Genomic DNA, 53,376 nt, shown 5'->3' on the forward strand with positions numbered 1-53,376 from the left:
CGCCACTTTACCCATTAGTTTTCTTCTAATCATTGCTTTTCTAATCTCACAATATCTCTATATGTATCAACTTCCATTTTAAGTAGCGGAGCGGAGGGAGGCGGGTAGCGTGGCGGAGCGGAGTCAGATGGGGGGGAGGACAGTGAGGCGAAGGGAGTTGTGGAGAGGGAGTCAGAGAGTGGGGTGGTTCGTGAGGCGGAGGGGAAGGGGCAAGGTGGAGGGTAAATCCAGATTAGTTTAGATTAGAGGGTTAATTTAGATTAATTTTCATTAAGGGGCTTAGCTTAGGCTAATGAGTAGCTACCTAGCACATCAAAAAAGCTCTAAAATTGCCATCCCATCTTCAATTTATGATCTTCCTAGCTGTTAGAGTTGAATGTGATTGAGTATTGCTATTGCTTTGAGATTTTGGGTCACCCTTCATCTCATTATAGAAGACAATTAGCTCAAAAAATTCCTGCAAATAGCTTGATACTTTACTCATGGTTGGGCGCTCCTTCCCTATTGTTTGAGCGTGGTACAAATCCAAAACCCGATAACATCTAGAAATGATTTGTATGTAGAGCTTGGGATTTTGAGCTCCAAATCCATAGGTTTTATTGAATTACATCTCATTTAAGCCTAAGCATTTCTTTTAGTGGTTTTAATCATGTTTAAAAAAGAAAAGCTAAAAAGGAAATATGAACACGTGTTGCATGATAAGGCCACATACACATATACAAATACATCTACATTTACTTGTATTCTTTTATTGCATGTGATAACCAAAGGGGAGAGCAAGACGTGAATGTCTCCTAAGTTTGAGTGTTGTGTGTCTATGTATGCATGCATACATGAGTGAGGGAAATAGTCACAAGACATAATTTGTTCGTGTATGAGAGAGAGAGAGAGAGAGAGAGGAACAACGATGTGTGCATGTATGTGTGCGCAAGTGTACATGAGAAATAGAAGAGGGGGGAGATATCTACCATAATTAAGTGTCCATGCGTATGCATGTCAGGAAGACATTTAAGGAAGAGAGAGCACACTTGGGTGTGTGATGGAGAGAGAGAGAGAGAGAGAGAGAGAGAGAGGCTTTATTGCCTCTTGGTGTCTGTGCATACATGAGGGAGACAATCAAAGGAAAAGAGAGATAAAATGTATGTGTGGGGGCGGGAGGAGGGGGAGGGCGGGTGCTTTGCACCTCAATCAACATCAAGTGGTCGCTTATCTAGCTGAATCATACAAGAATCAAGGCAAGAAGTGCTATGGTCAAGGGGTCTTGAAACTTGATTTTTTAAAATTGAAATTAAAGACGTTTTAAGGTCCCATTATGAGACCTAGCGGAGCGAGTATGTAACGAGTCGTAGACGGGTCATGTTACTCACTTATTTGAAAGGAAACACCGTTGCTCTACTCACACTTTTGGCTTGCTGACCTGCAATGAAGCCACGTGGCTGAAAGCTTGAATTAAGAATGCAGTTGGGCGTGAAGGCTTGAATTAAGAAGAAAGTAGAGAAGAAGAGAAGAAGAAGAAGAAAGAAGGAAGAAGAAGAAGAAGAAGAAGAAGAAGAAGAAGAAGAAAGAAGTGTAGGCGTCACTGGTTTGTTTATCGAAAGGCTTGGGTTGGTTTGAAGATGGCAGCACAGACCCTTTTGAGTGTCACTACTTATCATCAGCTGGCGGGCAAGCCTTGCATCCCTTCGCCTTCATGCAGGAACCGTCGACCAAGGAGTCTCCACATCCGTGCTGTTTCAGAACTGCCCGCTGTCGTGGAGCAACCTGGAATCACATGGCAGGCTGCCGTCGGAGCCATCGGTAGCATTTCAACCCGATTTTTGTGGGTATTTGTGGCGCACAATACAATGTGAGGTGGGCAATTGAGAGGAGGGGCATTGAATTGATAAGCCTACGAGACTTGAGCAATGGTAATCTACACAATCGTAGTGCGCCATATACTATTGCCTGAAGTGAATAGCTAGAATTGCACAGCGTAACGAGTGTTTAAGCACGTTGGAAATTGTCGCGATACACAAACAAGAAGACCATTGGGCACACCCTACACGTAGTCATTCACTAATAATCTCTATCAGAGTATGTGAGGTTCTCTATGGATTGAAGATGGAGCAACAGTGGTTGGAATCAAATGTAGTTTTTTGATCTGCTTCGCCGATAGATACGGAGTTTATCTGAACTTGTCAAGCTTTTTTAGAAATATGAAATGCCTTGTGCATGGTTTTCTTCATATTACGATTGGATGAGATAGATTCTCTCGATAAAGAGATATTACCTCCCAGTGCATTCTCGAAGGCACCTTCCTAATGTTGGTAGGCCTGTCAACTCCGCCTGGGCTGTAACATGTGCGATGGCCAAATCTTTGTGTGATGCAGAATTCTTGTAAAAGGAAAGCTGCAATTTTGCATCTGACCTTTGATGTGAAAGCATGCTACTTCATCACTACGTGCCATGCTTAAAAAATTTTGGGGCATTCAAGAGGAGACTAGGACGGGAGACAGGTAGTCATGGCAGGATTATTGGAATCTTCTGTCATCATTTCAAGGTCTTTAAAAGTTACGGGGCTAATTTAGAGTGAAAGGGCGATGAATGCATGATGAAGAGAAATTGAGAAGTAACAGACACAGCAGCTCAGCGAAGAGTTTGAGACACATTATGTCTTACAATTTTTACTTAGTCATTCGGACTCCTAATTTTTGAGTGGATGCTTCCTGTTGGATGGTTCGATTAAACCCCACCCAATGCAGTCCAGGAGGTGTTGAGCCCCTAGGAGCAACGCCCCCCTTCCCTCTCCCTTCACTTCCTTACCCCTCTTCCTTCGTGCAGCAGAAGGGCCAGCACAGACAATGACGTTTTGCGGCCTTTGTTCTGTTCAAGCCTAAAGGACTTCTGACAGACTCTTTGATGGCTCCAGCTTCCTGTGCTGCTGTTCCTGGCTTGCTAGGTTGATCGGTGATGCCCTTTAAAGTAAGTAGTCTGCATCGTCTGGTTGGTCCTTGAATTTTATGGAACCACATTTTCCTGTGATGCACATTGGAGGCCTCATTGGTCCTCCGCCACCTACGAAGAACATATAGTTTGATGCATGTCACCCTCAACACTTATATTCTCTCTTTAGCGATTTGGTGAGGGTGTCTTTCAAACTTGGTATGAGGCTAAGCATTATTGTTTAGAACAGGGTCAGTCCATTGCTATAACATGGTGGATCTTTTGCTAGGGAGATCGGTGTGTCAGCCACTCTCCATAGCAGCTATCCTTGTATAGCTGAAAAGTACTACATCTCTTATTCTCTCGTAATGGGTCTGGGACTTTGAAGCTGTTGGGAGTTCCAACATACCATGATTTTCACGTAGGTCATTATGCATCAAATTAGATTCAGCCTAAAAGATTTCCTTCCTCTGCCTTTATGTACAAATGGATTACTATTATTGAAGTGTCCGAACATTAACATGCAAATAAAAAATATGTCAAACCGCACAACAAAGGAGGCAAAATTTGAGAGAGAAATGAAGAAAGAAAACTTCAATCTGATCCAAGCTGCTGGATGGTCTATGTCAAAGTAGAAGAGTACAATTTAAGCCCCAAACTGGGCTGGAACTAATGTGCAGCTGAGCTTCAAAGGTTGCATGGAGCATCAAGCTGTCTTCGGTGCCAAAAAATACGAATAAACTTTTGAATCCTGATGCAAAGTTGCCTGGGCGCCTCTCCCTGTGAAGTATCATTCTACTGCTAAATGTTTGTTTGAATTTAATTTCACAAAAATATCGATATCTGACAATAGTACAAGATTTTATTAGAGAAGAATAGCATAGGGAATATTTCTATAACAAATTAGAATCGGCTTGATCCCTTATCTCTGAGTTGATAGAGTTGTTACTTTGAACTTAACTAGAACACAGTTGGGGAATTTCCAATTGTGCCTTTATAGCTTATTCAAAATTGCAGCTTGAATATGACCTCAAAGGTGCCTCATGGCGCATTGGGTTACTGTTCAGAAAGTAGGCTTAGCTGTTTACTAGAACTCTTCAGACAATGTGGACCTGTCAAAGGACAATTTCATGCTTCCAGATATGAATATCCCTTGTGAAATCTGATAGTGCTTCATGCATAGACTGTGAACGACAAGATTTTGCTATGTAATTTTCTGCAGTAACTAAAGCTTTCTTTCCACATCAATTCATAGTGCCCCCCCCCCCCCCCCCCCTCTAATTAAGTCGAAACAACGACTCTTGTTCCTGATTAGTTTCAACGATAACCATGGAGGGTAGAGGATGTGGGGCAAACAGCAGTCATTGACATGACTATCTATCTTAGTTCATCTCCTTCCTGCAGAAGAGTTATACCGTCATTATGAACGTGGAAAGGGAACTCAAGGAGTTTGTAGCATGCTAATCTAGATCAGCTCATTCAGCTTACAAGACAAGTCAGTGAAATCGAGCATGATGCATCATATGCTGCTCCATGGGCATGCTATATGTGTTTTATAGCATTATTGGCAGAATGCAAATCTGTGTTGGACCTTGAACTTTGTCCCCACTTATCTTCGTGGGGATATGCCGTAGTACCCAACCATTGAAAATCTGGCTACAGGCATGCAAGGTTTTTTCCAGATTGCAAATATCCTCATAACAAGAAAGTGGCACATGCTGCCTTAAATCTATCAGAAAAGGCAAAGTGTCGGCGAACACTTTGTGCAAATCAAATGGTTTAATGGGATACATTCAGCTCAACCATCAAGAAAGGTTGTAATGCTAGGATTCTCTTATTCATACCGGCAGGAGTGTTTGCATCAGCAACCCACAACCTTTCTTGAATTGATTGAGGTTGTGAAGCTTTACGACACTTTTGTTCTGGCATTTGTAGTTGCTCATAATGTCTATTAATTGTTGCTAGTAGTGCTCACATATAATAGAAGAGTCCTCAGTCTCGTTCGAAATCTTTGAGAGACAAAAGTGATCTCTTTCTCCAAGACTCAATGATTAAAAGTTGCTAACTGTACACTACCTCTTTATAGATGAAAATTTGCTAGATATATTCTTGCAACACACGTGCAGGAGCCACATTGAGGCAGGTCATTCAAACCTGTTATTTGGAGGCTATTCTATGTAAAGCATTCATAAGAAGTCTGGATTCTTGAGTCTCTATTTTATTTTGGCCACATTTTCATACTATAATTATGAGCAGCTTGTCATGCGAAGCCCAAGTGCCACCTCATGAGGGAAGTTCCATATTAAAACTTTTGTTATTATCCTTCTATCCATCATGACTTCAAAATATGATTGCAAGGTAGATATAGTTGAATCCTGTTAATATACACAATAGATATGACTGGTATTTAAGCTTGTGTTTTCTTCAATCCTGCTCATATTACTTTCATCTGCATTTTATAATTATGAAATTTGATTTGTTGTGCATGATTATATTCTGGAACTTGCTAGCTCAACTCATGCATGCATACTGGGACAGAAGACAGGAAAGTAAGGTAGAATGAATTTGTTATCATCTCATGATCATCGAGTCCTTTTGTTAGGAATTGTTCTTTGCATACAAAAGAAATCCAATATATTTTTGCCATGGAAATTTACTTGAAGCTTGGATGAATTGGGTTGAGTGAGGACCCCGTGTGTTAAGATTTTATGAGAAAGCTTTTCTTGAATAGAAGTTTTCATTTATGAGACCAATTCTTTTATGAAGCAGATAAAGTCTTTAAAAGATTTCCATGGTTAGAGAATGCAGAAAGGAGAGAGAGAGAGAGAGAGAGAGAGAGAGAGAGAGAGATGATATGATATTTAAGTCCTTTTGAGACCCTCAGGATCTATGGGACTGGTGACCACTATTAAATGAAATAGTGGTCCATAACAACCATTGAAATAAAAGTTTCCCAAATCTTTCTACATTGTGAGTATTTGCTGGACTATTTTCTAAGCTAGTCCGAGAATTTTGCTGCGATGTTCCAAGATTTCTTTCTAAGTAGCTTCCAAACTTGTGTGTGCGTATGCTTGACATTTTAGGAGCATGTGCTGCTCGTCTTCTACCTCCCTTGTAGGGCAGATTTTGCATATCCTCTCCTCCCTTGGGATCTTGGGTTGTATCCATCTACCCTTCTCCACTTCTAGATCATGTGAGCTGGTCCTTCTTTTACATATTAAATTCCTTTTGAATATTGAGATGTCCTCCCCAAGATATTTCTGCATTGCAGCAAACATTGTGACCATCAGAGCTGCTCCTGCGAGCCTCCCCTCCCCTCCCGCAACCTCTACCTCCCCCTAGCTCCTCCTCCTCGCCTCGACCACCCCCACCCCCCTGCCTCTCCGCCCTCACCCCCCCTCACCCGCCGCCTCACCTCGCCGCTGCCGCCGCGCCTCCTCGCCTTCTGCTCTCACCCCCTCGTCCCCCTCCGCTCTCACCCTTCGCCTCTCCGCCTCACCCCTCGCCTCTCTGCTCCCTCACCCCCTCGCCCCTCCGCCTCACCCCGTCTCACGCCGCCCCCCCTCGCTACGCCTCACCCCCCCCTCGCCGCTCCGCCTCACCCCCCCGCCCCCTCGCTTCACCCGCCCCGCTGCCCCACTCCGCTCCTCCCCCGCCCCCCCGCTTCACCCCCCCGCCCCCTCGCCACACCGCCCCCGCCCCTCCCGCCCTTCCGCCCTTCTGCTCCACCCCCGCCCCTTCCACCCCGCCCTTTCGCCCCCGCCCCTCCCACCCTTCCGCTCCGCCCCGCCCCTTCCGCCCCGCCCTTCCACCCCGCCCCCTCCCGCCCTCCCGCCCCGCCCCGCCCCGCCCTGCCTCTCCCCCGCTCCCGCCTCCTCACCTCACCCGCTCTCCGTCCTCACCCCCCCACCCCGCGCCACCTCCGCCTCCGGCCTCCCGCTCCGTTTCCTCCGCCCTCCGTCCTCCATCCTTTCCGCCTCCGCACCCGTCTTCTTCACACCCAGGCTCCACCCTCCCGCATCTATCCCCCCTTTCTGGGTGGCAGCCTCTTCTTCATCGGAAGCCTCGCAGTTTGTCTTGGCGGTATGGCGGCTTCCTGCCTGGAACCGGAGGCCCAGTCGGACCCTCCCTCTCCAGATGCCTACCGCGTCATCCTGACAGAGCAACAATCGTCTCGGGTTCAGGAGGTTGCCAATGACTTTGCCCTTACCTCTGTTTATGGCAGAGTCATTGGACATTCCCCCTCCAGATTAGCCATCAGGGACTGGCTCCAGTCCACTCTCATGCTAGAGGACGGCCATTTTGAGGAGGTGGCCCTTATGGGAAGGGGCATCTTCTGGCTCAAACTCTCCAATGTGAAAGTTGCGAGCAACCTGATTGCTGGTTCCCCCACGTCGGTGGATGGAAAGATTATTATGATAGTCCCGTGGTACCGTGGATTCAGCGCAGCGGATTTTGATGCTCAGTTCCGTATACCTCGCCATCCAGTGACGCTAGTTTTTCCAGGTCTTGCTGCTGAGCTGCGGCCGATTGTCAGGGACCTGGGCTCCCACTTTGGCTGGGTTATGCACGACACTTTCGCCGACGCGGTGAGTACGGCAGGAGCCCCCCGAGTCCGTGTGGCTGTGGCGGATCCTGCGACTCTCCCTGCAGTGATCAAGATTGTGACAGATGCCGGTAGCATCACCCAGAGCATGGTAGTCATCGGACAGCCAAGCCAGTGCCTGAGGTGTCACGGCTTTGGTCACTTGGCGGCTGTTTGTCCACGATTCGCCAGCTCTTCTCGCCCCCTCCCCCTCCGCCCCCCTCCCCTCCCTCCAGGCAGCCACGTCAGGAGGAGCAGAGGCAGCCGGAGTCTGGTCCAGAGTTAGTTGGCGGTTGGACTGAGGTTAGAAGGAAAAGAGGAAAGAACAAGAAGATTTCTGTCAAAGGCAAGGAGGCAGAGGTTACCCAACCTGCAGCAGCACCTCAGAGACCTGACAGATAGCCGCTCCAAGGACCTGGGAGAGCTTCTTCTTCGACGGTAGCCCGCCCTTCACAGCCTCAGGTCCCCCTCTCTTCCGCTCCCCAGCCCCTTTCCACTCAGTCCCTGCCCCTTCCCCAGTTGCACTCCCCTTCTCCCGACCCGCAGCCTCAGCCCCCGCCTCTTCCTTCTCAGTCTCCTCCTCCTTCTCAGCCCCAGTTCTAGATGCATCCCCATCGCCCCCCCCCCCTGCCTCTCTCGGCTCTCCTGCAGAGTTAGCTGCACCGACGGCTCCTCAGCCGAGGGCAGCCTCCGCTCCCCCTCCTCCACCTCCTCCGCTAGTCGCCTCCGTGGAGTCTGAGTCGCCTACCCCCCAGCCTCCTCCCCCTCCCCCTCCACTGGCAGGACACCCTGAGTCTACACCACCACTGGAGCAGGCTTCCCTGTCCGCTAGCCCCTCAGTGGCAGACTCTGATGGGCTTCAGCTTCAAGAGAGAGAGCTTCCTCGCGACTTTTACAGATCTAGCCCCTGGGACTACTTGGATGTGGCCGACCTCGGGACCTTTCCTGCTTGTCTCAACATCAGTATCTTCCTGCTCCGCAAAGGGGCGGATGGGAAGATAGCCGCCTTGGCCCCTAGGGATGGCCCTAGCTTTGCTTTCACGTTCCTCAGCGATGGCACCGAGACTTGGACAGACGACTCGGTCTGGGAGGCTCTCAGAGAGCAGACGCACGCTCAGGTTTGCTCCTGGATAGGCCCGTCCCCGGTGGGCAGCTTCTCGAGACTCAGTGGTCCGAGGGTGACGTGCGCCTGCGGTGGCGTTGCGCCGCCAAACGCTTCAGACTGATTGTGATCCTCAGGCCCCCCTGTCATGGCCCCTCCCCCAGGATGTCAGAGCCTGGATCCCTCAGAAACTCCGAGCCTTCTACGGGATGACTACTTCAGAGATCTCGAGCTGGCTCGAGAAAGCATTTGCTCATGGCACCAAAGGCCTCTTGCCTTTGCTGAAGGTGTTGAAGAACGGGCAGGACGACCCCGCCTCCCCCTCCAAACCTTCTCATAAGCGTCAGCGCCTCCACTCCGAAATGTCAGCTTCTTCATCGACTTCGACCGCGAGCAGACAGTTGTTCGCAGCCTCCCAGTCCTCACCATGAGCCTACACCTTGTATCCTGGAATGTGAACGGGTTTCATTCTTCTGGCACCCGTGGTCCTAGGAAGCTCATTTTGAGACAGGAACTTCAGCCAGCAGTGATTGGTCGTTTGGATGTACTTCTGCTCCAGGAGCACAAGCTTTCTGCGGCTCACTCCCGTAGCTGCGGGAAGATTCTCCCTGGACGTTCTCACACTTATTGGGAGCCCTCGATCGGCGCACAGGGGAGGAGTGGAGGTGTCTGTACTTCCGTGTGCGAGCAGCTAGCCCAGGGAGTTTTCGGTCATGGCACGTTGATCCCAGGCCGTGCCCTTTGGGTAGGCCTGGAACTGGAGGGTTCCAGAATAGGAATCCTCAACATTTATGCTCCCACGGACCTCCGTTGCAGAGCCACCTTCTGGAGGACACTTACAGGGATTCTCCCAGACATGGATTCCTGGATTGTTGGAGGTGACTTCAACAATCTGGAGACCTTGGAGGACCAGCAGGGCAGAGGACCGGAGTTTACAGGTATGTCTCAGGCAGAGCAGTCCGCTTGGGACTCATTCATCTTCGCGACAGGAGGTAGGGACAGTTGGAGAGACCCGTCCTTCCGGCGTTGGCACGGGAGCTTGGACTTCTCGTGGGGCTTCCGCAGGGAAGGAGGCAGACTCCTGGAGAGGCTGGATAGATTTTATGTCAGTGATTGGGCCATCAGCAGAGGCGGTAAGGCAGGTATAGTTCCAGGGACGACACTGTCCGACCATGCGCCTGTGCTCTTATCATTAGACTCGGCAGTTCAGGCCCTTCCCCCCCGTTCATGCCGGATTCTCGACTCCATTTTCTCGAGGGTGGACGTGCGCAGCAGTATATGCAGTCTATGGGACAGAGATTGGGACGAGTGCGTGGATTTGGTTGATTCGGTGGCGCAGGCTTTGCAGGAGTCCAGCCAGATTTGCCAGCTGGCAGCCCTACAGGTTCGACAGGAGTGGTGGGGCAGAGAGAGAGCTCTTCGGAGGGACCTCGCCTCCATTCAGCGACTCCAACAGGCAGCCCCGGGCTCGGAGGAGCTTCGGATCCAGGCCCTTCGAGCCAGAGCCCTTCTTGAGGAGACCCTCCAGCGCCGTTCAGAGTTTTCCTATCACGCCTCTCTCTCCTTCTGGGCTCGAAAGGGTGACCGGATGTGCAGGGAGTTCTTCAGGACGCATGGCCAGAGAGCAGCAAGTGATTAGCTTCGGAGTCTCAGGACAACGGAGGGGCACATCGTTACGGATTCGGGTGAGGTCTTGGGGTTGGCTACCGACTTCTACAGGACTCTTTTCCAGCAGGAGCCGCTTGCCCCTCACACTCGACGCTCCCGTGAGGAGGTGTGGAGGCATATTCCATCCCTGGTCCAGCCCAGCATGCAGGCGACGTTGTTGGCACCGTTCACTACGGACGAGATGCTGGAGGCCTTGATGGCCATCGACGGGCAGAAATGTCCGAGCGAGGATGGGCTATCCCGGGCATTCTTCACCTCCTTCTGGGATCAGATCCATCAGCCCCTCCTAGCAGCTCTTCAGAGGATTTTCAGCAGCGGTTATATGCCAGAGAGCCTCTCCTCGGGACTAATTTGCCTCATCCTGAAGGAAGGAGATAGACAGGAGATCCGTCAATGGCGCTCGATCACCCTCCTTACCACTGCCTACAAAATCCTTGCCAAGATGATCAGCGCCAGAGTTCGGCCTCTACTTCCAGACCTCATTCATGACACTCAGACAGGCTTTGTCCAGGACCGCAGTATCCTGGATAATGTCTTCACCTTCTCAGAGGCGGCGGAGTGGGCTCAGCACAGTGGGTCACACCTAGCCATCCTACTTCTCAACTTTGAGAAGGCCTACGATCGAGTGGACTGGTCCTTTCTGGAGGGGACTCTGAAGCGACTAGGTTTCCCAGCAGGATGGATTCAGGGTATTTCAGCGTTGTACAGGACAGCTTCTAGCAGGGTCATCATTGGCGGCAGGATGGGTGAGCGTTTTCGCCTGGAGAGATCAGTGCGTCAGGGCTGCCCCCTTGCTCCTTACCTGTTTCTCTTCTTCGCTGAGGCTATGACATACTACCTTCGGGCGAGGTCTACTGGGATCAGGGGTGTTCGCCTTCCACTCCGGCAGGACACGGAGCTCCTGGACTCGGAGTACGCGGATGACACAGCACTGTATGTCCAGGATGATGAGATGATGCTGGAGAGGGTGAGGATGGCCCTAGAGGTCTTCTGTTCGGCTGCCGGTGCGAAAATCAACTGGAACAAATCAGTTGGTTTTCTCACAGACCCCGGGGCGTGCTCTCAGTGGGGGAGGTTTTTGGGTTTCAGGTGGATTCCGCGGGGACAGACAGCTAGATATCTCGGTTTTCAGGTCGGCCTGGATATCACGCCAGCTCAGCAGTTTCTCCCGATGCTAGATTCCATCCGACGAAAGCTGGCTTTCTGGAGCACTGCTAAGCTCTCCCTTGCAGGTCGTGCCCTGGTAGTCAACCAGGTCCTCCTAGCCACGGCTTGGTATGTGGCTTCCTGTTGGTGTTTCTCGAGATCCAGCGTGGCACAGCTTAGGAGGTTGGTTCGGAACTTCCTTTGGTCCGGGGAGGATGGCCTTAGAGATACCAGAGCTAGGGTTGCTTGGCAGACAGTCATTCTTCCGCAGGCTAAGGGTGGCCTGGGGGTCATCGATCCAGAGCTTCAGAGTCAGGCCCTGTTAGGCAAGCTAGTCATCCGCGGTTTGACCCCGGGGGGGCAAACGTGGAAGATGCTACTTCAGCAGGGGGTCGGTTCTTGTGTCCCGCGCCGAGGTGGAGAGTGGCTTCCGTCCCTCAGGTGGATCTTCACTTCCGCCCCGCTCACTCAGCCCCGTTCCCCACTCGTTCGTAGCCTCCTCATGGTTTGGAGGCGGCTCCGCCTCAGTCTCATTCAGTCCCCTCCTAGCTGTTAGGAGGAGATCGATCGCCAGCCGCTTATCTGGAACGATCAAGTCAGAGATGCCAAGGGCCTTTAGTTAGGGGAGAGATCACACATCAGGTGGGACGGCTGGATGCGGGGGCTAGCCCGGTCCCTTCGAGTTTGGAGGGACACGTACAGACACTTGGAGACAGTTGATCTTGCAAACGCAGCTGGAGGTGCCCGTGGAGCCCAGGCGAGACGTACGGAGATCGACGGCGCGATTCCAACTGATTGGTTGGTTCCACCTGAGCTTCAGATCCTCATGCTTGGTGATGACCGTTGGTTGGGACAGTTCACCCCTCGTGGCATCCCACTGGTGGTCGCAGGGCAGATGGACGACTCCTCTGTTTCCTTCTTCGCGGTTATGGGGGATGGACGACTCAGGAGAGAGGATGTGCTCATCGACCCCCTACTCCCATGGCAGAGGGTTCGGGTCGTAGGCCTCGTGGGGAAGGTTTGGCGGACCGATCCTAGCATAGAGTAGGATCAGCTGCAGCTTTGGCGACTCTGGCTCTGGGAGAGGCGGGCCTTGTCAGAGCTTGATTGGGACCCAGGAGAGTGGAGATGGCCAGAGATTGTGACAGGTCAGGGGCCGACCTCTTTCTTTGCCTACAGCACGACATTGGGCAGGCGAATTCTCGGGAGGATGCAGAGCCGCCCTCCCACCCAGTGGCCCAGTTGGTATGCACAGGGTATTTCCAGGTTCTTTTTGCAGGCCTTCTGGAAGGCCTTGTGGGAGAGCTGGCGGCCGCGGAAGATCTCCTACTTCTTGTGGCTTCTTGCCCACAAAGGTCTTCCAGTGGGGAGCTGGTTGCGGCAGATAGGCCAGGACGGACGTTGTCAGATCTGTCATGAGGACGAGGAGTCACCAAAACACTGCCTATGGAGTTGCACTCGCACGCCCAGGAAGTGTGGAGGTGGACTTTTGGGATCCTTACTCGCGCAGCACCGGAGCTAGGATTGATCACTTGGGGCGCGTTCTGCTGGTGCAGCACCGCACCTGGTTTTCATCACTTATTCGAGGCAGGTCAGTAGGACCCCACATTCCTTATCACACGGGGGACGTGGGGGCTGCTCGAGAGTATCCTGCAGCACCTGGTAGAGGCTGACACAGGAGCTCAGGAGAGGCAGCCATTCTGGGAGATTATTAGCAGCAAATAAGGATGGCACATTTGGACCTCGCGCTGCGCGCAGATCCTCGGTGGCACCTCCTTATCGACTGTCCAGATCATGACTGACATCTGGAGTGAGATTATACATACCCTCAAAGGCCAGTGGGACCAGATACAGGGGGACTCCCGGGCCGGTCGGGAGAAGAGGAGACGTTTTCTCCAGGTTTGGGACACACAGGGCCTCTTCTTCGAGCAGGCTTCGCAGGGCCTTCAGTGGCGCTACTCACCACCTCTCTGGCTGTTCATTCACACTCGCCTTATCCCTCCGTGAGAGAGAGCTTTACTTTTGTTACCTTTTTGGGCTGCGTCCGATTTGTGAACGCAGCCCGTCAGCTGCAATGCTGACCTCTTGTATCTTGTTTTCGAAGTAATATAATTAGCACTGTTTTTTCAGCAAAAGATATTTCTGCATTGCATAGCTGTCCATCAGGTTGATTTCCCGTTTGTAGAACTGCATTTTGTACCTGGATTGTGCCATATTTTCTGTATGATTTTCAGTGTCACTAAGTCCCTGATTTCACATGATTCTTCAGGTATATCAGGCGCCTTTATCCCGCATAGTTCCATCCACTCCTCCCCATCTTTGTACCAGCCCGTGGTCTTAGTGGCTTCCATTGCTTTATGTGGTATCTGGTGTTCCATCTTCTTAACCTTGTTGAGGTATTCCAGATAATGGCATAGTGCTTCACCTTCCAGTGGTATCATACCTGTTTCAGCTAATAGGATGGGATACGGTGTCTGCGTTTTAACTCCCAACTCACCTACAATAAAGCATTTATGCACTGTTTCTATTCTTTTCCAATAAGCCCTGGAGAGCCCGACCGCCCAGGCTGGACATCCATAGAGAACCACTGTTTGCACAAGCATGGTGTATAAAAATTTCCTCATCTCCCGATTCCACAAAGAGAGAGAGAGAGAGAGAAAGAAAGAAAGAAAGTCATATTAACATCCTCGGGAGGCCTCACGGGCCTATGGGACAACATGTAAAATGTCAAAATGACTTACAACATCTGGATAGAACAGAGAGTCGAGGAGGGCTCATGGCAGCTCAGCTTGAAATTATTGTACCATAACTACATTTTAAAAAGTACTACTTTGAAATCGGTCTGAATAACATCAGTTTAAGATTGAGAGTCTTTAGGTTTAGGTTTGAAATCTTGGATGAGTGCTTGCCCATCTCGATAGACTGCCCATTTGCCCTCTTTGCATGCTTCCTTCATTTTGTTGAGTTCATTTTTCCTTTGCTTGAGCTGAGTCGGAGTGAGCTCTTCAGATATCCAGACTCTAGTACCCTTCAGCTTATTGGTTTGTTTGAGAATCTTGATTCTTGAAATCTTTTCTTTGAAATAAACCTGTATTTGATTCCCTTTTCGGGTGATAAAACCAATGTCCTTCTCATCCCATTCGATTTGTGGTATTGCCTTCTTAAGTTGGCTATGCTTCTCTTCTTCAGTGTAACCACCTTCATCATCAAAACAATTAGTGCAATTGTCTTGCAATCCCCCAATGTGTAAGATCCTCTTGTTTCTTGCTATGGCTCCCTGCTCTTGTACGTCTCCATAAACATCACATTTGTCAATCTTGTTATGCATTATTGCTGTAATTTCCTGTCCCATAGATTTAAGTTGAGTAGTGACAATTTCTTGTACCTTGGTCACAAGCTGTGGTGCAGGGGCTGCAAAATTACATTGCTGTAAGACTTCTTGGATTACCTCTTGTTTGCCATTGCTCTTCATTTCTGAGATTTGCCATTGCTCTTCATTTCTGTAGTGCAGGGGCTGCAAAACTACATTGCTGTAAGACTTCTTGGATTACCTCTTGTTTGCCTTCTCCAAAGAAACAATGCGAAGCTTTGCATCTCAGAGTTCTTGTTGTAGGAAGTAAATCTTCTCAAGTGGGTCTCCTTTGCTCTGAAATCTGTGGTATGCTACGGCATAGGGGGATGGTGTAGAGGCCATATTAGCATAGGAAGGCTTCGTGTTGGCTGGAGTCGAGGGGAACAGCTTTGTCTTGGGGAACTCCATAATGACCTGTGCAATTATTTTGCCCTTCGATTAGCACTAACCCCTTAGGACTAGGCCAAGGGCTCACCCTAGCCTGGGGTTTGGTTTGACTCTAGGATTTCCTGCTGGCAGGTGACGGCGAAGCTATAGGGTGTATAGGCTAGCGGCGACGCTTCTGGCTAGTGGCGCCACTGGTGCTGCGAGCTAGCTAGCTAGTTAGCTAGTAGCATAGCTAGCAGCTGCTAGGCGGCGAACAGAGCACGCTGTGGGCGACGAAGAGAGAGAGAGAGAGAGAGAGAGAGAGAGAGAGAGAGAGAGAAGGTTGAGGGCAAGTGAGATTGAGTAGGTAGCTGACAAAGGTAGGAAGCAAGACTGTAGATTAGAGTAGAAGTGTCGACATCAAAGTATGATGTACAATGGGAGTGAGGCTCATATAACCCTTCTAGGCCCAAACAATGCCTAGCCTAATGAGTACTAACTCCAACTAACTTGGCGTAGTTATGGCCTTCATTACATCACCTCGGTGCAATGTGGACCATAAGATAGAGCTTCTTCTTGGAGTTCAGCCGGTTTTCAAGCGAATGTATTAGGCTGAGTCTCACAGAAGAAGATGAAATTGCTAGGCAATCATATGAATATATTCCCATGAGACATATTCATCTCACTAAATCTCATTGGGTGCACTGATCTTTTTTATGGACAAAAAGGATAGTACCATGCACGTATGCATGGACTATAAAGGTCTCAATAAGGTGATCGTGAAAATATGGATGGCCTCATAGATTGCTTGCATGGTGCGGCATATTTCACCAAGCTTGATCTATGTAAAAGATACCATAAAAAACATACTAGGAAGGAGGATGGCCCTTAGGCAAAGTTTGGTAAACAGTACAGACATTATGAGTTTTTGGTTTTACCATTTGGACTCACGAATGCTCTCTCTCTCTCTCTCTCTCTCTCTCCATGTGTGTGTGTATACAGTGGCAGATGTAGATGATCACGGTTTCGCTCTTTCCTCTCCACAAGCCATGAGACAATATTGTTTGGGTTGCATCACAAATCTATTTGGTGCATTGTTACTACCTTGCTGCGACCTTTTCAGCCTCTCCCTTGCCTGTTTCCCACTCTCCCCTTACTAGATTGGAGGTTTGATCCGGAGATCTAGGTTACTCTTCCTTTTCATTTGTGGGTCTTTCTACCAAGAAGGCTTATCACTTATTGCTTCCACGGCCTTGGATTCATGACCGTGGAAATTGCTTTTGGCATTTGAATTAAGCGATCTCTCAAGCAGCAGGTTTTCCTATGGCGCTGTTTGGTTGGGGCCTTACCGGTGGGATCTTTCTTGGCTACCAAGCATATCCCTTCTTCAGCTTGCGCGACTTGTTCTCATCCGTGGGGGATGGTCTTACATCTATTTTGGTCCAGTCTTCTAGCTCATGATTTTCTCTTCAGATTGATGATGGGTCTTTCAACTTACTTTTTCCCAGATTTCATTTGGCAAGCAGTTTTGATGTTTGGCAGATAGGCTGCTATGCTTGACTATGATCACTTCTTCTCCTGTGGTCGTTGTATCGTGCTCGTACCATTCGACTGTATGAGCACTCTTTAAGGGATGTCTTTTCCTATTTTCAATCTTCTTTATATAGGTTTGTTCAGGATGCTCATTCCCTGGAGACCTTCCTCTGGTCCAATTAGAAGTCTTTTAGTATTGTTTCTAGTTTTGAGTGGTAGCTATTCCACTTTGGACAGCTAGAATGTACATTTTTTTGAATGAAATATCTCTTTCACCAAAGTGTGTAACCTGTTACTTTCCAGCAAATGCTAAACGATGTATTTTGTCCGTATCTAGAAAAGTTCGTCGTTGTATTTCTTGATGACATAATTGTGTACTAGAAGCAATTTTTTATTGTTTGTAGAATTAGGGAGGTTTATTAGGACATCCACATGCATAATTTCCGCTTGAGGCCCCATTGCCTAGCAGGACTCGTAGTGCCATAAGGCATGCAGGGGGGGCTCTTTCCGTTGAGACAGCTTATGCAGGGACTCTTCTTGATGAAGAGGAGCCTGACTCTTTTGAAGAAGCAAAGGATAATGTGCATTGGATGCATGCCATGCACAATGAATTGTAGTCCATAGAGAGAAATCAGACTTGGGATGTTGTGGATTTGCCACCCGGTAAGCATGCCATTGGTACCAAGTGGGTTTTCAAGGTAAAAAGGAAGCCAGATGGGTCTATTGACAGAAACAAGGCAAGGTTGGTTGCCAAAGGCTATGCATAGAAGAAGGGCATAGATTATGAGGAGACTTTTGCTCCTACATCCCGAATGACCACCATACGGTCAGTTATTGCAATGGCTGCAAATTTTGTTTGGAATGTCCATCAGTTGGACATAAAAACAGCTTTCCTTAATGGGGACTTGTAGGAAGAGGTTTATGTCAAATAACCTCCTGGATTTGAACTTTCTGGCAATGCACTTCAAGTTTGCAAGCTTAACAAAGCTTTATATGGGCTGAAACAAGCCCCACGTGCATGGTGTGCCAAGATTGATGCATTGTTGGCAAGTAAGGGGTTACATAATAGTCCCATGGAAAGCACCCTCTACATCAAGAAGGATGGGGGGGGGGGGGGGGGATATTTTGGTCATCATTCTTTATGTAGATGACATGCTGCTCACAAAGTCTAATGAGGATATAATTGCAGATTTCAAAGCTGAGTTGAAAGCTGAATTTCACATGACAGTTTTGGGCATGTTAAAGTTTTATTTGGGGATCCAGTTTATACAAGACAAGCGTGTGCAAAAGCTCTTGGATAGGTTCAACATGCATGATTGTAAGCCTATAGCCATTCCCATGGAGCCGGGGCTGAAGCTTACTATGTATGATGCAGGTGAATCAGTGGATGTCACACTTTACAGACTTTACAGCCAGGCTGTTGGATGCCTCATCTACTTGTGCAATACACGGCCCGATATTCAGTATGCAATATCTCAGGTAAGGAGATATATGCATAGCCTGAAGAGAATTGTTATACCTTGGCAATATCATTTGTGTTGACAATATTCGTATTGACCAAGAAAAGGTCCGGATAGTCAATGAGTGGCCAATTTTACGTACTGTCACGAAAGTGAGATCCTTTTTAGGATTCATGTAATTCTTCTAGACTTTCATCCATGATCAATCCCTCTCCGATCTTTTATAGAGAGGAGAGAAAGCACCTTTCCTTACAAATATATCAATTATAGACGTGTTGTTTGGACAGATGCTCTGGATGCATGCTTTAGGGAATTGAAGCATGCGGTGACTACTACGCCGGTGTTGCACATTGTCAATCCCAGAAGACCATTTGTGGTTGAAACGGATGCTAATGATTATGCCATTGGTGCAACCTTGTTCCAGGATGTTCAATCTATAGCTTTCATTTGTGAAAAGCTGAGACCGACACAGGTCAAATATCCTAGTCATGAAATGGAGCATTGTTGTTCATGCATTGAAGAAGTGGAGGCTTTACTTATATGTCTTTGAGTTTGTGGTTTGTGGATAACACATCACTCAAGTACAACCTTAGTGCTTCAGATTTGCGTTGTTGCAACGCTGGGCGCTTTGAGGTTATGTAGGATATTGACTTTGAGATTTAATATAGAAGGTGTGCCAGTAATGTGGTGGCTGATGCATAAGTTGCATTGGTTTTGTGAACTTCATGAGTTCCAAATTCCTATCCCTTAAAGGCTTTATGAGCATGATGATTTCTTTAGCCATATTGCAGCAAGTCTAGGTTGGGGCATGCCCAGATAGGTCAATGGTTTTAGTTTAAGGGAGAGATTCAAGATCATTATTCCATTTGGAATGGTCTCTTGGTCCGAAAGGCAAAGTCTGTGTACCAAACATCTAGGACACAAGGAAAAAAGTCATCTTCGAGTGTCACGACACCCCTTGTGCTGGACATCCTAGCATCCAACGCATGTTAGCCTAACCAAAGTAGGATTTCTAGTGGTCAGAGATGCACTAATGTCGAACATTATGTTTGAGAGTGTCAACAATGCCCAGTCAATAAAGCAAAACACTTGAGACAAGGTGGCTTTCCTCTTCCATAGAAATTCAAGATAAGAAATGGGAAAGCATTTCCATGGATTGGATTGCGACGATGGACATGATGCCATATGGGTGGTTGTGGATAGACTGACCAAGATGGCCAAGGTTATTCCAACAACCCACAACTAGCATATGTGTTTATGGAGAAATTGTTTAGTCTTTATGGGCTTCAAGTTGATATTGTCAGTGATCGTGATCAATTCATGAGTCATTTCTGGCGAGACGTGTTCAAGAACACGAGTTCGTATGAACATCCTGAGTCAAATGGGTAGACGGAGCGAGCTAATCAGATCCTTGAGGATATGCTTCTCAATATGTCTCTCGGAAGTAATCTGTTTGGGAATAGTATCTTCCCATGGCTGAGTTTGCATATAACAGTGCAGAACATACAGCCATTTTGTTTTTATGTAAGGTTCCACCCTAAGGCTCTGTGACCCTTGGATTGCAAAACATTTAAATGTGAGCAGCTGCTGATTTTCTGCAATTGCAGCAAGACATGTTGCAATTAGTGAAGGAAAGCCTTCGGACAGCTCAGGATAGGGCTCACCTCATGTATTTGCAGCGGACTTGGTTGTCTGTCCGTCTACAAACTAGTGAAGTCTATAAGCTATCAGCTCGTTATTGCGAACCTTTTAAGTTTATCCATAAGTTAATAACACAGCTCATGAGCTGGAATTACCTCTAGATGTGAAGGTACACCTGGTCTAAAGTAAGAATTAGGTGCAGTTGATGACTTAGTTTCAGCACAGGGGCTTGTCCGATTACAAGATCTATCAGTATATATGCCTCATGAACCAGAAAGCAATTTTGGATTATAAAATGCCTCTCAGAAATCGGATGGTCCCTAACCTTCTTGTTAAATGGAAGGACAGATCTAGTCATGACAACTCCTGGGAAAGTGTCCCATCTGTGCAGCAACAGTTTCCCGATTTCTTAGCCCAAGACTTCCTAGTTTAGGTTGTTTTGTGGTGGGAGAAATGTTATGACCCCAAGATCATAGCCTGATCTGACATTAATGTCCAAGAAATGGACCCTTTAAAAGGGGTCACTTAGTATACCGAGTATACAGGTGCTCTTAAGATAAGGACAGCCCTTGGTGAGTCTGTATATATGAGGGCTGGGCTCATTTATAGGGCTCATTTGAGATGTGGACTCCTTGGGAGTCGGGACACCAAGATGTTGAGCAAGGCTATGCCTAGTCCAGCCTAACACCTGGACTGTGGACTCCCATGGCATGGGGCTTATGGCCATGGATGCGGCACGGTGCTAGGCTAACCTCAGGCTTGGGGGGTGATGCTTTATATTGGATCTATGGCTAGCCTGTGAGGTCGTCAACTTCCGAATTCGGTCTCCTTAATCTCTGGTTGTTTTGCAAGTTTTGGCGTCATGGTATAACCCTTGACTACAGTCTACACCTAGGCTTGGGCCTATCTAAACCTTGCCTTGGGTGCCCATTTCAGAAAACCTTGGGCGGCCCCCCATCATGGTGAAATTCTATAGGTTAATAATCCTTGTGGAGTTTCTAGGCTGAGACGTCTCCTTCAATATCATCTGAGATTTGAAGGCAATCTCTGCAAGCTACATATGGGGAATTGTTGAATTGGCCTTTGTCCCAATAACTATGGACAATGCCTTCCTTGTCCTTCCAGTCTTCAATGTCTACCGGATCTGCACGTTCTACAATCTAGGACCACACAAAGGTGCAAATCTACACAATGATCGAAGAGGCTATTGTGACGCTCAAGAGGGTGAGTAGGAGGACTCGCCTTAGAGTCCTTGTCCTCCCAGTCCTCAACGTCTACAAAGGGGCAGATCTACGCAATGGTAGAAGACCTTATTGTGACGCACAGGTGTGAGCAGGAGGAATCGCCTTGGTAGCTACTGAAGTGTATAGGAAGGCGCGTGACAGAAAGAGCCTAGGTCAGTGGTGCAGCATATGAAGCCAATTTTGGGTGGCTTGCCTCAGCCCTAGTATGCTGCAGGTGTTGGTACAACCTTTGGCAGGTTTTATACTTGGATTTTCACATCTATATTCAAAAAATTTTGACTGTACATTTGAGTGTTCTATCTTCTAGATCCGAAGTGTTACCGTTACATGCATGCACGTGGAGTGAATAGCTGTCTCATGTGACATAGTGTGATCTCAAGGAAGTCTTCCACTGCAGGGGAAGTTGGCTGTAGCAAGCAAGCTCTCTTGTTTAGCATGATATCTGGACCTTGTGTGGTAGTGGATGCATTTTCTTATATTCTTTGACACGGTATCAGAGCCTGCTTGTCCATCAGGGATAGCCATGGTTTCCGAGTCAAGTTTGTGAGAGAGAGCCTAGGATATCTACGACAGAGACCTTCTTCAAACTGAAACGGTGGTGTCCTTGCCGAGGAGGGAGGAGCTTCCACATTCAGGCCTGTTTGTTTGGCTTGCAGTGAGTGCAGGAAAGGATGATAGCCTTCTTGTCATCTACACCCTGCCATGCCGCTTAGCTCAAGCATTCCAAATTTTGACACTGTTGGAGAGTTAGACAGGACCAAATATCCGATCTGGTGAGTGAAGGTAGGAGCCATTTGGTGGCCAGGGAAACTTGGGAGGTGACAAAAGGAACAAAACTGAACCCCGCTGATGTGGTGATCATGCTCAAAAATCAGTTTGATGATGCGGGAAGGGGAAAGGTAAAGATTATCAAGGAACAGCTCCATTTGGGTTCCTTGACTCTGCCCTATTATGCTGCAGGTGTTGGTACTATCGTCTAGATCTGAAATGTTTTATGCATGCATATGGAGTGAGTTGTTGCCTTGTGTGACATCGTGTGATCTGGGGGAAGTGGTCTGCTGTGTGTGTGTGTGACAGTGTGTGGTGGGGGGGTTTGGTTGTAGTGAGCAAGCTCTCTTGTTTGACATGGTATCCGGACCTTGTGTGATAGTGGATGCATGATTGAATATTCTGGGAGACTAGGCCACAGGGCCAAACTGATCCAAACTTCAGGCCTGACCCTAAATAGGCTGAGCTGCTTTGTCAGTCCCTTGACTTCCAGGCCCTTCATTCTCTAGGGCGTTCATGCCCTATAAAACCCCTTACAACCAGGCCTTCCAGCCCATGTGGCTGGGCTACAGTGTTGCCCATGTGGCAACCAGATCTGCCTGCCCTCATGGACATCGCAGCCTTGGTGCTGCCTATGTGGCTCGGTGGTGGATCATCTGCTGCCCTTATGACAGCATATCCATGGCTCCATAAAGACCAACATGTGGCATCCATTGTGGGCTTCACACTTACCTTGGGCTGCATGCAAGGCCTTCAGGGCTCATGCTTCAAACCACAAACCATCAATCCTATTTGTTTTTCTCATATGGGGCATTGACCCTGTACTCTGATAGCAAAACTAAAAATGTTTTTGTTCCATATTCATGCCAGCACCTTTCTGAAAATGTGTGATCAATGCACTGTCCTCATTCAGCATCCCATGCATTGAATGCATGTTGATCAACCTCAGACTAGTCTTCTAGAGTGAAGTACGTCCCCCTGCATGCTTCGCAACCTCCTCAGACTAGTCTGAGGAGTTTGATGACATGCGTTGTATAGCATGGTGATCAACCCCCTCAGACTAGTCTTCTTTTGAGTGAATATGCCCCTGCATGCCTCCAATGCATTTTATACTTGGCTAAGTGCAGACATTATCCTTTTGCAACAGTCAACTCAGTGTAAATCTTTGTGAACAAAACGTTATGGTTCTAACTTATGAAATTTGAATTTGTTGTTGATAATGCTGCAGCTGGAGTAACTCCTTTTTTGGTAGCTGGCGTTGAGTTCAGTAAAAGGATTGTAAGTTGTAATATTTATTTATTGTAGACTCCTTGTTGAACTTCATACGTGGTGATGCCTTACATATCACTCTACTTGATGCTGCAGTTGGCTCAGAAAAAATGTAAGGTCTGTGGAGGATCAGGGCTTGTCAAAAGAGAGGAGTATTATTTTCGCTGCTATGGTTGTGGTAAGTTCTGTACTGCTGTTTGCATCATGCATGCCTGAATATAACCTTAATGACAATTTATATGTATTCTTATCATATGCGTATGAAATATTCGATTTCACTGGTTATAGATGATGAAAAGAGTTTAGGAGCATAACTTTCAACATGATACCTCCTTGGGCGAGTGGGGAAGGTAGGGAAGTAGTCATAGAGAAGCATATACCTAGATTCTTGGTGTTTTTGGTGACGTGCACGTTGGACTTAAATGAGGGTTTAAGAATTCACAGGGACTATTGAATGATAGTAAGAGAACCCATAGGTTTGGTCAAATCAGCCCCTCATAGGTTGAAGGGGCTTTTTTTGGGTCATTGCGAAATTTGTGGATACACTCTTGTAACTTGTGAGCTTGAATGCTGGGTGCTCTTCCTTATCTTGGTACTGTGATTGTAAACCTTGCTAGTGCCCAAGCACTTTATTGTAATTACCCTTTGTAACATCACTCACATGGATGCTTTTGATATCTGTTTTTGTGCTTCTCTGAGCCAAGTTACAAAAGCTGAGGCATAGTTTCATATGTTGTTGTAGCCTTCTTCTCTATCTTACAAAGATTGAACACGAACTTTACAATGTCATATGAACAGGTGGCTTTTTACCCTGGCAATCCTGGAAGCGTTTCTTTTCTGGAAGATAAAATGTAACGGTCTGTATTTCTATGTGTATAGTGGTTGGTTCGAGGAATCTACAGTCTAGAGATTTAAAATACTACTAGTGTCACTGTAAATTTCAGTGGGATCACATTTAATGATAAGGTTGACACCATTTGCACATATTAAGCAAATGCAAGCTAATTGGTATATTTGGTTAGGACTGAAAGATGGCAAGACCCTGATTATGCCCTGACTATGTTAGTTTTTGTACCATAAGGATGCATCAAAAGTTGGTTTAAAATCGCCACATATGGCGTAGCTCTATGCAGGGAAAGTGAAAATGGGCACTATTAAGCGTGAAGGTAGGATCTCCAAGGTTTTCGCTTCGTCGGAACGAACGGGAACGGAAAGGAGACATTTCTCCTGTTGTCATAGATAATGTAGTTACTATCAGCTGTCATCTCCTTGTCACTCACTGTTGTCACGCTCACTGCACATTGCACACAGTGGCTCCCTCCACAAAGAGTGGGAAGATTCTACTGGTCCTTGCTCCAAGAGAGTGAATGCCAAGATTCCCAACAAGAAGGGTTCAAATCACAACATCATTTTAGTTCTCCATAGATATCACATGGCTTGGAATCACAACAGCAAGCTTGTTTGTGTTGGAATCACCTAGAAACCAAGAGTGAAGTGCAGGTAGTATCAAAAGCTGCAAAAGGCGAACGAGGAAACAACATATGCGTCCACGAATGCCTAGCAAAAGAATCTCAACGATACAGAAGTACCTATACGGAAAGTTTGAAAATTTGGGAATGAAAAAACACGTCCGAGGAGGTTTTTATGTACTACTAAAGGACCCATGCATTATTTTTGAGCTGCACGGAAACAAGCAGCGATGAAGCAGCCAAGTTTCACAAAAATCCTGGCAAGATCTTGTTTGCTTATTTTCCCATGGTAGTTCTCATCAAAGTTGTTTATAGAGTGTGTCTGTCGGATTGCGAGATGGTGGGCGGGGCATTAGGAGATGGTGCTCCTTCGCCACTTCTTCGTTTTTTCAAATCTCATGTTGGGACTTTCGGAACTACTCCTTAATCCATGTGACTAAAAATAGGGCCCCCCAGCTAGGAAAAACTCGCTATTAATTAATTTGTTTGTTTGGAGGAAGGTAAGCTCTGGGACTTAACCTATGCATAATTCAAAGGGAGGGCTATTGATTGAGGCGGTGGCGCAAGCAAGTTTGATGGCGGTGGTGCAGGTGTTGGAACCTTCCTTCCAAAAGATTCCAGGCTGCATCAAGGAGAGGGAATGTGAGCGAGCGGGAGGGCTGAGGGAGAGGCATCGGGGAGAGGATGCGAGGGGGAGGATTAGGGGCGGAGAGGGAAGCGCAAATGTTGTCGCAGGATAGCATAGGTTAATACGTCGAATTAGGAGCGTAGGAGCTTAGGAGCAAATTAATTAATTGAATTTCGGCGCAGGAGCGATTAGGAGCAAGTATAGCGACTGTATAAGGGCCCCTAACGTTCCCAAAATAAAAATCATTACTGTAGGCAGCTTAGGGGGAAGTTTAAGTTTTTTCAATTCTCCTTTAGCCACTTGTCACAATCGTGGGCATTGATTTCATGCAAATCTAACGGCGTGAATTTATTAAATTTTTAAGCTTTTGATATAAGTGCAAAATCAAGGATAGGGACAAAGATGGCAACAAAGAATTATTGAGGTCTAGTAGATCCTCTTTATGAGAGCACGAGACTCTCCTTAAACTTCGAAGGCCTCGCTCCAATGCAAGCCTCTTCTCAAGTATCATGTCTCTTCTTGCCTCCTCCTTTCTATTCTGTCCCTCCTCTTCTTCACCTTGCAAACCAAGATCAATGCCTTGTATACGAAGACGAACCATTCATTCTTCACGATGGTGTCCAACAGCACGTGGGTGAGAAACCTTCTCATTGCATCAACAACGTTGAAGTAGAATCGGCTGACGGGTTTGCTTGGGATCTCCCTGCATTGAAAAAAGGATTTGGATGGGAACTAGAATCCTGTCTTTGCATGAATGTAAATCGAGGAGAGATTGCCGTAGTTATGGAAAATCCTGTGTCAAAGTGCAAGGGTTGGATGATCTTCGAGCCTTATGGAGAAGTGATGAACATCATAACATTGGATACAATTGTGTTCCCTCACATGACAGGTAATCTGTTCGTCATCCAATACCAAGCCGTTTGGGAAGATGATACATGCTCATCAGACACGTCAATATTGACATCATGGGTGAGAGGATTATACAACTACATGGGGGGCACAACATGGCACGATACCACCCTCAAATCATAATACTTCTTTGATTCTTTCATGTACTCAAGAAAAGTGGTGCTTCCTTCCCTCCTTTGGAATCGGTGGTGTTTTAGACATGAGATGGATCCCTCCTCAGGAAGACAAGATGGTAACAATGTCTAAGTGACAAATGAGAATGTTGCGTGCTCTACTTCAGACTTCCTCTAATGATAGTTGTGTTGTGCTACTCTTGTGCTATCCACAGTGTACTGAACGATCTTTGAATGTTTGAATCATCCCACTCAAGAATACACATAGAACCTCTCAAGCTCATATTGGTAAGTTTTCGGGATATTGTCTCTAATCGCCAAATGACGATGAGAATTTGAATTTCACCTAGCATGCTGCTCGTAGTGATTTAATCGGCATTCGACTATGATTATGACTACTGACATTCAAGTAATATGCCAATATCTTATCCATTTGCAAGATTGATCTCGGCGCTAATATTCTCGGCGGCCAGGGAAGGGCTTGTTCCCTCGGATTATAACTCTTTGGGGAAGGGCCAACAAATACATGAATAAGGCAATACAATAATTGATCCTCGTTGAGGTCTATACACTATTGTCACATGGACTACAAGCATATGAATAAAGGTGTCGTCATCCTTCGAACTTACATCCATCTTGGATTTACTTGCTCCCTTACATCGATAACATGCATTCAAACAGAGGAATGTTGTACGAATTCAGATTGAAAATAAGAAATTTTGAATGGACGAGCAATTGAAAATATTTCTATGATAATATATAATATATAATTATTATACCACACGTAGGGAGCCCATGGGGAGGAATGGGAGCGAGTAGGAGGGTTGAGGGAGAGGCATCGGGGAGAGGATGCTAGGGGGGAGGATTAGGGGTTGAGAGGCGAGGGAGGGAAAGCCGCGGACGGAGAGGGAAGCACAAATGTTATCGGAAGATAGCATAGGTTAATACGTCGAATTAGGAGCATATGAGCAAATTAATTAATTGAATTTTGGCGTAGGAGCGATTAGGAGCAAGTATAGCGACTATATAGGGGTCCCTAATGTTCCCAAAATAAAAATCATTATGGTAGCGGTAAGTTTAAGTCTTTTCAACTCTCCTTTAGTCACTTGTCACAATCGTGGGCATTGATTCCATGCAAATCTAATGGCGTGAATTTCGTAATTTTTTAAGCTTTTGATATAAGTGCAAAAGCAAGGATAGGGAGAAAGATGGCAACAAAGAATTATTGAGGTCTAGTAGATCCTCTTTATGAGAGCACGAGACTCTCCTTAAACTTCGAAGGCCTCACTCCAATGCAACCCGCTTCTCAAGTATCATGTCTCTTCTCGCCTCCTTCTTTCTATTTTGTCCCTCCTCTTCTCCACCTTGCAAACTGAGATCAATGCCTTGTAGATGAAGACGAACCATTCATTCTTCACGATGGTGTCCAACAACACATGTGTGAGAAACCTTCTCATTGCATCGATGACGTTGAAGGAGAATCCATTGACGGGTTTGCTTGGGATCTCCCTGCATTGAAAAAAGAATTTGGATGGGACCTAGAATCGTGTTTTTGCATGAATGTAAATTGAGGAGAGATTGCCGTAGCTATGAAAATACCTGCGCCAAAGTGCAAGGGTTGGATGATCTTTGAGCCTGATGGAGGAGTGATGAACATCATAACATTGGATACAATTGTGTTCCCTCACATGGCAGGTAATCTGTTCATCATCCAATACTAGGCCGTTTGGGAAGACGATACCGGCTCGCTAGACGCCTCAATATTGACATCATGGGTGAGAGAAATGTACAGCTACATGCAGGGCACAACATGGTAGGATACCACCCTCAAATCATCATACTTATTTGATTCTTTCATGTGCTTAGGAAAAGTGGTGCTTCCTTCTCTCCTTTGGAATCGGTGGTGTCTTAGACACCAGATGGATCCCTCCTCAGGTAGACAAGATGGTAACACTGTCTAAGTGACAAATGAGAATGTTGTGTGCTCTACTTCAGACTTCCTCTAATGATAGTTATTGTTTTGTGCTGCTCTTGTGCTATCCATAGTCTATTGAATGATCTACGAATGTTGGAATCATCCTGCTCAAGGATACACACAAAACCTTTCAAGCTCATAATGGTAAGTTTTTGGGATATTGTCTCTAATCGACAAATGACGATGAGAATTTGAATTTCACCTAGCATGCTGCTCGTAGTGATTTAATTGGCATTCGACTATGATTATGACTATTGACATTCAGATAATATGCAAGTATCTTATCCATTTGCAAGGCTGATCTCGGCGCTAATATTCTCGGTACCCAGGGAAGGGCGTGTTTGCTCGGATTATAACTCTTTGGGGAAGGGCCAACAAATGCATGACTAAGGCAATACAATAATTGATCCTTGTTGAAGTCTATGCAATATTGTCACATGGACTACAACCATATGAATAAAGGTGTCGTCATCCTTCGAACTTGCATCCATCTTGGATTTCCTTGCTTCCTCGCATCGATAACATGCATTCGAACAGAGGAATATCCTAAAAATTGAGATCTAAAACAAGCAATTCTGAATGGACAAGCAATTGGAAATGTTTCTATGATAATATATAATATATAGTTATTATGCCACACATAGGGAGCCCATGGAAAGGAATGGGAGTGAGCGGGAGGGTTGAGGGAGAGGTGTCGGGGACACAATGCAAGGGGGAGGATTAGGGACTGAGAGGTGAGGGAGGGAGAGGCACGGACAGAGAGGGAAGCGCAAATGTTATCGCAAGATAGCATAGGTTAATATGTTGAATTAGGAGCATAGGAGCTTAGGAGTAAATTCATTAATTGAATTTCGGTGCAGGAGTGATTAGGAGCAAGTATAGCGACTATATAGGGATCCCTAAGGTTCCCAAAATAAAAATCATTACGATAGGGAGCTTAGCGAGAAGTTTAAGTTTTTTCAACTCTCCTTTAGCCACTTGTCACAATTGTGGGCATTGATTTCATGCAAATCTATTGGCGTGAATTTATTGATTTTTTAAGCTTTTGATATAAGTGCAAAAGCAAGGATAGGGACAAAGATGGCAACAAAGAATTATTGAGGTCTAGTAGATCCTCTTTATGAGAGCACGAGATTCTCCTTAAACTTCGAAGGCCTCGCTCCAATGCAAGCCTCTTCTCAAGTATCATGTCTCTTCTCGCCTCCTCCTTTCTATTATGTCCCTCGTCTTCTACACCTTGCAAACCGAGATCAATGCCTTGTAGACAAAGACAAACCATTCATTCTTTACAATGGTGTCCAACAGCATGTGTGTGAGAAACCTTCTCATTGCATCGACGACCTTGAAGGAGAATCGGTTGACAGGTGTTCAACAGCCCATGTGTGAGAAACCTTCTCTTTGCATCGACGACGTTGAAGGAGAACCGGCTGATGGATTTGCTTGGAATCTCCCTGCATTGAAAAAAGAATTTGGGTGGGAACTAGAATCCTGTCTTTGCATTAATGTAAATCGAGGAGAGATTGTCGTAGCTATGGAAAAACCTGTGCCAAAGTGCAAGGGTTGGATGATCTTCGAGCCTTATGGAGGAGCGATGAACATCATAGCATTGGATACAATTGTGTTCCCTCACATGGTAGGTAATCTGTTGGTCATCTAATACCAGGCCATTTGGAAAGACGATATAGGCTTGCTAGATGCCTTAATATTGACATCATGGGTGAGAGGATTGTACAGCTACATGGAGGGCACAACATGGCACGATACCACTCTCAAATCATATTACTTGTTTGATTCTTTCATGTACTCTCAGGAAAAGTGGTGCTTCCTTCCCTCCTTTGGAATTGGTGGTGTCTTAGACACCAAATGGATCTCTCCTCAGGAAGACAAGATGGTAACACTATCTAAGTGACAAATGAGAATGTTGCGTGCTCTACATACTTCCTCTAATGATAATTGTTGTTTTGTGTTGCTCTTGTGCTATCCACAGTCTACTGAACGATCTACGAAAGTTGGAATCATCCCGCTTAAGGATACACACTGAACCTCTCAAGCTCATATTGGCAAGTTTTCGGGATATTGTCTCTAATCACCAAATGATGATGATAATTTGAATTTCACCTAGCATGCTACTCGTAGTGATTTAATCGGCATTTGACTTGATTATGACTATTGACATTAGGTAATATGCCAATATCTTATCCATTTGCAAGATTGATCTCGGCTTTAATATTCTCGGTATCAGGAAAGGACTTGTTCCCTCAGATTATAACTCTTTGGGGAAGGGCCAACAAATACATGAATAAGGCAATACAATAATTGATCCTCGTTGAAGTCTATACAATATTGTCACATGGACTACAACCATTTGAATAAAGGTGTCGTCATCCTTCGAACTTGCATCCATCTTGGATTTCCTTGCTCCCTCACATCAATAACATGCATTCAAATAGAGGAATGTTATAAGAATTCAGATTGAAAACAAGCAATTTTGAATGGACGAGAAATTAAAAATATTTCTATCATAATATATAATATATAATTATTATACCACACATAGGGAGCCCAGGGAGAGGAATGGGAGTGAGCGGGAGAGCTGAGGGAGAGGCATCAGGGAGAGGATGTGAGGCGGAGGATTAGGGGTTGAGAGGCAAGGGAGGGAGAGGCACAGATGGAGAGGGAAGCGCAAATGTTATCGCAGGATAGCATAGGTTAATATGTCGAATTAGGAGCGTAGGAGCTTAGGAGTAAATTCATTAATTGAATTTCAGTGTAGGAGCGATTAGGAGTAAGTATAGCGACTATATAGGGATTTCTAATGTTCCCAAAAAAAAAATCATTACGGTAATAGCTTAGGAGGAAGTTTAAGTTTTTTCAACTCTCCTTTGGCCACTTGTGACAATTGTGGGCATTGATTTCATGCAAATCTAATGGCGTGAATTTATTGATTTTTTAAGCTTTTGATATAAGTGCAAAAGCAAGGATAGGGACAAAGATGGCAACAAAAAATTATTGAGGGCTAGTAGATCCTCTTTATGAGAGGACTCTCCTTAAACTTTGAAGGCCTCGCTCCAATGCAAGCCACTTCTCAAGTATCATGTCTCTTCTCGCCTCCTTCTTTCTATTTTGTCCCTCCTCTTCTCCACCTTGCAAATTAAGATCAACGCCTTGTAGACGAAGACGAACCATGCATTCTTCACGATGGTGTCCAATAGCACGTGGGTGAGAAACCTTCTCATTGCATCGATGACGTTGAAGGAGAATCGGCTGACGGATTTGCTTGGGATCTCCTTGCATTGAAAAAAGGATTTGGATGGGAACTGGAATCCAGTCTTTGCATGAATGTAAATCGAGGAGAGATTGCCGTAGCTATGGTAAAACTTGCGCCAAAGTGCAAGGGTTGGATGATCTTCGAGCCTTATGGAGGAGTGATGAACATCATAACATTGGATACAATTGAGTTTCCTCACATGGCAACTAATCTGTTCGTCATCCAATACTAGGCCGTTTGGGAAGACAATACAGGCTTGCTAGACACCTCAATATTGACATCATGGGTGAGAGGATTGTACAGCTACATGGAGGGCACAACATGGCAAGATACCACCCTCAAATGATAATACTTCTTTGATTCTTTCATGTACTCAGAAAAAGTGGTGCTTCCTTCCCTCCTTTGGAATCAGTGGTGTCTTAGACACCAAATGGATCCCTCCTCAGGAAGACAAGATGGTAACACTGTCTAAGTGACAAATGAGAAGGTTGTGTTCTCTACTTTAGACTTCCTCTAATGATAGTTGTTATTTTGTGCTGCTCTTGGCAGATATGAGGGGCTAGATGGGAAGACCTCTCTCGTTTTACCCGTCCTGAATTTTCTTTACAAAATTATGTATGCTTTGCAATTGATTCAGGATGAAGTTCATAGATATTTTGAAAGTTCTAAATTTTTGAAGTTTGAGGAGCCATTAGTAAGGGGCGTATGTCAAAGAGAGGAAAATAAGGATGGCTACTTTGGATGTTTTTCCCTTGGAAGAGCATATTTTAAATGTTTTCCCTTAGTGCATGACATAACAATCCAAGGGAAAATGAGAGAGGGGTATAAAGACATGCTTTTTCTATGAGAAATGTCACTTCAATGGTTCTCAAGGATAAGAGAAATTACACCATGAGGTCGGGAGCATGGGGAGCTAGCTTGTTACAGGGATCTAGTTCAACTTCTATATGTGATGGTGTGTCTTGCATGTCCATACAATTTGTCGATCAGAGCCACTAAACTGGCAAGTAATCCATTAGAGACTAATTTTGAAAGGAAAGGGCTCAAGGATCTACCATGGGTCACAAGGTTAATAAGGGTACCATTCCCTCCTACAGATCCAATACCATTTCTATCATTAGAGCTATTTGTGGTTGCTCTTTTGAATCGGATGGACCAAAGTAGAGCTTCACATGAAATGTTGTATAGAGTATGAGTACTGCATTCAAGAGCTATACCTTTTGAGCCTTTGCACCCTTGCATGATTTTTGGAGATAATACTTCCCTTGCCTCTTTATATTCTTCCATAAAATCACTTTCAAATCTCATAATTAGCATGCTTGAAATTCAAGGGTGACTACTTGTACGAGTTCCCATTCACAAAAGCCCATAAAGTATGCACTATGGGCACTCTTGGAGGTCCCATTAGTTACTTTCATGGTCTGCAATACACAATGATGACCTCTCTCTCTCTCTCTCTCTCTCTCTCTCTCTGTGTGTCTCCCCCCCCCCCCAAGTTTGACCATATAGTGGTACATATCTAGCAATTCATACCATGGTCTACATCGACATATCATCGTATATACTTTGGTACATCATATATATTCTAGCACGTTAACTTATTCAAACAATCCCTATGTGTCTCTTGGCTCTTTGATTAATACATATAGCTATGGTGAGCCCAATTACTAGGGGAAACTTGATGAGTTATTCCATTTATATAGCAGGATCAAAAGGATGGTAGATTTGATTCTTTCTTATACCAAACATGAGTGGATCTCACATTGGTTGTAATCCATGGAACCATGGAGACTGTGCCACATGCCCTTCTTGGTAAAAGATGAGTTTTGTACATCTATATATAGCAATAAAGAGTCGCGCGATCGAGAGAACAAGAGGGTCCTTCCCTTCATATGGGGCAAGGTGGTATGCCTCTTGATGTTGATGGGATTTTTCTTGAAATTGAGATACTTGGAGTGAGTACACTTACCTAAGTGTGGGATACTTGGAATGCGTTCACTTAGCTATGTGTGAGTATACATGTATGAGGGAATGAATGATGATAGTGTAAGCTTTACGATGTAAATTTCTTTTTATGATAGTTGGTGAGAGAAGCTTGAGGGGATTAGCCTTGAGCATTTGTCCATGTTCCACCCTAGCAATGGTACAACATTGAAGTTAAAAAATTCTCTCTCTCTCTCTCTCTCTCTCTCGTTTCACCGCATGTGAGATTTTCTTGCTCATTAATTTCTTAAAAGACAATGTTTACTACCCTCTCAAAACCATTTCCCAATCCTTTGTGAATGCTCTAAGTAAACCACTTCACACACACACACACACAAAATAAATTTGATCAATAAATGTATCTCACACACATAGACACTTAATTCTTTACACACACACACACACACACACATGAATACCTCCCTAACTATGAATTATTCTTTTATGTACCCCCGTGAAATCTTTCCTTTATATTTTCTTTTTAACCATCACACATACCAAGCCCACTAATCGTCCCATACCTCCTCTAATCCCTTCTTATCCCATGCACTCATTCGCTCCTTACTCCACTTGTGACTTAAACTTCACTTGTGGCTAAATTGTTTTTTTAATTATCTAAGAGTCCATATGGTTGTCTATATTCCTAGGTAAAGCGATAACAAGCTGGGAAAAATAGACATTACCTGTCTATCCAAAGATAATTATGATGTTCTAACACCTAGTTTGTTTGAATGGTGACAGCAGGTAGGTGGACCCTGATGTGAGGATTGGACATCTTTTTTCTATATTATGTTTGTCAAACTCAATATTATTAAAAATTCTTAATTTTGATTAAAATTTTTACAAACTCTAGTTGCATTTTTCAACTTAGATGTCTCAAATATTTTTTCCTTATATGTTTCTCTTTCTTAACTTTTATCGAATTGATGGAATTAATTGTATGGCTCAATTATTTATGGGACTTTTTAATCTAAACACACACACACACACATACACACATACACACACATACACACACACACACAGATGCACATGTATATATACATATACACACTTGTATATATATACTCCCCAAACACGAACTAAAAATGAAAACAATGGACAACCTCAAAAGGGGATGGATGACTTGACTTGTAGATTGTCTTTAACAATGACTTTGTCTTAGATACATATATATAATAGTAGCATATAAGAAAGTTCAAGGCCTTCAAGTTGAATCAATAACCAACTCTCACTTAAAAGCCTTCATGGCTTCCATAAAAGTCATTATTCCCTCACTTTCATAACTCTCTCTTAGTGCTCACTCTCACAAGATTTAAGTTTTAAAAAAAGAGAGAGTGAATCACTAGATAAAGGAGCCTACCTCTAATATTGCATACAAGAAATGAAAATGGAGGGGACAGCAACACAATATCCATCATGTACATCTATTCAAGGAAAAGAAGCTTATATAGAATTAAGGTTAGGATTAATCCCCCCATACCCATGTATGACCACTTTACCAATGCCCATTATTCTAATAGCAATACCCATCATTCTAATAGAAGATAGAGATAAGAATAATATCACAATTTTGTTAAAGGTTGTGTATGTGCTTGCGTGCACATGCATGTGCATGCGTGCATGTATACAAGTGTGCATACGTGTGGGTGAACACATGCATGAGCATTTGCATGCATGCATGTGTGTGTGCATGCGCTCACATGTGCACATATGTGGCATGTGCATGTGAATACATATGAAAATGTTTATGTGCATGCATGTGAACTTTGCATGTACACATGTGCGGGTGTGTGCATCACTCATGGCCTCACTCTGGCAAACACATCCTAATAGGTCTAAGTGATATTGACAAAATTATACCAAAATCGATCTATCTATCTATCTATCTATCGATCAATCAACCTATCTATCTATCTATGTATCTATCTATCCATCTATCCATCTATCTATCTATCTATCATGTAGGTATCCAAGAATCCTCAACCCCAAGCTATGGAATTTGAAGAGTGTTTTTCCATGGAACTCTATCTATCTATCTATCTATATTCACTAATTGGACTAAGAGCTACAATCCAGAGAAGGCAAGACTATTTCTCTGAGATGTTCCTATCCCATACTTTTTCAAATCTATCTGTCCAAGTCTCTCCTGTGCCATTTCAGGTTGTGGAGACTGATTACCTCTTCCTGTCCTTCTACCTAGATGGGTATAGAAGCTCATTGTGTTTCTCCTGCCCATCTGAATTCCTTTAGGGAAGGTTGGAGGTGACGTCCCATCCATGGAAGATTGTCCCTTGACCACAGATTTTGCCTCTCTTGTATTAGTATCAAATCAAACCTATTGAGCCAAATTCTGGCTATCAGGATTTTGTCGTCCTACCACTTTCTGTCCCGCACCTGTAAGTTTGGCAAGATTAGATTTAATCTTGGCTAGCAAAAGTGCCCATCTTTCTTGAGAAACCCTTCTAGGTGATATAAATTCTCATTGACTCCCAGGCATACCACATTCCCTTCCATAGTTCATAACCTTTGGTGACATAGGGTTCCTTGCCTAAGAGAGCTACCCCAAAAGGGACCTGCTTCTAGTGTTTGCATGTTTTGAACCTGACTTTGTCTATGTTCTAGTAGATCAATGTAGCCCACTAATTCTAGGATTGCTTTGATTATTCACTAGCCCATGAATCTAGCATACATTTTTTCTACATATCTAACAATCCCCAAACCTCCTATCTCTTTGGGTAGCATATAGAATTGCCATCTTGCCTTGGCCATTTTTTAGTGGGCTGCGTCCCCACCCCATAGGAAAGACCAAAAAAGGCTGTTAGTCTTCCCCAGGCTCTTTTTAGTCAGCACCCAACAGAAAATAAAGTATAGGATCAAAGGGTAGATGTAGTGATTTAAGAGAAACTTTCTCCTAGCGAGAGTGGGTTGAAGGCCTTGTCATTTAGTGATTTTGTCCATGATTCTATCAATTACCAAGTCCCATCGATCGTTTATTGAGCATCTAAAACCCATTGGAATTCCTAGCAACCTGAAGACCTCTCCCTCTCTTATGATTTTGTAGCCTTTGTTTATAAGAAACTATGGCCGTGGGGTTCCTGGTTCCATAGATACCTATTTTTTCATGGTTGATTTTGGAGCCAAAGGCTAAGCAAACCACATTTAAGCATTCAAGGATGCTAGTCACTGATTGCTCATCATTATGCGGAGTAAGATTAGTATCATCTGCAAATTGTTGGCATAATGTATGTCTTTCCTCTTGCAAGGCGTATGTTGAAATTAGCCTTTTGTATTGGTGGGAGATCCCATTCTTCGTAGAGCTCCTTTGATAGGACATTTACATCTGCTTCACCATCCACTATGGCTTGGACTTCATTATATGCTTTGTGGATCAAAGGCACTATAATGTTGCGTATGTCATCTCTCTCACCCATCTGCATAGGGATATCTTTGATGTCGTTCATAGGTGGAGGGAGATTTGCAAGTTCAATCCATCCTTTGAAACTCTCCCAGAGATTGGGACAATTTTGTAGGAGGATTCCAATGGGAATTGACACAGGGCAACTCAAGATGCTAGAGAGTGCAGCTCCTTCAAGTTGATGTGGCAGTACATTATGTTGTGGAGTTTGTTGTTCAAACAGAGGCTCGAGTACAGTATCAATACTTTGTGGGGCCAAGTCATGGATTGGGTCTTGAGCTTGTTTCTCAGCCTCAAATTGAGCTTGTTTCTCAGCATCAAATTGAGCTTCTTCCTTTAGTACCCATTGTTGAAGTGCCTGAAAATGAGCCTTCTCCACCTTTGCATTTGGGTATGGAGCTTCTTTTATTTGAGGCTTGGCAGTTGATGTGGATGAACTCGGCTGCTCATTGCTTGGTAGAGGTGGAGGCACTTGTGCTTTCTTTTTAAGAAGTTGCTTTGGTTGGATTGGAATGTTAGGGTCCTTGGTGGCCTCTTTCTGTTGGCATGTAATTACATTTACAGGTTGTGATATTACACTTGTCGGACCTAGACTTTGATGGTCCACCCCAATGATGCCGATTGGGATGTTAAGCTTAACCTCTGTTTGTTGTGGGACTTTATTTTTCATGGGACAATCCATACAGGCATGTCCTATGCCACAATCTTTGTATAGTGGTTGGAAAGTAGCTGGGCTACCACGATGAGGACACTCTGCAATCCGATGATTTTTGCCACAACCGTAGCACTTGATTGGTGTTCGATATGTGTTGGGACGTACTTGATTTGCATAAATTGGTATTAGACCCTCTGCACCTTCTACATAGTACACTCGGTACTCTGTTTCATACTCAAATGACAAGTCTACTTCCTTGGCTTGTAATTGATGGATTGGAACTGCTTGAGGAGTTGGATTTGGTGCTCTTGGATATGGTCTTGGATTCGGATGTCTGAGTAGTTGTGGGACTTGTGTCCGAACGAGAACAGGATTTAGCCTTGGAGCTGGGGGTGCTTGTGCAAGTGTCGGTTGCCTGTACACTAGCATGGGTGCCGCTTGGTATTGTTGAGGTCGAAGCAGGTTGTTGCACATGTTGAAGATGCAACTGTTTTCATCACGGCCACCGACGACGTAGATATGGGACCATAACCTTGGTGGTGGATTTGCTTGTGCGATGATCCTGGCTCTTAGAACAGGGCACTCATTTGCTATATGATTGGCCATGCAATGTGGACACCAGACATTTTCTCGCCATGGATATGTCTGAGTTGGCGGCTAAGAAAAGTGAAGTTTTTGTTCCATGGCCTGCATCTTCTAGGTGATCTTCATTTGATGTTTCAGCAGTGGACTTGGATTTGCCTTTTTTTGAGCGCTTATCTCATGTATTAGATCTGCCATCATCACTGCTAGTGTCTGAGTCGGTCATGCCATCCTCGATGTCAATGGCTGTCGCATGAGTAGCACTGAATGTTTCATAGCTACTTATCTTTTTCATATCCTTTCAAATTTTCTTTCTTAGTCCTGTAATGAACCATGCCATGAGGTACTTTGCATCTGGGCGTGGGTCACATTTGGAAATTAATCTTTTCATCTTACCTAGGTACGTGCGTACATCTTCTCGTCGGCCTTGTTCGATCTTACTTAGTTGGAGAGCAGGTCATCTTGTAGCCTCTCCGTTTGAAAGCATCATTTAAATTCTGTTTGAAGTAGATCCCATGTGGCGCACTCTTCCACTAGAAGGTCTAGGTACCATTCAAACGCTTCATCAGTTAAGGCCATGGGAAACCAAGCCACCTTGGTTTCATGGGATTGATCTCCACCTACTCGGCATGTGGCATCAAAATGCTAGAGGAATCGGGTTAGATCTCCCCTACCATTATATTTGGGAAGTTTCAAATTTCCCAAGGGGCGCCTACCTTGAGTGTTATTATTTCTTCGATTAATGAAATTGTCAGCCTTTGCATCGAGGTCGATATCTCCATCATTGTCGTGATGGCATCTAGCCATATTGTGGTGTGAAGGAGTAAAAGGGAGTGATTGAATCTCAGGGGGGGATTTGGGGTAGAGGATTGTCAGGGGTGGTGGTTGCAGTGGAGTTGTATGCAGATTTGGCGAGCATTGGAGTTGGAGGCGTTGGCCGGAACATAGCTACATTCAGATTGGGCTAGATTTGCAAAGGTTGTCTCTGTTGCAAGTGCGGGTGTTGAAGTAGTTTGTTGGGAGGGTTAGAGTTAGAGTGGTGTTAGTTTGTGTAGGGACCGTCATGTTAATAATGCACCTAAGATTGTCCTACGTGTGTAGAAAAATGTGCTAGTGTAGACGGATCGTCAATCGGAGGTCACGGCGTAAAGATACGAGCGAATTTGTGCAAAACGAGACTCGCACGGGGGCACAAATAAGCGAGTGCTAGGGATGCCAAATTGGTGTGCAATGGGCTAGAAAAATACCCCATAGTGTGATGTTTTTGTGTGTGAAATCTTGGTTTAGGGGTCCAGTTTGGGTCCTAATTGAGCGAGTTACGGACCTTTAGAGTTAGATAGAATTTTAGGGGTCCTTTAAGTTTTAGTGTGAATGGAGTTTGAGGTTGAACTAGGAGTGAACTAGGAGTTGAGGTAAATTCTAGTTAGAGTAATGAATGGTTAATTTGACTCAATCAGTTCAGTTAGTCTAATTGAATAGTCAGTTTGACTGACAGTTAGTCTCTCTAACCAAGCTTAACTAAATTCTAGTTAGAGTAATGAATGGTTAGTTTGACTCAATCAGTTAAGTTAGTCTAATTGAATAGTTAGTTTGATTGATAGTTAGTCTCTCTAACCAAGCTTAACTAAACTTTACCTAATTAACTAAACCATGGTTGAATTCTCCTAAATCTAGGAAACCGAACCTATCGTAATTAGCACAAACATAACTACAGTTACTTTAACCTAACCATAAGTTTAAATGAAACCTAACCTAGCTACACTAGGTTAGAAGTCTGGTTTTTTAAATTAATAAATTAAAAAATAAATTTAATTTAATTTAATAATTAGGGGGGGTGGTGTTCGCCACCGGCGAGGGGGGTTGGAGGGTTGGGTGGAGGGGAGGGGAGGGTGGAGGGGAGGTGATGCGAGGGGGAGGGAATAGTAAGGTGGAGGAGGGTGGCGAAGGGTGGGCAGAGGGGCAGCGAAGGGGCGGGCAGGGAAAGGGCGACGAAGGGGCAAGTGGGCGCTGCTGCCCGTAGCAGCCAGGCCCAACCTAAGGGCCTTAAGCCCTTAGGATTAAAAGGGCCTTAGGCCCTTAGATTAGGGAGAGGTCCATGAGCGGGGGTAGAGAGAGAGAGAAAGAGAGAGAAGGGGGGAAAGAAAGAGAGAGAGAGAGAGAGAGAGAGAGAGAGAGAGAGAGAGAGAGGGGGGGGGGGGGAGGAAAGAGAGAGAGAGAGAGAGAGAGAGAGAGAGAGAGAGAGAGAGAGAGAGAGAGAGAGAGAGACGGGGGGGGGGGGGGGTGAGGGGGGTGAGGGAGTGGTAAAGGGGGGTGGTGGAGAGGGAGGGGGGGAAAGGGTGGGGGTGGAGATGGGAGGGGGGGTGGTGGAAATGGAGGGGGGGGGAAAGGGTGGTGGTGAGGGGGGGAGGTGGAGATGGAGGAGGGGTGGGGAAGGGGGTGGTGGTGGAGGGGGAGATGGAGATGGAGGAGATGGAAGGGGAGGAGGTGGAGAGGGAGGGGGGGGAAAGGGTGGGGGTGGAGGGAAGGGGGGGGGGGGGGAGGGGTGGTGGAGATGGAGGGGGGGTGGGGGGGGAATGGAGGGAGGGAGCGGGGAAAGGGGTGGTGGTGGAGGGGGAGACGGAAGGGGGGGAGGTGGAGAGGAGGGGGGGGGGGGGGGGGAAGGGTGGGGGTGGAGGGAGAGAGGGGAAAGGGGTGGTGGAGATGGAGGGGGAGGGTGGAGGGGGAGATGGAGGAGAGGGATGGGGAAAAAAGGAAAAAGAAAAAACTAAAAACTTGACGGATGGAAAACATTGATGGAAATCCAAACAGAGGAAGAGATGGTCACTTGAATGCTCTCCAAGTCTTTCTCACTGTAATGGGATTGTTGAGGACTAATGGACGGTGGGAGGATGTCTAGATTATCGCTGCGAGATGGACTCCAAGTAACTTACCATGTGAGGATGGGAGTAGGGTGGTGGTTGATGGAGAGGGAGGAGTATCTTGCATAGGGCTTGGAATGGGGAAGAGGATGGAGGCAAGATGTGAAAGAAAAAGTATGAGAGGGATGGGGGAGTTGTGGATTTAGTCACACACATGTGCATCTTTGAATTTGTCCAAGTTTGACTAGGGAGGTGGTTTTAATTTTTCTTTTGGGTTATGGCATTTAGAACCTTTAATCATTGATTGCCCATAACTTTTGGTGGTTGTGTTAGAATATGCTTCCGTAAAAAGGAGAAATGTTCATAATTTCAAGCTCTACACTCTAACAACATCACATGGTCTAATTTATTCCAGAAAACATGCATTTTCCTAAACTGATAATGAAGAGTTTTAGCTAGGAAATTATTATTATTATTTACTTGAGTTGGAAAAATTTTAGCTCTACTAGCTCTTGAGTGATATGTTCATGAAAGTTCGAAATAGTTTGTTTTTTACACATACCTGCGTATGTTTACTCGTTATTGAGACGCTAGTCTCCTCGAAAGCGGGGCCAAATGTTAGCTCTTTCCCACGGCTTCCACGGGAAGAGCAAGGTATTCTTAATATCCAAGGTTTCAAGGCCTTTTGTCACCTATAGATATATCAGGGTTGTCGTTTGTAGTATATGTGTAGCTTAAGACCTCAAGTCATGTTTTGGTGAGAGACATAGGCTTAAGTGTGGTAAGCAAACATAGTGCATGCATGTGTAAAAGAAACATGTATCATCATGGTTGAGGTAATGAAGGCTTTCATCTTCATTGGAGGTTGCAGGGTTTAGGAGGAGTTTAAGGGTTAGGAGGAGGTTCCACGGTTGAGAAGAAGTTCCAGGGTTGGAAGGAGTTCCAAGGTTTAGAAGGAGGTCCAAGGTTTAGAAGGAGGTTCCAAGGTTTAGAGAGAGGTTTCAGAGTTTAGAAGGAGGTTCCAGAGTTTAGAAGAGGCTCCAAGGTTTAGAGTAGAGTACATCATGGAGAACTTGTCTCCCTTGTAGATCATGGAGATTAAGGGTTGAGGAACTAAGGGTTTAGGGGGAGCATAGGAGTGGAGAGGACGAAGGTATAAGAGCACGGGAAAAAGAAGAGAGAGGAGGGAGGGGGAGGAGGAGGAGGAGGAGGGAGGAGGAGAAGGGAGGAGGAGAGAGGAGGAGAAGGAAGAAAGAGGAGGAGAAGGGAGAAGGAAGAGGGAGGAGGAGAGAGAGAGGATGGGTTGTAAGGTTGGAGGAGAGGGGAGGAGGAGTTGGAAGAGGGAGGAGGAGAAGGGAGGAGGAGAGGGAGAGGATGGGTTGCAAGGTTGGAGAAGAGGGGAGGAGGAGTTGCAAGGTTAGGACATGCTTTTGGACGTGGAGTGCAAGGAAGCATGGACACTTGAGACAATTGCTTGTAAAAAACCCAAGAATGGGACCCCCCACCTTCCTCCTCTCTATATCTTTGTTAGAGCCTGTAGATGATCTGGATCAATCAAAAGATATGCTTCACTTAAAACTCAAGTCCTTAATGAAAATGAAGGAGATATGAGGGACCTAAAAAAGTCATACTAAATGAAGAGGATATGACGGACCTAAAAAAGTCATGCTTCATCTAAAATTTGAGAACTAAATTTAAAAGAAGAGCATGTGAGAGGTAGAGAGGGGGAAAGGGAATTTTATAGGGAAAAGGAAGAGGGGGATGAAGAGAGGAAGGTAGACAGGAAGGGAGAGAGAGAGTGTGTTGTCCCTGTGCCAACATGGACTTAGGTAGAACAGAATGTGTGTGTAGAGTAGCGGCAAAGCTCCGCTTGTACTTGCATAAGGCTAGAAATAATCCCTCTTAGAAATCCAACTTGCATGTTTTACATGCAAGTTCTACATACGATTCCTACATGCAACTTCTACATGTAACTCCTACATGCGAGTTCTACATGCAACTCCTACATGCAAGTTCTACATACGATTCCTACATGCAACTTCTACATGCAACTCCTACATGCAAGTTCTACATGTAACTCCTACATGCGAGTTCTACATTGGAGTTCTACATGCAACTCCTACATGCGAGTTCTACATGCAACTCCTACATGCAACTCCTACATGCGAGTTCTACATGCAACTTCTATATGAAAGTTCTACATGTAGAGAGAGAATGTCTTACAATTCCTACATGCAGAGAGAGAATCTCTCCAACTTGTATAAATACCCCATAAGGAATGAAGCCCACACTCTTTGGAGCATTGTGTTGAGTTTTACTTCGGAAATAGTAAACTCATAAAACGATAGGCTTGTATGAATAAGAGGAAACATCATCATTATAGTTTTAAAGAATGATTGCCCTTGATAATTAGACACAATTTACCTCTTCCATCTTTTATCAAAATGTTGATGACGCGACCCAATTTTTTGTTCTTTTGAACAAAAGTCCACCCTTAGAGGAAGAAACAGACACACACACACACGCGCGCGCGCGTGCGCTTCCCAAAGGGACATGACCTCTGTGCCATAGTCCCCCAATGGGCATATGGAAGGCACACATATTAATCACCTACCTATTGACTACTAGAGGTGGGTAGGCATTAAAAAGGAAGGGATGAGCCGATAAATCACCTAGGTAATAAGGCACAAAGGCTTGGAACCAATATGTGATCAAGAAAAGAGGCACCATGGAGGAAAGAAAGGAAACTTGGAGAAGGCACATAGGTATATGAACTTAAGCATATGCGCAAGAGCTTGTATATATAAATGTCTCAAAATGCAAAAAATACAAGGATATCATGAACTACACCAACGGATAAATATGAACTCAAGGATCGTGGAAGGTACAACCTCCACAAGAGCACCCAGTACTCCACTATGGAGAGATGTGCCCATTAATCACTATTTTCCCACCCCTCGCATGCACAGAAGGAAAGGGAATGGAATTGTAGTACACTAGAGTATCCAAGGCTCCTTTTGCAAGAGCACGGGACCCGAGGTTGCTAGAAGCAATCAAGGAGAGACCAACTCCTCGATTGCAACAACACAACACGGACTCCTCGACTATAGAAACCACAAAGCAAAGACTTAGAGAGTTGGAAGCCAGCCTGTAGTGCGAAAAACGGGGTGAAGGAACCCTGACAAGCACTTACCTCCATGCCACAACCTGCCAACAATGAGCCGCTTAGCATATGGTGGGCACATAGGTTAGTGTATTAGTTACCCATTGATTGAAGCACTGGCCTTTATAGATAGTGCTAAGCATTTCTACTCTCCCTCTACAAAGCATCAAGGCAAGGAGGTTTGAGCGCCCATGGGAGCGCGAGGACCTTGCTGACCATGCTTACACTTTGTGCAATGCCTACCCGACTCCTCTTACGCAAAACAGACCATCTGAGTGCTCGAGAGAGCATGGGGAAGATGGGTGACAGCCTCTAGAATGCCCAAACGGCCCATGATAGGCACCGTGTAGCCTCTCCTTCCCTTTGTTCACCCATTGGTGGCTCCGTGGTAGGTTGTATAGAGAGGAGCATGACGACGATCGAGCAGCACTAAGAACAGCTTTGAGAGCATAAGCATGATGGGCGGTACTCAGTGATCGACTATGGATTACACGTGTCCGTACAAGGCTACCATAGCCAAGACGCATTACGTTTCTTTCTTTCTTTTTTTCGATTATCTTATGACTTACCTTATAGTCTACTACCGCTGGAGCCTCAAGATGTTGGGGAGGAAGCACATAGCTGATCTTACCTTTGCTATTTAACCCACAGATACCATTTTGATACGAAACCTTGAGACAAGATCTTATATTTACACGAAATCTTAAAATAGGATGAGGAGGCTGACGAGGGTATGCATATACCTTCACACTTTGAGCAAGACTCTAGTCTCCCGGATGATGACGAGGATATGGTCGACATGATGGATTCTATTTTTAGGGGCACTACATCCCATGTACACGTGATGTCAGAGTCTGAGGTCAAAATGCGAGAGTTGCAATCAACACAATTGTACGAGGGTGCTAGGATGTCTAAACTACGTGCTTGTCTCTCAATCTTGAATCTACAAGTAAAGTATGGGTGGTCGGATACAAGTGTCTCGGCCTTAATGAGGTTAGCTCTTGCATTAATTTGACTCATTATTTGGATATTGTTTGTTTTGAGAATCATCATGTATGGATTAGTGTACCGAATAATCATTATTTGAAGCCTATGTATGTTTGAATTGTGATAGGTTGCTCCAGAAGATGTTGCCTGCACCAAATACCATGCCCGCATCAAGCGATGAAGCGAAGAAGATAATAACAACGGTGGGTATGGATTATGATACCATCCATGCTTGCCGTAATGGTTGTATTCTCTTTCATCGTGAGCATGGAGATTTGGGTAGTTGTCCGAAATGTGGGGAACAACGATATAGAGATGACTTGCAGGGTGAGCAGATACCGGTAAAGGTCTTGAGACACTTTCCCATCATTGCAACACATGTTCCGATGCAAATCCATAGCGGAGTTGATGACATGGCATGCATCTCATCGGTCCACTGATGACACATTGAGGATTCCCGCAGATTGTGCAGCTTGGAAGCACATAGACAATCAGTGGCCGGACCACGGGGACCTCCTAGACACACCTCCTGGTAGATACCACGTAGGAATCCGTATGAGCATGGTTTTTGCACTTCGTGTTATTATGACTTCTTTGAACTCAACTCCCCACGAGCTTCGCTTGCTCTCCCATCTGATTTTCTGTCTTCACCATGTGGAGCATGGTCTCTAAGCAATGGCTCTAACTATGATACCTTTGAAGGTGTGCACGGGATACGTATTCTTAACGTTCTCATAACGAAAAGTGTTATGGGTCGGTTACTACGTTGGCCACTTTAGTCCGAGGGACTGGCTAGTAACAAAGATCGTGATGCCCTGTTGGTAGGAACGTCGAGAATCTATGTCTTCTTGACGGAATGGTCCTATCTAGGTTAACTATGCTCATGTATGCTACATTAATGGGATGGCACACAAGTTGGCATCTTCAAAAAGACCAACCATCATTTGCTTTGTAGCCTCTTGGAGTGCTCCAATTGCGCATGTACTGAATCACACATCCAGCTTTGTAATTCTATGCAATCTATTGCACAACACGTTAAAATGAAGCACAATGAATCAGATAGTAGATATTGTTCTAGAATTTTTTGATTTTTTATAGTGCCTTTGTGCCCAATTTTCTGTCCCTCTTTACCATTGCTCGATCATGGCTCCATAGCCTCTTATCTATCTTGAATTTCCTACTCCTATCACCTCTTGTTTGTAATTCCGCATCCTTCTCGAAGAACATCTACTAATGGTGGCTAATGAGGGTTAAGGGATGGTGGAGGAGGGTCATGGGTTAACAGAAGGAAACTTTCTTGATCATTGGAGTCCCTTTAGAGGATGCCGTGGGGTAGGTGGAGTCCTAATACGATGTCCGGTGTGTCTGGCGGTGTTTTTAAATCTTGCCATAGAAAATGTGAGTTTAAGATTTGAAAGTACTTTTAGGATCTACAAACCTCATATTAAGCCACCTTTAAAATAGGTTTTTTTTAGTGTGCTCCCCTATCCACCACAAGCCTCCTCCCCCCTGCCCCTCGCTCCCCACCACCGCCACCTTCCAAACAGAAACCCATATTTCTATGGCCAATGTACTAAAAAAGCATCTTTATGAAATTCAAAATATTTCGAGGTCCACATATGAACTTAATGCATCATATAGCCATGTGCAATAAAAGCATAGCTTCAAATTCTCTACGGACCCATCTGCTCCCTTGTCTAACTCTACCGTGCAACCAATGTGCAACTCCTTGACTCCTTGTAGATGCCTTCCAAGCACAATGCCCCATGTTATTTGATATTACATGAACTTCTTTTGCAAGTTCTAATGCCTTTGCCTTTTGAAACTTGAAAATCCTACCTAAGATCTAAAAAATCAATCAAACATCTCATGTATCACATAGCTACGAGTGACACCACCGCCATGCCATGCCTTGTGTTCTTGAAGTAGGCCAAGGTCAATAGTGTGGTGTCAGGTGTGGATTTCCTTTTCGACTTTCCTTTACAGTCGATTCACTCTTTGGACTTTTGGAAAGGCTCCTACAATATTACTTGCTACGCATGCTTTGCGAACGGTCAAGAGAGCATGGATTCTATGGGATTGAGCGGTAGATATTATAGATCATATCTATCTTTGTCCCTTGGGTGGCACAATCTGTTCTCTTAAAGTACGGTTTGGTCCATTTCCAAATGTGTTTTTTGTTTGTCATCGAAGTGGGCTTTTTGCCAAGAATTGCCGCTCTAGAGTTGGGAAGCCGGATCCTACGTTGGCTTCGGAAGTGGCTAAATCAGTTTTTGGGCAACAGGTTTAGTTGCGCTTAGATCCAAGGCAATGAGCTCAGTTAGATTTGGTACAATGGTTTAGTTGGTATTATCAAATTCAAGGCGATAGGTCCAATGGGTTTCGAGGTAGCGAGTTTAGTTGGACCTGAAGCAACAGGTTCAGCCAACTCCATGGTAACAAGTTCAACAGGTTCTCTGAAGACAGCAGGTTCAATTGGATTCGAGGCATTGTCCAAAGATATACATGGGCTGTTACACAGGTTTGGAATGCAGAATTGCTGGGCCTGGGCTATTGGCTGCATGATTTACTATGCAACATATGTCTTGACATTCAGTATGGAGTGTCACAAGTGAGCAAATATATGCATAGTCCAAAGGCCATTCGCTGGAATGTATTAAAGCACAGTTTTAGGTACTTGCAAGGCGCCTAACATCTTGGATTGTTCTATGCTGAGGCAAGCAGCTTCCAGTTTCATGCATTCAATGATTCACCTTAGGCTGGTGATCATGATCCTGGACAATCCACCAGTGGAAACTGTTTCTTTCTTGATAGCTCATGCATATCTTGTTTGAGCAAGAAACTACCCACTATAACGACCTCTATATGTGAAGCTGCATACAAGGCAGCCTTCACAACTATAGTCAAGTGTGTTTGACTCAAGAGATTGATGGCAAATCTTTATGGGTTATCTAGCCACCTACTCCTACTCTCATTGAGAGTTGGAGTGCTATTGCAGTAGCAAGGAAACCCATGTTCCATGCTCACACGAAACATAAAAAGAGGTGCGTTCTTATCATGTCAGAGAGAGATTGCATGCAAGAGAGATCAGCTTTATGTTTGTTGGATTATGAGTAGTGTGGTGCAAACCTATGTTTTCCCTTCAGCTAGGAGGTTTTTCCCAAGGGTTAGTGCCTACATAGAGGATATATACCCACGTTTTGACCTTTCTTTGTGTAACACACACCCATGCAATATGACCACTTTTCTCTATCCAACAGGACAAAGATATACTGATCACCTCATTGCTTTCAACATGGTTGAAAGAAAAGGAAGCCTTTATCTTGCAAGGGACCAAACTTTAAAACCTCCCCAATGTTATAATCAAATAATTCTTGTTATGCTAAGCACCCTGAATTAAGGCTCTTGGCAACTAGAGTTAAACATTTGCTGCTGCTGTAAGGATAAACTAATTTTAATGAAATACAAACTTTCATTTGCTAAGGTATATTTTGACTGAATTATTTCTTTGGCTTATACGACAACAATACTCAAGCCAAAGCCCTTAGAGGGAACGTACGTGACACCCAAAAGCAGCAGCATGACTGAACACAGTTAACCTTCAATGAAAATGCTGTAAACTGTCAATCTCATTTCACACATAGCGCTTTATAAACTTGGATAGCACTAAACTATTTGTACAATGAGCATACATATGGAAAAGAGAAGGTACATCAAATATTTGAGCCTGATCATGACTCCTAAATATTAGAAACTGACCTTGATGATCATCATCAGCGTCACTGCCAGCTTCACAATGCACTGGCGGACTGGTGCTTTCAAATAAGAAGTTCAAAAACTTGCATCATCTGATGCCCTCTCTTGACAGGTGTAAGTAATTCCGATGAGCATTCTGCCACTCAATATAAGGGGGGTGTTTACTCTATTCTGTATAGGCTGCAGGAGGGTCCCTTCCAAAATTTGGCATTCTTTACAAGTGTGACTAACTAAGCGCTTTGATTACAGAGTAGCTTTCTCCTGTTGAATCATGACCTAGCTCCGCTGGTGTTTCTTTTGATCACTGTCTCCGAAAGATGTAAAAGAAATTGCCTGTGTAGCTCCTCCGGCGGATTATCTAGATCAGGCACACAGATATATCGTATATTGTACTATGTAGGCCCTGGAACTCATGGCATTCTCCTGGACTCTTCTTGATGTGACAAGATGAATGCGTTGGAACTCCATAGCATTCTATTTTCTCTTCTTTCAATGTATCGCAGGGTAAATCACAGTACCTAGATTTAGCACAGGGCATGCAAGCGTTCCCGCAACGCCACTTATCCCTAGCACATTTGATCAACAATCTGCCCCCCAGCTTTCAAGCTTGTGGTTGCATGGGCTCCATCTGTATGGAAGCTCTCAGATTAACATACTCCCCCGTGTATATGCCCAAGTGTTCAGAAAGAGCCAACCTGTCTATATCCTCGTGATGATAGGCCTTGCATGCAAAGTAGAAGATGGTGAGCACCACCATGCCGAACAGATCCACTAGAGAGAGCACTAGAGCGAAAACGATTCCCAGAAAAATCCGCAGAGCAAGGCTCAAGAAAAGTCGCTCTCCATTCGTTAAGAGATCGAAACCAAGTACGATTGCTGTCGATAAGATCAGATACATCCCACATAGAATGTACGCCGCAGTCCTCCTTCCCTTTAACAACTGGGAGCTTTTTTTCAACGCCCGCAGCCCACAGCTTTCTTCCAAAACAGAGATGACGGTCGCCAGGTTGAAAATGCAAGTAAAGTGGAAGAGCACGGCAAAAAAGTAGAGAGTAAAACTCCACCATAAGATTCTCGCAAGGGGATAGCTGAGGGGCAAGAACACGAGGAGGATAAAGAGAAGAGATGCAAGGAAGGCTCCTATAAGAAAGAACCACAGCAGAAAAGCCCAGAGAAACGTCAGAAGCAGACGTTTCCAAACCTTGGGCACAACGGTGATGACCTTTATATAAGTGAGATCCCGTTTAGTATAAATGCACGCAACGGTGTACACGATTGCAGCAATCGAAAGGAGGGCGAAGACGAGTACGAAGATGAGGTAAGCAGCAAGCAGGAAGCCCAGCCTGATACGTTCGGAATTGATGTGCTTTTGGAGCATTTTGATGGAGCTGCTGTCGTCCAAGGCTTGCGAGAGATCTTGGTTGCGGTTGATTCTGGAGACGAGAGGGTCGATGGCGAGATTGTGCGCTAAGATGATGAAGCAGAGGGGGAGAGTGAGGGTAAGGGCGAGGGCAGCAAACAATTTGGGGCGGGAGCTCAGAACCTTGAAGGAAGCTCTGAGAACGCCCAGGATATGGAGCTCTTGCAGGTCCTCCGACTGTGGAGTTTCCATGCTACTTGGGCAAATCGAAGAAGAAGAAGAAGCTCACGACGCAAATTCCAGCCTAAACCCAAAGCCCAACTGTGGAGGAGATCACTGGCGTGTTGCCCACTGCTTCGTCGTGGACCACCATAGCCTCATGCAGCAAGCAAGACGCAAATTCTCAAAACCCAGCTGGCTGCTCAGTGCTATGCTAAGCTAACTCCCACTCTTTAGTTCGTCGTCTGCTCCATCAGACCACCATAGCCAGATCCATCTGCGAGCTCTCACTCATCATGCAGCAAGCAAAAGGGCAGGATTGGTGCTGCAAAGCTCCTTTAGCTTTTGCTGGTAGAGGAGACACTTTTTGGTGAAATAGAGACACACACACATCTTCTTGCTCACAAGGGGAAAAGATGCTTCCTGATTGGCCAATGATACTAGCATACAAAAATTCCTAGTTAGGTCACTTAAAGGCAACTCCCTGTCATGCATATCCACCAGTTAGCTAATAGGGAATATGCCTACATTATCGTGTCTCAAGGGGCACTAATAGGGAATGTGACTAATCCACAATATACATCGTACATTCAAGAGATCCTCATACCTTAATAATGCACACTTGAGCTCCTTCTAGCACTTTCACTAAGAGCTTTCCGTGTGAGCATTTTAGTCGAGCTTTTCTATACCTAGCATTGTTGCCCTCTCCTCCTTGAAATCAAAATAATTCGACAACATGTCACAAAAGAAATGTTTTTTTCCCCCGAAAAAACCAAAATTGTATTAAAGGGAAAAAAAAGAACTACAAAGAGGAGGTATGTACGGACAATTGACTGTAGACTTCTAGGCTACAAAAAAGTAGCCTTAGTGGCATAGATGCCCTAAGGCTTTGCAAGCTTCATCTCAGTGGCCAAAAGAGATCATGACTTTTCGGATTTCTTCAAGGTAGCTTGATACTACTATCCTTCCAGGTGGAAGCCTTTGAAAGGCTCTCCCATTTCTGTAGTTCCAGATCCAGATCAGAGACAACACTATGGCTCTAACCTCTCAAGGGGTGCATCATCTTGTGGGTAAAATCATTATGCTTGTGTCTGTCACATAGTAGTATTGATCTCCATTTCAATTTGATATCCACTTGCAAACTGCGCAGCTTAAGCTCTACGGCCTTCCCAAGTTCCTTTGAGATAGGACACTCCCAAAGAGGGTGCATGTGCGTCTCCTTAAATCTACTACATAGCAGGCAACAGTCTGGGGCATTCGTGGGTTCCAAAGTGCTAGTAGTTTACACATTATAATCCTCCACAGTAAGAAATTAAGCCTGAAAGAAGGTGTGGCTGTCCATGTCCTTCTCAGTCTTGTATCCCAACTTTTAGTGGAGCATGGAATTTCCATTTCCTTTGCGCTAGGTCCGCCACTCAACCTTCTTTTCATGCTTTAAAGTCGTGCATGTTGAGCTTGGCAAATGGCTTGCCAGTTGGACCTACAAATCCTTTGAAGCCTTAGGTATCTCTGAAAAAGTTAACTAGTCAGCCAGTTCTCACTAATTTTGTGAATTATAGTCCTCATTAATTGTGTCTTTTTGCTATTGAGATTAAACTTTTGTGCAATCTGTTCCGTTGATTTCCAATTGCAACCTCCGGGGTATCATATCTACTTGAAAGTTGGCAGTCCCTTTTTAGACATTCTTGCTGCTAGAGTCTGGGAGAGTCTAGGGTTCTCTTGGATAACTACAGGGCCTTCAGCAAATGCCCACTCTGCAAACCAAAGGGATTTGCCTAGAGATGCATCGCCATATAGATTTTGCAATCCGGCCCAGGCGCAATTTGCTTTCCAAATCTGCAACATTCTGGTTAGTAATTCTGGCTAGGGAATCCTTACTTCACAATCTATGCCTCCAAATTGAGGTTGCTAGTGGTAGACATGATGCAAGACATGTACTCAAACTACTTGTGAAAAAATACTATTTGAATCAGAGCTCCAATCTAAACTATCAGTGAAGATAGAATAGAAATATATTCCAATCTATTACAAGGGTCGTGTGGAAAATGATGTCGATAATAGCCAAGAGGCTTTACAAGGCTCAAAATAGAGTGCATAAATGCCAAAAAATAGCCTATAAGGCATTACAATGGAGGCATGTGAGTGCAAAATGAAATGATGTACAATCTGCCCACAAAATAATCTGTCAATACCTTTAAGCACTTTGAAATTTGCTCATTGATCTGACAACGGTCAGGTTTCAGGACATGAGATGATGTGAAATCACATGTGAGTATAGGGACTGCTGACTCCGAGTAGGAACTAGTCGGGACGTTTTGGGCATGGTTTCAATTGGCTACTTTGGAGTTGCCTCCTGTATAGATAAACTAATCTAGAGCTAGACCAACCATCAAGCGATGAAAAGTGAGAAATAGTTTCTTTTCCTTTTGTTCCTTTTAGGTGCGGGGCCAGATGTGCCGATGAAGAGGCTTGTATGCATGCAAGAAATGGATTTGATGCCGAGGCTAAAAAGTGTGTAATACAGGTGCCAAATCAGCACATGATGTGATGACCATGTAGAGCACAAAAAAACAATGATCAATTTTTCTTTTTGGAGCACCCTCAAATTCTTTTTGGATCAAGAGATACGGCTTAATCAAGGTGGAGGGGGAAATTTTGATGAAATGGCACTATGGTGATGTGGCAGGTGGATTCACATGTAGTGTGCCTAGCAAGAGGTATGTGTGTGGATCACTGTGTGATGTGGCAGCTAGGTGCATGTGGAAGGTGCAAAGTGTGCTTATGGAGAGGTGATTGTGCCAATAGGGGGCTATGCCACATGGCACTGATGAGGTGTCAGTGTGCTAACACGGCACTACTGAGGTGGTAGGTTGACTTTTACTAGTGACATGGCACTTTCTAATTGGATTGCTTATGTGATCAGATGATGTGTTAGTTGAGCTGTCAGGTGATGTGGTAGATATGACACATGGAGGAT

General features: G+C 45.0%; 2 protein-coding genes across 2 annotated transcripts; one reads left to right on the forward strand and one right to left on the reverse strand.

The window, feature by feature from the left end:
* The first annotated feature begins 1,516 nt into the window (after nucleotides 1-1,516).
* Nucleotides 1,517-24,190, forward strand: LOC147901481 (uncharacterized). Its single transcript, XM_087375294.1, has 4 exons — nucleotides 1,517-1,797; nucleotides 23,016-23,065; nucleotides 23,153-23,234; nucleotides 23,855-24,190. Exons 1-4 carry the CDS (start codon nucleotides 1,617-1,619, stop codon nucleotides 23,902-23,904), a joined length of 363 nt encoding a protein of 120 aa, XP_087231420.1. The 5' UTR covers nucleotides 1,517-1,616; the 3' UTR covers nucleotides 23,905-24,190.
* Nucleotides 24,191-48,711: 24,521 nt separating this feature from the next.
* LOC147901482 (uncharacterized) lies at nucleotides 48,712-50,774 on the reverse strand. Its single transcript, XM_087374828.1, has one exon. The coding sequence runs from the start codon at nucleotides 50,430-50,432 to the stop codon at nucleotides 49,422-49,424; it is 1,011 nt and encodes a 336-aa protein (XP_087230954.1). The 5' UTR covers nucleotides 50,433-50,774; the 3' UTR covers nucleotides 48,712-49,421.
* Between the last annotated feature and the right edge of the window lie 2,602 nt (nucleotides 50,775-53,376).

The sequence above is a fragment of the Dipteris shenzhenensis genome, chromosome 5 (genome assembly GCF_047967505.1).
Source record: "Dipteris shenzhenensis isolate YYH24624 ecotype China chromosome 5, Dip_SZ_1.0, whole genome shotgun sequence".
NCBI classification, from domain to species: domain Eukaryota; kingdom Viridiplantae; phylum Streptophyta; class Polypodiopsida; order Gleicheniales; family Dipteridaceae; genus Dipteris; species Dipteris shenzhenensis.

What these genes read in the sequence shown, in the direction of transcription:
- LOC147901481 (XM_087375294.1), top strand. Translation starts at nt 1,617, where the DNA reads ATGGCAGCACAGACCCTTTTGAGTGTCACTACTTATCATCAGCTGGCG. An exon ending in TTGAGTTCAGTAAAAGGATT is followed by an intron (nt 23,066 to 23,152) that starts GTAAGTTGTAAT and finishes TTGATGCTGCAG; the next exon opens with TTGGCTCAGAAAAAATGTAA. An exon ending in TTTTCGCTGCTATGGTTGTG is followed by an intron (nt 23,235 to 23,854) that starts GTAAGTTCTGTA and finishes TCATATGAACAG; the next exon opens with GTGGCTTTTTACCCTGGCAA.
- LOC147901482 (XM_087374828.1), bottom strand. Translation starts at nt 50,432, where the DNA reads ATGGAAACTCCACAGTCGGAGGACCTGCAAGAGCTCCATATCCTGGGC.